This window comes from Balaenoptera physalus (genome assembly GCF_965194825.1).
Source record: "Balaenoptera physalus genome assembly, contig: HAP1_SCAFFOLD_2090, whole genome shotgun sequence".
Lineage (NCBI taxonomy): Eukaryota > Metazoa > Chordata > Mammalia > Artiodactyla > Balaenopteridae > Balaenoptera > Balaenoptera physalus.
The window spans coordinates 2,844-74,932 of NW_028124715.1; the positions used below are offsets into that span (position 1 = coordinate 2,844).

At 43.2% G+C, this 72,089-nt stretch overlaps 1 protein-coding gene across 3 annotated transcripts; it reads left to right on the top strand.

Annotated features, from left to right (window-relative positions):
- The first annotated feature begins 26,231 nt into the window (after positions 1 to 26,231).
- On the top strand, positions 26,232 to 43,594 carry LOC309654135 (V-type proton ATPase subunit B). 3 transcript variants are annotated; one of them, XM_082478791.1, is made up of 13 exons: positions 26,232 to 27,307; positions 31,605 to 31,703; positions 32,805 to 32,898; positions 33,030 to 33,107; positions 33,578 to 33,717; positions 34,052 to 34,153; positions 34,531 to 34,628; positions 35,278 to 35,401; positions 36,994 to 37,144; positions 38,941 to 39,023; positions 40,301 to 40,405; positions 41,250 to 41,379; positions 43,316 to 43,594. In XM_082478791.1, the coding sequence occupies exons 3-11, from the start codon at positions 32,892 to 32,894 to the stop codon at positions 40,340 to 40,342; spliced, it is 825 nt and encodes a 274-aa protein (XP_082334917.1). In that variant the 5' UTR covers positions 26,232 to 27,307; positions 31,605 to 31,703; positions 32,805 to 32,891; the 3' UTR covers positions 40,343 to 40,405; positions 41,250 to 41,379; positions 43,316 to 43,594. The 3 variants fall into 3 exon arrangements, with proteins under 3 accessions (XP_082334917.1, XP_082334919.1, XP_082334918.1); XM_082478792.1 differs by lacking the exon at positions 26,232 to 27,307 and having other exon boundaries at positions 31,541 to 31,703; XM_082478793.1 differs by lacking the exons at positions 33,030 to 33,107; positions 33,578 to 33,717.
- Positions 43,595 to 72,089: the final 28,495 nt, after the last annotated feature.

Genomic DNA, 72,089 nt, shown 5'->3' on the forward strand with positions numbered 1-72,089 from the left:
TGTGCCACCATTAATAGTCCCAAAATCAAAGCATAGACTGTCAGACTCTTCTTTCATGCCATGTGCTAAAGAGTGCACCAGCAATTTGGAGAAGGGACTTTTAGGTAGAGTTTTACTTCAGAGTAAAATAAATTTCTTCCTGGATCTTCGAATAAGCTAGAATGAACAACAGAATGTGGGATGCAGGAAATTAAGTTGCACACCTCTTGGGAAAAGCATTTTCTGGTGAGGAAAGAATTGTGTGGATGTGATGGCTATCTCTCCGGGGTGGCTGCTGGATTTTTTCTAAGTGCTACATCAATGACAGCAGACATCGGCCAAAACATTGTATTGCCCAGTGAATCAAGAGCCATAAGTGGCAGCACATTCCAAATCAGTGGACAATTAACAACACAGTTTATTCTGAAATTCCAAATTAGGCCTAAAAGGTTTAGTGTAAAGAGGAAGGAAATGGAAATTCAAAAACCTGTGTTGCATTTTTAAATTTTTCATCCAAGGCCTACTTATCCATGAGGTAAGGTAGGTCAATGAAGTGGTTTAATTTTATTTATGTATTTGTTTGTTTGTTTGTTTGTTTTTTGGCTGCATTGGGTCTTTGCGGCTGTGCGTGGGCCACTCTTTGTTATGGTGCTCAGGCTTCTCATTGTGGTGGCTTCTCCTGTTGTAGAGCACAGGCTCTAGGCACGCAGGCTTCAGTAGTGTGGCTCATGGGCTCTAGAGCACAGTCTCAGTAGCTGTGGTGTATGGGCCTTCTTGTTCCGCGGCATGTAGGGTCTTCCCAGACTAGGGCTCGAACCCGTGTCCCCTGAATTGGCAGGCAGATTCTTAACCACAGTGCCACCAGGGAAGCCTGGTTTAATTTTAATTTCTTTTAAAATTTCTTTCTCTTTCAGGAGAAAAAATGAATATAATAATAATGAGTATATAATAAAAAATTAACTTGAATTATATTAGTCTTTATACTAAGGTAGTCTTACAATTTAATTTTTAATATTTTTAATTAAGGAAGTGGTCCAAAAGGCAAAAGTGCTCATTATGTTAGAGAGAATAATGGCCCCAAAGATGCCCACATCCTAATCCCCAGAACCAGTGGCTCTTTTACCTTCCACAGCAAAAGGGACTTTGTACATTAAGGATCTAAGGATGGAAAGAGGATCCTGGACTATCTGGGGGGCCCAGTGTGATCACCATGGTACTTATGACACAGAGCAGATGTCAACGAGAGAGGGAGGAGATATGATGACAGGAGCAGAGGTGCAAGCAATGTGCTTCAAAGGTTGAGGATGCGGCCATGAGCCAAGGAATGTGGGCATTCAGCAAAATCTGGAAAAAGCAAGAAAATAGATTCCCCAGAGCCTCCTGCTGACACCTTGATTTTAGTTCAGAAGACTCACTTCAGACATCTGACCCCCCAAACTGTAAGATAATAAATTTCTGTTGTTTTAAGGTACTAAGTTTACGAGAATAGTTACAGTAGCCAAAGGAAACTAATAAACCTATGAAAGTCATAAAAGTCCTATTATCAGGACTTAGGCAAAACCCTTAAACAATCTGGTTTTAATTTTCTCCTCTGTCAAATACATGGATTGAAGGCAATCTCATTTCAAACTCAGACTATTTCAGGGGCCAGACATGCAGCATAAACTGGTGACTCTAAACCGTGTCAGGGGAAGGAAACTGTGGGCCTGTGGCGGCGTGGTACTTGTGTGTCCAAAACACACTCAGAAGAATGTGTGTAAAGAAGGGCCCAGAGTTCCTCTTAAAATCCTCACAGACTTTTAAAGGAGACAGGTCAAATCCTCAAAACTGTACATGAACTCGGAACATTTTCACATCATATGAAATAGTAATATATACCAATGCAAGATTTTACAGTTGAATTGTTACCTGTGTGTACAAAGTGCGTTCTGAGATGTGGCAGAATACTTGGCATAATGTGTAGCCTACTGAGGAGATTACTTTGGAAAGAGAAGAAAGTCTTTAGATTAAAGGTCCGGAATTATCACAAAATCAGACCCTTTCCTATGTGCATCTGAGGTCCATCTAGTTTCACTTTGTAAAATGAGAAGTGTTTGCTTATTTGCTTTTACAAATGATTGGAAATCAACACGTTTTTCTTCCTTTAGGGAGGAAAAAGGATTCACTGAGCTCAGTTTTCTCTGTGTTCTCCCTTTCTTCTCAGAATCAAGATTGCAGTCAAGTTTATGTCTTGATACAACCAAAAATGACCCAGTCGGTATCGGCAAGCTGTGCCTTCTGCAAAATGAGAGGTCTGCATTGCAGATGAATATCACGGCTGCATTTTTCATCTGAGTGCAGTAAAGTGCAGTACTCATTTTGCAGTACAGTGCAGTACTCATTTTGATGAGTAATTTAAATATCACTTCATAACATTAAAATCAAATAAAATGTATAATTGTTGCCTAAAATCAAGCAGTCCTCAATGTCAAAATAATTCTTAAATGGCGTACTTCACCATTGTGAAAAAAAAAAAAAAAGCTTTTCATTTTAAGGATTTTCTCTCTTTCTTCAGAAAAGCCAGCAAAAAATATCATTTGGATATCAGAGCTAAAAAAAGAGTTAATACAGGTGACTAGTTAAGTATTTGCCGAATATTTCCCCACTAATTAAATTGTATTATATATATGATATTGAATCCATGTTCTCCTAACCTACTTGCACTTAAATTATAATAATAGTAATGATAGATATTTTAAGCCAACTTGACTTTTCAGAACCATGTCAAAGTCAATTTCTACTATACATTAACACCTAAAATAATAAATTTAATAATGATAGGAAGATATTATGTTAAGAACAATGACAATTAAACCAGAAAATTACTTCTTAAATTTTAAAACTTCAGTTACAAGTTTTTTCATTGATTTGGAAATTTCTTTACTAAGCCTTTCAACAATAGGACTTTTCATCAGAATCAGAAAAAAGGGAAGATGTATTATTAGTGTTTAATATCAAAGTATCTTTGGGAAAAATGTAGTTCTGCAATTACCAAAGTTATTTCAACATATGATATTTAAAATTCAGTAACAAATGAGTGGAAAACCAACAGAACCTAACATATAAAATTAGACTTTTAGTTAATTATCATTACTGAATACAAATCCTGGAAGATGAGTTTGTAGAAAATTAATATTATAATAAACCTATAAAAATATTATTATAAACCATAAATATGTTGATAGTACAAACCAAACAATGAGAGCATACATTGGTGCAATAGTTGATAGAGGCAGACTTCTAATCAGTGATCATGTCAAAGATCAATATTTAAACAGATATTTCTAAGTGCTCTCTTAACCAAAACATGAGGAATCAGTGGGGACAGAATTCAGTTGATAGCCTCATTCTTCTAACAGTATAAAATATGACGAATAAAGAAAGCTCATCATTAAATTATCTCTTTTCTAGCAATACATAGATATTTACTTGCTTGTTATAAACCATTTACATATTTTAAGGTAAATGAATTAAAGATTTTAAAAAGTCAGGTAGAACAAGATAAGAAATTGTAGGTACAAACATGTTGAAGCAAAAACACATAAACCCCGCCGTTGCATGGTCTCAAAAATTCAGTTAGAGTTCTAAGGTCTGATTTAGGTTTCCACCTCTGGTTCATGCCATTTGCTCTACCACAACAATAGGGATGGGGTAGTATGCTAAAGTTAGGACATTAAAAAAACCATTAGAAAACAGATACTTCGCTAAACTGAATGTTTATTTGGTGTGAATTGAGGCTGTTTCTTCTTAACGATATGATTCATATTAAAACTTGTCAGGACACAGTAAATTAACTAAACGTAACTTGCGGAGAAGTTTTACTTTTTACGGAGATAAAATTAACTGTTTTAACTCTCACGATTCAATAGCATTTGGTACAGTCACCATGTTGTGCAACCCTTACTTCTATGTGGTTCAAAAATATTTTTATCGCTTTAAAGGGAAGACCTACCCATGCTTTCTTCTACCTAACCCCTGGGCAGTCACCAATCTGCTTTCTGTCTCTATAGAGACATCTATTTGGATATTTCATATAAGTGTAAATTATACAGTATGTGACCATTTATGTCTGGCTTCTTTCACATAGCATAATTTTCAAGGTTCACCCATATTGTAGTATGTATCATTACCTCATTTCTTTCTTCTTCCCATCTTTAATGAGGTATAATAGAGAAATAAAAATATATATTTAAGATATACAACTTGATGTTTTGATATACATATACATTTTTGAAATAATTGCCACAATCAAGCCAATTCACATATCCATCACCTCATATAATTACCATTTTCTTTTTTCTTTCTTTATGGTGAGAACACTTCAGATCTACCCTCTTAGCAAATTACAAGTACACAATACAGCATTGTTAACTGTATGCACATTGTTGTACACTAGATTTCCAGAAATTATTCACCTTGCATAACTGAAACTTTGTACCTCGTGATCAATACCTGCCAATTTTCCCATCCCCTCATCTACTGTCAACCACTGTTCTGCACCCCACATCTATGACTATTTCAGATGCCACATAAAAGTAGCATCCTGAAGTGTTTGTAGCTGTCTTTCTGTATCTGGCTTATTTCACGTAGCATAATCTCTTTCAGGTTCATCCATGTTGTCACAAATAGCAGCATTTCCTTCATTTTAAAGGCTGAATAATATTCCATCGTATACAGGCATACCTTGGAGATACTGCAGGTTTGGTTCCAGACCACCAAAATAAAGCAAATATTGCAACAAAACAAGCCACATGAATTTTTTGGTTTACCCGTGCATATAAAACTTATGTGTATACTATATTATAGTGTGTTAATGTGCGATAGCATTGTGTCTAAAAAACCAATGGACTTACCTTAATTTTAAAGTAATGCTAATTGGGAAAATGGCACCAATGGACTTACTCAATGCAGGATTGCCACAAACCTTCAATCTGTAGACAACGTAGTATCTGCAAAGCACAATAAAACGAGGTATGCCTGTTTATATACCACACTCTATTTATCCATTCATGAATCTACAGACACTTCGGTTGATCCAATATCTTGGCTACTGTGAAAAGTAAACATGGAAGTGCATATGTCTCTTCACGATACCGATTTCATTTCCTTTTGCTGTATACCCAGAAGTGGGATTGCTGAGTCATAAGGTAGTTGTATTTTTAATGTTTTGAGGAACTTCAATACTGTTTTCCTTAGTGGCTGTATCAATTTACATACCCAACAAAAATGCACGAGGGTTCCCTTTTCTCCACATCCTCATCAACACTTGTTATCTTTTGTCTTTTTGATAATCGCCATTGTAATAGGTGTGAGGTGATATCTCATTGTGGTTTGACTTGCATTTCTCTGACAGTTAGTGATGTTGAGCACCTTTTCATACATCTGTTGGCCATTTATATGCCTCCTTTGGAGAAATGTCTATTCAAGTCCTTTGCCCATTTTTAAAAATAAATTTATTTAATTAATTTATTTATTTTTGGCTGCGTTGGGTCTTTGTTGCTGAGCGTGGGCTTTCTCTGGTTGAGGCGAGTGGGGGCTACTGTGTTGTGGTGCACGGGCTTCTCATTGCAGTTGCTTCTCTCATCGCAGAGCACGATCTCTAGGTGTGCGGGCTTCAGGTGTTGTGGCGTGTGGACTTAGTTGCTCCACGGCATGTGGGATCTTCCCAGACCAGGGCTCGAACCCGTGTCCCCTGCATTGGCAGGCAGATTCTCAACCACTGCACCACCAGGGAAGCCTGGTAATCATTTCTTGATGTACATAAGTCATATCTTTATGCTGTACACCTAAAACTTATGCAGGGCTCTATGGCAGTTATATCTCAATAAAAGTGGAACAGGGGAAAAGAGTATATTGTTTAGTTTCCACATATTGGTAAATTTTCTTGTTTTCTTTTCTTTATTAAAATTTTGCTTTTAATTTAATTCTTTGCTGTGTTGGGTCTTCATCACTGCATGCAGGCTTTCTCTAGTTGCAGTGAGCAGGGGCTACTCTTTGTTGTGGTGCACGGTCTTCTGATTGCGGTGGCTTTTCTTGTTGCGGAGAACAGGCTTTAAGGCGCGCAGGCTTCAGTAGTTGCAGCACTCGGGTTCAGTAGTTGCGTCACGTGGGCCCTAGAGCACAGGCTCAGTAGTTGTGGTGCATGGGCTTCGTTGCTCTGCATCATGTGAGATCTTTGCTTACCAGGGATTGAACCCATGTCCCCTGCATTGGCAGGCAGATTCTTAAACACTGTGCCACCAGGGACGTCCAGATATTCCTGTTTTGTTACTCTTATGGGATTTCTAGTTTCATACCATTGTGATCAGAAAAGATACTTGAAACTATTTCAGACTTTTTAAATTTGTTAAGACTTGATTGTGGCCTAACATATTATCTATTCTGGAGAATGGTGTGTGTGTACTTGAAATGAATGTGTATGTGCTGCTGTTGGATGAAATGTTTTGTATATGTCTGTAAGGACCATATGGTCCATAGTGCTGTTCAAGTCATGTTTGTTGATTGATTTTCCGGCTGGGTGTTCTATCCATTATTGTAACTGGGTTATTGAAGTCCCTTACTATTCGTGTACTGCAATCAATTTCTCCATTTAACTTCGATATTTCCTTTAGAGCTTTCTGTGCTCTGATGCTGGATGCATATATAATTGTTATATCCTCCTGTTGAGTTGACTCTTTTATTATCATATAGAAACCTTCTTTGTCTATACAATTTTTGACTTAATGCCTATTTTGTCTGTTATGCATATAGGAACTCTCACTTTGTTTTGGTTGCCATTTGCATGGAGTATCTTTTTCCCTCCCTTCACTTTGAGCCTATATGTGTCTTTTAATCTAAAATGAGTCTCTTGTAGACAGCATAAGGTTGGATATTGTTTTTGTATCCATTCAGCCACTCTATGCCTTTTGATTGGGAAGATTAATCCATTTATATTAAACTAATTATCGATCAGTAAGGACTTACTATTGCTCTTTTGTTAATTGCCTTATGTGTGTTTTGCAGCTGTTTTGTCTTCTTTCTCTGTAGCTTTATTTCATTGTTGTTTGATTATTTTTCTGTAGTGATTTACTTTGATCCTTTTCTCTTTATCTTTTGTTTATTTATAATAGGCCTTTTCTTTGTGGTTAGCTGAAGGCTACATAGAAACCTTGTAGTTCTAAACATCTATTCTTTTACTCCCACCCAAACTTTGTGTCCTTATAGTCAATTTCCTTCTTTTTATATTGTTAACAAATTTTAACTTTTATCTCAGGGTGAAAGTACTTTATACAGCACCATTACAGTGTTATTATGCTATATTTGTGTGTGTGTGTATGAGTTTACCATTGAAATTTATGCTTTTGTTTGCTTTTGCATTTCTGTTCACATGTTTTCATTTCAAAGTGATCTCCCTTAAGCATTTCTTATAAGGCAGGTCTAGTAGTGATGAACTCACTTTGATTTTGTTGACTTTATCTCTCCTTTATTTTTAAAGCATAATTTTGCTAGGTGTGGTCAATTTTGCTCACAGGTTTTTTTTTTTTTTTCAGTACTTTGACGATATCATCCAACTCTCTCCTGGCCTGTAAGGTTTCTGCTGAGAAATTCACAAATTGTTTTCTGGGAGTTCCTTCATATGTGCCCAGTCACTTTTCTCTTGTTCCTTTCAATATTCTCTCTTTGTACTTCACATTTAACAAGTTGATGATAACGTGATTGTGTGTAGTCTTCTTTGTGTTGATCCTATATTGAGCCCTTTGATCTTACTTCTACTGCTACACTATTTATTTTCTAGATATCTTATATCCTTTTTGTTCTTCAGTTCCTTCATTATTACATTCTTTTGTGGTTGATGTGTTTCCCAGTTTACCATTTTGATTCTCTTCTTATTTCTTTTCTGTATATTTGTGAGGTAGTTTTCTTAGTGCTTATCCTAGGGGTTAAAGTAAACATCTTAGTTTTATGAAAAAACAGATTTGAAGTAATAACATTTTCATTTAATAATAACACAAATTCTGCTTATTTACATCCCGCATCCTCGTTTACACTGCACTTGTCACAAATGGCATCCTTATGTATTGTGTGCCCGTTAATAGCCTTATAATAACTATTTTATATATTTGTCTTTTAAATCACATTTTGAAAAGAGGCGTTACAAACCCTAACTGCAAATGTGTTGGCCTTTTAAACTTAGTGTAGTTACCTTTACCATTGTTCTTTAATTCTTTATATAGTTTCAAGTTGCGTTTCATTTCAGCCTGAAGGATTCCTTTAAGAGTTCTTATTGAGCAGATCTACTAGTAATGAACTTCATCAGTGTTTCTTTATATGAATGTCTTAATTTTCCTTTATTTAAAAAAAATCTGGTAAAATATACATAACGTAAAATTTATCATCTTAACAATTTAAGAGTGCAGGCCAGAGGCATGAAATATATTTACACTGCTGTGCTATTATTACCATCATCCATCCACAGAACTTTTCATCTTGCAAAACTATAATAGTCTGTACTCATGAAACAACAACTCTCCATTTCCCTTGCCCCCTCACCCCTGGAAACCACCATTGTACTTTCTGTCTCTGTGAATTTGATTACTCTATGTATTTCATATAAGTGGGATCATACAGTATTTGTCCTCTTGTGACTGGCTTATTTTACTTAGCGTAATGCCTGAAGGTTGATCCATGTTGTAGCATGTGTCAGAATTCCCTTCCTTTTTAAGACTGAATATTGATTTGTTGTTTGTATAGGCCACATTTTGTATATCCCTTCATCCCTCAATGGACCCTTGAGTTTTTTCACCTTTTGCCTATAGTGAATAATTCTGCTATGAACATGGTGAACGCATAACTCTTTGAGTTCATAATTTCAATTCTTTTTGAGTATTTAATAGGAACTCGAATTATGGGATCATATGGTAATTCTATTTTTAATGTTTTGAGGAACGACCATACTGTTTTCCTTTCTGCGTGCACCATTTTCCATACCCACCAACAGTGTACAAGTGTATACATACTACTGGATATTAACCTTATCAGCTATAGGATTTGCAAATATTTTCTCCCATTCAGCAGGTTCATTTTATTTTTGGATGAAAGAAGTATTTTTAAATTTTGAATACCTAGTTTATCTATTTCTTTTATTACCTCCACTTTTGGTATCATATTCAAGAACTCTTTGCCAAATTTCATGTCATGGTTTTCTTCCCAGAACTTTCTTCTAAGAGTTTTATAGTTTTAGGTCTCACATTTAGGTCTTTGATTCACTGAGTTACTTTCTGTATGTGGTGTAAGGTAAGGGTCTACCGTCATTCTTTTGAATGTGGATATTGTTTTTCCAGTACCATTTGTTGAAATCGCTATCCTTTCCCCATTGGGTGGTCTTGGCACTCCTGTTGAAAATCATTTGGTGATGTATATACGGGTTTACTTCTGGGTTTCTATTTTGTTCCACTGGCCTATTCTCCGTCCTGTATGTGTGTTTATGCCAGTACTATTTTGATTACTGTGGTTGTGTAGTAGGTTTCGAAATCAAGAAATTTGAAACTTCCAATTTTGTTCTTTTTACACATTATTTTGACTATTCAGGCCCTTTAAATTCCATATAAACTTTAGGATGAATTTTACTACTTCTGAGAAAACCTCACTGTGATGTTTAAAGAGATTGCTTTTAATCCGTACATCCCTTTAAGTCGTGTTGACATATTAACAACATTAAGTCCTCCAATCTGTGAACACAAGATGCCTTTACATTTATTGGTGTCTTCATTAATTTCCTTCAGCAACGTTTTCTAGTTTTCAATGTACATGTCTTTTGTCCCGCTGGTTAAGTTTTTCCTCATCTTTTACTATATTTCATGATATTTTAAATGGTATTTTTTTTTAACTTTCCTTTTCAAACTTTTCATTCTTAGTGTATAGAGAAACAACTGATTTTTGAGTGTTGATTTTGTATCTGGCAAATTTTCTAAATTCATTTATTAATTCTAACAGGTTTTTTTTGGTGCATGTGTGTTGTCTCTGAACAAATATAATTTTATTTCTTCCTTTCCGATTTAGATGCCTTTTATTCTTTTTTCTTGCCTTATTTATTTGGCTAGGAATTCCAGTAATTTGCTGAATGGAAGTGGTGACAACAGGCATCCTTCCTTTGTTCCTGATCTTAGGGAGAAAGATTTCACCACTGAATATAATAGCTGTTGGTTTTCTATCTGTGACCTTTGTTATGTTGAAGTCATCAACTTGTATTCTTGGTTTGTTGAGTTTTTTTTTTTTTAATCATAAAATGGCATTGAATTTTGTCAAATGTTTTTTCTGCATCAATTAAGATGATCACATGGAGTTTAGTCCCTTCAATCTGTTTATGTGCTATACTACATTGACTGATTTTCATATGTTGAACCAACCTTGCCTTGCAAGAATAAATCCCATTTGGTCATGATGTATAATCCTTATAATGGGCTGTTCTGTCTCTTATTATCGCCACCTGCGATCAGGATGGTGCTGTTTTACCAAACATTCTTTTCACATTAACAGGTTTAAAAATTGCTCACTATCAAAGTATTTCTTCAAGTCATCCTTTTAGAAATTAGATTTCCCCACAAATGCAGAGCTTTGGATTCCAGCATATAATTTATCAAATTCTTTTTTCATACTTGAAATAATCACAAGAGTTGGTGGATACCACATTTCTGAAGCCCTGACATTAAGGAACTAAGCTGAAAGGATATTTCCCAGGCTTAGGGTTTCAGGAAATTGCAGGTGGAGTAATGTCAACAATTCACAGGACTCTGATATAGATCACTAGTTTTCATTCTCCCAAATAGAAAAACTCGCCATGTGACCCTTCGTTGGCTGCTCTAGTAGAGCAATTTGAATTTTGCTGACCTAAAGTAAGTGAACAGTTTATACAAGCTTTAAGTATTGGTCATTTGAAAGAATTCTCTTGTTTCTGAGTATCGTGCCTTTTATGTTTCTAATGATACTTGCTTGGAATTCCTAAAAAGTATAATTATTTTTACTTTGGAAAGTGCTGAAGTATAGAGTACAGTATAGGATAGGTATGTGGTATGAGGTTTGTTATTTAATTTCCTTAATTTAGGGTTGTTAACAATTTTCCTGAATCAAACCATTTCATTTGTATACTGCCTTTGTCATGATTTTGGAAATGTACTCTATGTCTTATTGTCATTATTATTCATGAAATTCTTTAGGAATTTACATTCTTTCTTCGGTTGGGCTGTGCAAATGGGAAGCCACTTTTCTTCCTGCCATATACAAATTTATCCAGCCCACCAGAGATATGTAAAACTGCATGAGATTTTTTCAAAGAGAAAAGTTAATACACATCTTTCTTTTTTTATTTCCACAGTTACCTGAACCATAACCATTTTATTTTGAGGGATGATTAGTGTACTGAAGGAGAGTGATGATGACAACTGCTTTTCTTGCTGAACTTGAGAAAATAAAAAAAATAAAGAGGTGAAGAACAGGTTAATGAGGTAAGATTATATTTTTATTTGTTATTTCCGTGCTACTGAACCTCAGTATTAAAAATACTTCAGGTTAAACATTATCTTCCTTATGATAGCAATTATACTGCCCTTGAGAATGTTTTACTATACCTTTAGAGCTATGAATCTGAGATTGTAAGTCTTCATGTCATGATAGGAGTTACTCATCTGTACTTTTGTCCAACTCTCCCATTTTTCTGCCATGTTGCCTATTTTTCATTAATTTGCAAGAGTTGTTTATATATTCTTTCAATGAGCTGTTTGATACTTACAGCGTAAACTGCTGATCACTTTTTTTGTGGTGGTTTATGATAAACAAAGTATTCCATTTTAAGTTCCTAAACATCAATATTCTCTTTAAAGCTTAGGGCTATTTATTCATTGTTTTGGTGACACATTACAATTTTATTACATTTTCTTACTTTTAAAGTTGAGGTAAAATTCATACAACATTACATAAAATTCAAACAAAACAAACCATTTTAAAGCAAACAATTCAGGGGCATTTAGTATTTTCACAATGTTGTGCAAACACTGTCTCTATCAAAACATTCAACACATATTCATCGCCCCAAAAGAAAACCCCATACTCACTGAGGAGTTACTCCCCACCCCCCTTATTGTTAGGGCTGAATAATATTCCATTGTATGCTTACAATGGATAAACACCACAATTTGTTTATCCATTCATGTGTTGATGGACATTTGGGTTAACTTTTTGATTATTATGAGTAGTGCTGCTATGAACATTCAATAAGTTTTTGTGTAGACAGATGTTTTAAGTAATCTTGGGTATACACATAAGAGTGGAATTGCAGGGTCATGTGGTAACTTCATGCTTTCCAAGTTGGCTGCACTATTCTACATTTCCACTACCAATGAATGAGGATTCCAATTTGTCCACATTTTTGCCAACACTCGATACTGTCTGCCTTTTTAATATATCCATCCATATAGGTGTAAAGTGCTATCACATTGGGTTTTTTTTTTAACATCTTTATTGGAGTATAATTGCTTCACAATGGTGTGTTAGTTTCTGCTTTGTAACAAAGTGAATCAGCTATACATAAACATATATCCCCATATCTCCTCCCTCTTGCGTCTCCCTCCCACACTCCCTCTCCCACCCCTCTAGGTGGTCACAAAGCACTGAGCTGATCTCCCTGTGCTGTGCGGCTGCTTCCCACTAGTTATCTATTTTACATTTGGTAGTATATATAAGTCCATGCCACTCTCTGACTTCGTCCCAGCTTACCCTTCCCCCTCCCCTTGTCCTGAAGTCCATTCTCTACGTCTGCATCTTTATTCCTGTCCTGCCTCTAGGTTCTTCAGAACTTTTTTTTTTTTTTTTTAGATTCCATATATATGTTAGCATACACTATTTGTTTGTCTCTTTCTGACTTACTTCACTCTGTATGACAGACTCTAGGTACATCCACCTCACTGCAAATAACTCAGTTTTGTTTCTTTTTATGGCTGAGTAATATTCCATTGTATATATGTGCCACATCTTTATCCATTCATCTGTCGATGGACACTTAGGTTGCTTCCATGTCCTGGCTATTGTAAATAGAGCTGCAATGAACATTGTGGTACATGACTCTTTTTGAATTATAGTTTTCTCAGGGTATATGCCCAGTAGTGGGATTGCTGAGTCATATGGTAGTTCTATTGTTAGTTTTTTAAGGAACCTCCATATTGTTCTCCATAGTGGCTGTATCAATTTACATTCCCACCAACAGTGCAAGAGGGTTCCCTTTTCTCCACACCCTCTCCAGCATTCATTGTTTGTACATATTTTGATGATGGCCATTCTGACCAGTGTGAGGTGATACCTCATTGTAGTTTTGATTTGCATTTCTCTAATGATTAGTGATGTTGAGCATCATTTCATGTGTTTGTAGGCAATCTGTATATCTTCGTTGGAGAAATGTCTATTTAGGTCTTCTGCCCATTTTTGGATTGGGTTGTTTGTTTTTTTGTTATTGAGCTGCATGAGCTGCTTGTGTATTTTGGAGATTAATCCTTTGTCAGTTGCTTCATTTGAAAATATTTTCTCCCATTCTGAGGGTTGTCTTCTCGTCTTGTTTATGGTCTCCTTTGCTGTGCAAAAGTTTTTAAGTTTCATTAGGTCCCATTTGTTTATTTTGGTTTTTATTTCCATTTCTCTAGGAGCTGGATCAAAAAGGATCTTGCTGTGATTTATGTCATAGAGTGTTCTGCCTACGTTTTCCTCTAAGAGTTTGATAGTGTCTCACCTTACATTTAGGTCTTTAATCCATTTTGAGTTTATTTTTGTGTATGGTGTTAGGGAGTGTTCTAATTTCATTCTTTTACTTGTAGCTGTCCATTTTTCCCAGCACCACTTATTGAAGAGGCTGTCTTTTCTCCATTGTATATTCTTGCCTCCTTTATCAAAAATAAGGTGACCATAGGTGTGTGGGTTTATCTCTGGGCTTTTTATCCTGTTCCATTGATCTATATTTCTGCTTTTGTTCCAGTACCATACTGTCTTGATTACTGTAGCTTTGTAGTATAGTCTGAAGTCCAGGAGCCTGATTCCTCCAGCTCCGTTTTTCTTTCTCAAGATTGCTTTGGCTATTTGGGGTCTTTTGTGTTTTTATACAAATTGTGCAATTTTTTGTTCTAGTTCTGTGAAAAATGCCATTGGTAGTTTGATAAGGATTGCTTTGCATCTGTAGATTGCTTTGGTCATTATAGTCATTTTCACAATGTTGATTCTTCCATTTCAAGAACATGCTATATCTCTCCATCTGTTTGTATCATCTTTAATCAGTGTCTTATAGTTTTCTGCATACAGGTCTTTTGTCTCCTTAGGTAGGTTTATTACTAGGTATTTTATTCTTTATGTTGCAGTGGTAAATGGGAGTGTTTCCTTGATTTGTCTTTCAGATTTGTCATCATTAGTGTATAGGAATGCAAGAGATTTCTGTGCATTCATTTTGTATCCTGCTACTTTACCAAATTCATTGATTAGCTCTAGTAGTTTTCTGGTAGCATCTTTAGGATTCTCTATGTGTAGTATCCTGTCATCTGCAAACAGAGACAGTTTTACTTCTTTTCTGATTTGGAGTCCTTTTATTTCTTTTTCTTCTCTGATTGCTGTGGCTAAATCTTCCAAAACTATGTTGAATAATAGTCGTGAGAGTGGACAACCTTGTCTTGTTCCTGATCTTAGAGGAAATGCTTTCAGTTTTTCACCATTGAGAATGATGTTGGCTGTGCGTTTGTCATATATGGCCTTTATTATGTTGAGGTCAGTTCCCTGTATGCCTACTTTCTGGAGGGTTTTTATCATAAATGGGTGTTGAATTTTGTCCAAAGCTTTTTCTGCATCTATTGAGGTGATCATATGGTTTTTCTCTTTCAATTTGTTAATATGGTTTATCACATTGATTGACTTACATATATTGAAGAATCCTTGCATTCCTGGGATAAACCCCACTTGATCATGGTGTATGATCCTTTTAATGTGCTGTTGGATTCTGTTTGCTAGTATTTTTTTAAAAAATAAATTTATTTATTTATTGTTGGATGCGTTGGGTCTTTGTTGCTGTGCTCAGGCTTTTCTCTAGTTGTGGCGAGAGGGTCTACTTTTCGCTGCGATGCGCGGGCTTCTCAGTGTGGTGGCTTCTCTTGTTGTGGAGCGCAGGCTCTAGGTGTGCGGGCTTCAGTAGTTGTGGCTCGTGGGCTCTAGAGTGCAGGCTCACTAGTTGTGGCACATGGGCTTAGTTGCTCTCCATCATGTGGGATCTTCCCGGACCAGGGCTTGAACCCACGTCTCCTGCACTGGCAGGCAGATTCTCAACCACTGTGCCACCATGGAAGCCCTGTTTGCTAGTATTCTGTTGAGGATTTTTGCATGTATGTTCATCAGTGTCATATTGGTTTTTAAAGTTTTTATTTCCTTGGGACTTCCCTGGTGACACAGTGGTTAAGAATCTGCCTGCCAATGCAGGGGATGTGGGTTCGAGCCCTGGTCTGGGAAGATCCCACATGCCGCAGAGCAACTAAGCCTGTGCATCACAACTACTGAACCTGCACTCTGGAGCCTGTGAGCCACAACTACTGAGCCTGCGTGCCACAACTACTGAAGCCTGCGTGCCTAGAGCCTGTGCTCTGCAACGATAAGCCAGCACAATGAGAAGCCTGTGCACCTCAGCGAAGTGTAGCCCCCGCTCGCCGCAACTAGAGAAAGCCTGCACACAGCAACGAAGACCCAATGCAGCCAAAATTAAATAATATGTGAATAAAATTTGTATTTCTGTAATGTCTGCTGTGGTTGAGAATCTTTTCATGTGCTTATTGGCCATTTGTATATCTTCTTTGGAGAAATGTCTACTCAGATCCTTAGCCCATTTTAAATTGGATTATTTATTTGTTATTGATTTGTAAGAGAGTTCTTTATATATTCCAGATACACATCCCTAAGATACAGGATTTGAAAAAAATTCCTATTGTGTGCATTTCCTTTTATCTTTCTTGATAGTGTCTTTTGAAACCCAAAGCTTTTACTTTTGTTTGATGAAGTACAATTTATCAATTTTTTTCTTTGGTTGCTTGTGCTTTAGTTGTCCTATTTAAGAAAACATTGCCCAATCTGAAGATTTACATCTGTTTTCTCAAAGCTTTATAGTTTTACTTCTTACATTTATGCCTATGATCTATTAATTTGTGTGTATGCCATGAGATAAGGGTCCAACTTCATTCTTTTGCATGTGGCTATTCAATTGTTCTTAGCACTATTTGCCCTTTGAATTTTCTTGGCACCCTTGTTGAAAACCAATTGACCATAAATGTATGAATTTTTTCTGGACACTTAATTCTATTTCATTTATCTCTATGTCTATTCTTATGCCAATACCAAAGAATCTTCATTACTGTAGCTTTATGGTATATTTTGAAATGTGGTAATGTGGAGTCCTCCAACTTTTTGGGTCCTTGAGACTGGCCCTTCCTCTCTGAATGGTCTCAGCACTCTTGTCAAAAATCAATTGATCCTATATGTGAGGGCTTATTTCTGGGTTGTCTATTCTGTTCCATATATATATATATATATATATATATATATATATATATATATATATATATATATATATATATATATATATATCTTTATGCCAGTACCACACTGTTTTGATTATTGTAACTTTTTAGTATATTTTGAAATCAGGGATGGTGATTTCTCTAGTTTTGGTCTTCTTTTTCAAGATTTTTTTGGCTATTTAGGGTCCCTTGAGATTTCATATGAATTTTATTTCTGCAAAAACCTCTGTTGGGTTTTTGACAGGGATTGCATAAAATCTATAGATCTCTTTGGCAAGCATTTACCTATTAACAACATTAAAATTTTCAATTCATGAAAATAGCGTGTCTTTCCATTTATTTGTGTCTTCTTTAATTTCTTTCATCAATATTTTATAGTTTCAGTGTACTAGTCCTTCACCTCCTTAATTAGGTGTATTTCTAAATATTTTACTATTTTTGGTGCTATTTATTGTAAGTGGAATTGTTTCTCAATTATCTTTCAAATTGTTCATTGTTAGTGTAGAGAAATCTGATTTTTGTGTTGATTTTTTATCCTGCAACTTCACTGAACTTATTTAATGGTTTCCTTTGCTGTGCAAAACTTTTAAGTTTAATTAGGTCCCATTTATTTCTTTGTGCTTTTATTTCCATTCCTCTAGGAGAGGGATCTAAAAAAATATAGCTGTGATTTATGTCAAAGAGTGTTCTGCCTATGTTTTCCTCTAGGACTTTTATAGTATCCAGTCTTATGTTTAGGTTTTTGATCTGTTTTGAGCTTATTTTTGTATATGGTGTTAGAGAATGTTCTAATTTCATTCTTTTACATGTAGCTGTCCAGTTTTCCCAGCACCTCTTGTTGAGCAGACTGCCTTTTCTCCACTGTATATTCTTGCCTCCCATGTCATAGATTAATTGATCATAAGTGCATGGGTTTATTTCCGGGCTTTCTATCCTGTTCCATTGATCTATGTGTCTGTTTTTTGTGCCAGTACCATACTGTTTTGATTGCTGTAGCTTTTCTGAAGTCAGGTAGTGTCATTCCTCCAGCTCTGTTCTTTCTCAAGATTGCTTTGGCTATTCAGGATCTTTTGTGTTTCCAGAGATGTTAAAATTTTTTTTGTTCTAGTTGTGTAAAAAATGCCATTGGTAATGTGATAGGGATTGCATTGAATCTGTAGCTTTCCTTGGGTAGTATGGTCATTTTAATAATATTGATTCTTCCAATCCAAGAACAGTAGATCTTTCCATTTGTTTGTGTCATCTTCAATTTCTTTCATCAGCATCTTATAGTTTTTGGAGTACAGGTCTTTTGCCTCCTTAGGTAGGTTTATTCCTAGGTATTTTATTCTTTTTGATGCAATAGTAAATGGGATTGTTTCCTTAATTTCTCTTTCTGGTATTTTATTGTTAGTGTATAGGAATGCAACAGATTTTTGTATATTAATTTTGTATCCAGCACTTTACCACTGAGGTCTAGGAGTTTTCTGGCGGTGTCTTTAGGATTTTTTATGTATAGCATCATGTCATCTGCAGACAGCGACAGTTTGACTTCTTCTTTTCCAATTTGGATTCCTTTTATTTCTTTTTCTTCTCTGATTGCTGTGACTAAGACTTCCAATACTATATTGAATAAAATTGGCGAGAGTGGTCATCCTTGTCTTGTTCCTGAAGTTAGAGGGAATGCTTTCAGTTTTTCACTGTTGAGTATGATGTTAGCTGTGGGTTTGTCATATACGACCTTTATTATGTTGATGTATATTCCCTCTATGCCCACTTTCTGAAGAGTTTTTTATCATAAGTGGTTGTTGAATTTTGTCAATTTTTTTCTGCATCTTTTGAGATGATCATATGGGTTTTATTCTTGAATTTGTTAATGTGGTGTGTCACATTGATTGATTTGTGGATATTGAAAAATCTTTGAATCTCTGGGATAAATCCCACTTGATCATGATGTATGATCATTTTAATGTATTGTTGGAGTTGGTTTGCTAGTATTCCATTGAGGATTTTTGCATCTATGTTCATCAGTGATATGGGCTTGTAATTTTCTTTTTTTGTGACATCGTTGTCTGGTTTTTGCTATCAGGGCGATGGTAGCCTCATAGAATGAGTTGGGAAGGGTTTCTTCCTCTGCAATTTTTGGGAATAGTTTCAGAAGGATATCTGTGAAGTCTTCTCTAAATGTTTGGTAAAATTCACCTGTGAAGCCACCTAGTCCTGAACTTTTGCTTGGTGGGAGTTTTTAAATTACTGATTTAATTTTATTACTGGTGATTGCTCTGTTCATATTTTCTATTTCTTCCTGGTTCAGTCTTGGGAGATTGTACCTTTCTAAGAATGTGTCCATTTCTTCTAGGTTGTCCATTTTATTGGCATATATTGAATAGTTGCCTGTAGTAGTGTCTTATGGTCCTTTGTACTTCTGTGTATTTTTCATTTCTAATTTTATTGATTTGGGCCCTCTCCCTTTTTTTTCCTGATAGGTCTGGCTAAAGATTTGTCAGTGTGTTTAACTTTTCAAAGAACCAGCTTTTAGTTTTATTAATCTTTTCTATTGTTTTTTTAGTCTCATTTATATCTGCTCTGACCTTTATGATTTCTTTCTTTGTACTAACTTTGGATTTTGTTTGTTCTTTCTCTAGTTGCTTTAGTTGTAACATAAGGTTGTTTATTTGACATTTTTCTTGTTTGCTGAGGTAAGTTTGTATCAGTATAAGCTTCCCTCTTAGAACTGCTTTTGCTGTGTCCCATAGGTTTTGGATCATCATGTTTTCATTTTCATTTGTCTCTAGGTATTTTTTGACTTCCTCTTTGATTTCTTCAGTGATCCATTGGTTGTTTATTAGCATGTCATTTAGCCTTCACATGTTTGTGTTTTTTGCAGTTTCTTTGCTTATAGTTGATTTCTAGCCTCATAGTGTTGTGGTCAGTAAAGATGCTTGATATGATTTCAGTTTTCTTAAATTTACCAAGACTTGCTTGGTGGCCCAGCATGTGATCTATCCTGGAGAATGTTTCATGTGCACTTGAAAAGAATGTGTATCCTGCTGCTTTTGGATGGAATGCTCTATAAATATCAATTAAGTCTGTGTGGTCTCATGTGTCAGTTTCCTTTAGTACATTCACAATATTGTGCAACCAGTACCTATAAGTTCCAAAACATTTTCATCACCTCAAAAAACACCACATACCCACTGCACAGTCACTTCCATTCTCCCCTATTCTAACTCCTCATAACCATCCGTCTTCTGTGTCTATATGTTTACCTATGGATATTTCATATAAATGGAATTGTAAACTACATCATCTTTTGTGTATGACTTCTTTCATTTAGCATAGCTTTTATTTTTATTTATTGATTTATTTTGTTTATTTTTATTTTTGGCTGCATTGGGTCTTTGTTGTTGTGCATGGGCTTTTCTCCAGTTGTGGCGAGTGGGGGCTACTCTTTGTTGCAATGCAGGGGCTTTGCATTGTGGTGGCTTCTCTTGTTGTGGAGCATGGGCTCTAGGCATGCAGGCTTCAGTAGTTGTGGTGCACAGGCTTAGTTGCATCCATGGCATGTGGGATCTTCCTGCACCAGGGCTCGAACCCGTGTCCCTGCATCGGCAGGTGGATTCTTAACCGCTGCACCACCAGGGAAGGCCCTAGCTAGCTTTTAACTATTCACCCACATTGTAGCATTTATGAGTACTTCATTCCTTTTTATGGCTGAATAACATTTCATTGTATGTATATATTACAATTTGTTTATCCACTTATCTGTTGATGGACATTTGGGTTGTTTCCATCTTTTGGCTATTATAAATAATACTGCTGTAAAGATCTGTGCTCAGGTTTTTGTTTGAACCCCTGTCTACAATTAGTTGGAGTCTATAGTTAGGAATGGAATTGCTGGGTTGTATGGAGTTCTGTTTTTAACTTTTCAAGGAACTGTCAAACTGTTTTTACACAATGACTGAACCATTTTCTACTCCCTACAGCAATGTACAAAGGTTCCAATTTCTGCACATCCTTACCAACACTTGTTATTTTTTTCTTTCTTTTTTTAAAAATTTTAGCCATCCTAGCGCGTGTGAAGTGGTATCTCACTGTGGTTTTCATTTCCATTTTCCTAATGACTAATGATGTTGAACAGTTTTCATGTTGGAGAAATGTCTATTCAAGTCTTTTGCCCACTTTTTAATAGAGTTGCTTTTTGTTGTTGAGTTATGAAAGTTATTTATATATTCTGGATACCAAATACTTATCAGGTATGTGATTTGCAAATATTTCCTTCTATTCTATAAGGTTATCTTTTCACCTTTTTTTTTTCAAGAATAAGCATTTAATACTTAGTTATTATTAATGATACTCCATTTTTTTTAATATTAATTAATTTATTTATTTAGGCTGTGTTGGGTCTTCGTTTCTGTGTGAGGGCTTTCACTAGTTGCGGCAAGTGGGGGCCACTCTTCATCACGGTGCTCTTTTCACCTTTTGATAATCTCATTTGGTGCACAAAAGTTTTTAATTTTGATGAAGTCCAATTTTTTCATCCTCAATAATATTAACAGCTGATTTCTCATCGGAAACCATGGAGGCCAGATGCAGTAGTATTGCAGGAAAATGGGGCATAAGAGGATGGTCGGGTCTCAGGTGAGTTCCTGGGATGGGCTGCCAAGAAAGGGTCCCTGGCTTCACGCAGGAAAGAATTCAAGAGCAAGCCATCGTAAAGTGAAAGTGAGTTTATCTAAAGTGATACACCTTCAACAGACAGAACGCAGGCCACCTAAGAAAGTGAGAGTGGCCCCGAGGTATGGGATTGTTAGTTTTATGGGCTGGGTAATTTCATAGACTAACAAGTGGGAGGATTATTCCAACTGTTTTGAGGAAGAGGCAGGGATTTCCATGACATGGGCCACTGCCCACTTTTTGGCTTTTTATGGTCAGTCTTGGAACTGTCATGGCACCTGTGGGTGTGTCACTTAGCATGCTAATGTATTACAATGAGCATATAATGAGGCTCAAGGTCTACTGGAAGTTGAACCTTTTGCCATCTTGGACCTAATCAGTTCTAACCATGTTTTGTCGTATCCCATTCTTCTCAATGGCTATGTCATTCTTTTAATGGTTGTGCCCTGCCTCCTTCCATCTTGTCTCAGTATGAGGATATATTCAAGTGCTGAGAGGAAAGAAAGCTTGTCAAATGAAGTATTCTATATCCAACAAAACTATCCTTCAAAGATGAAGAAAAATTAACATATTTTGAGCTATACAAAAACAAAGAATTCATTGGTAACAGACCTACCTCACTAAAGGGGTGACATTAGCAAAAATGTCAGAGTAGATAGTTCCAGGGGCCTACCCCTCCATAGAAACACTGAAAAACCGAGTAAAAGTGATAAGAATCAACTTAGTCAGAATTGTTGAAAACAGGTTTATAGCAACCAAGAGAAGGCTGACTCAAGAGAAAGTCAACTTTAAAATGGTAGGAAAGCATTGCAACATTTTTACTTGTACTTGACCTACATCCTTCATCAGCTTGGCAGCGGTCTTGAGAAAAGAAGCTTTCATTCCCAGCATGGGACCCTGGTCCCTGGTTCTAGAGGGAGCAGAGAAGACCTTATTTGCAAAGAATTGTGTTTGTCTGCTTTGACCTGTCTTGGATACTACCTGAAAGACTGGTAGAAGGTGCCTGTCTGTTTCATCTAATTTGGAATTCTCTCAGGCCAAAAAATTGACTACACAGATGGCATTCCTCAGAAACATTGTAAGGCAAATGAACAAACTTCTTCAGCCCAGGGCAAAGGATTACAGTTGAGGAAAATAATAAATACGCAAAAGCCTGGGAAGAAAAGCTAGGGAAAGACTTCCTTTGGGACATTAGGGCTTTCAAAAGTGCCTGTGTATAGTGGGTAATTTGGAAAGACATGCATATAACCTAGGCGTGGCACATGCTCAGAAAAGACCTGAGAAGATTCTGAGCTTTCATCTCTGGCTGATCTCTAGGCTCAGCACAAACAGGAAGTGAAGGTGAAGGCAGAGTTGTAATTGGCCTGGCTATGCAATAAAGGAGTGCCTAAACACGGAATCAATCTGAGAAAACTGGGAGAAGTTTTTATTTTCCTCTTTTTATTCTTAGGCATTAGGGGACTTTTAGCTTCCTAGCAACTTTTCAAACCCTTATGAACATCTCATTACCCAGTTTTTCCTTTTACACTATTTGGCTGGTCTATTGTTTGCCCCCACTATTATTCACTGCCTCAGGTCACTGCAAATGTAAACAATTGCCTGTAATTGTTCTTGACAAACACCCCCAAAGAAGGCTTTTCACACTGAGCTCTAAGGTCAAATAAAGTTAGTCCTCAAAGCAGGGTTCCCAGGGAACCACTGGTCAGATCATGTCATGATAATTCTCTGGTAATGGAGCTTTGAAAAATCTCCAAACTTGTTCTGATCCTTCCAGTGGCTGGCAGGCTGCTGCTTTTCACTGTGATTGGGGGCTGTTAGTTTTCAAAGCTACCATGGATCTGGAGAGTGGAGGATGGAACTTGTGCAAGTTAAAACACAACAAAACAAACTTAAAAGTTTTTGCACAGCAAAGGAAAACATAAACAGAACAAAAAAGACAAGCTATGGACTGGGAGAAAATATTTGCAAATGATGAGACTGACAAGGGCTTAATTTCCAAAATCCACAAATGGCTCCTACAACTCAATAACAAAAAAACAAGCAACCCAATCAAAAACTGGGCAGCAGATCTAACTAGATATTTCTCCAAAGAAGACATACAGATGGCCAACAGGCACATGAAAAGATGCTCAACATCATTAATTATTAGAGAAATGCAAATCAAAACTACAATCACCTCACACCAGTCAGAATAGCCATCATTAAAAAGTCTACCAATATAAATGCTGGAAAGGTTTTGAAGAAAAGGGAAACCTCCTACACTGCTGGTGGGAATGTAAATTGGTACAGCCACTATGTAAAACAATATGGAGGTTCCTTAAAATACTAAAAATAGAGTTACCATATGATCCAGCAATCCCATTCTTGGGCATATATACAGAGAAAACTCTAATTCGAAAAGATGCATGCACCTCAATGTTCATACCAGTACTATTTACAATAGCCGAGACATGGGAGCGACCTAAATGCCCATCGACAGATGAATGGATAAAGATGTGGTATGTATGTATATGTATATATATTGATTAACCAAGATGGCGGAGTAGAAGGACGTGCTCTCACTCCCTCTTGCGAGAACACCAGAATCACAACTGGCTGCTGGAGAATCATCGACAGGAAGACACTGGACTTCACCAAGGAGGATACCCCACGTCCAAGGACAGAGGAGAAGCCACAGTGAGACGGTAGGAGGGGTGCAATCAGAGTACAATCAAATCCCATAACTGCTGGGTGGGTGACTCACAGACTGGTGAACACTTATACCACAGAAGTCCACCCACTGGAGTGAAGGTTCTGAGCCCCACGTCGGGCTTCCCAAACTGGGGGTCCGGCAACGGGAGGAGGTATTCATAGAGAATCAGACTTTGAAGCCTAGTGGGAATTGATTGCAGGACTTTGACAGGACTGGGGGAAACAGAGACCCCACTCTTGGAGGGCGCACACAGAATAGTGTGCGCATTGGGACCCAGGGGAAGGAGCAGTGACCCTGGGGGAGACTGAACCAGACCTACCTGCTAGTGTTGGAGGGTCTCCTGCAGGGGTGGGGGCTGGCTCTGTTTCACCGTGGGGACAAGGACACTGGCAGAGGAGGTTCTGGGAAGTACTCCTTGGCATGAGCCCTCCCAGAGTCTGCCATTAGCCCCACCAAAGAGCCCAGGTAGGCTCCAGTGTTGGGTTGCCTCAGGCAAAACAACCAACAGGGAGGGAACCCAGCCCCACTCATCAACAGTCAAGTGGATTAAAGTTTTACGGAGCTCTGTCCGCCACAGCAACAGTCAGCTCTACCCACCACCAGAGCCTCCCATCAAGCCTCTTTAGATAGCCTCAACCACCAGAGGGCAGACAGCAGAAGCAAGAAAAACTACAGTCCTACAGCCAGTGGAACAAAAACCACATTTACAGAAAGACAGACAAGATGAAAAGGCAGAGGGCTATATACCAGATGAAGGAACAAGAAAAGACCCCAGAGAAACAACTAAATGAAGTGGAGACAGGCAACCTTCCAGAAAAAGAATTCAGAATAATGATAGTGAAGATGATCCAGGACCTCGGAATAAGAATGGAGGCAAAGATTGAGAAGATGCAAGAAATGATTAACAAAGACCGAGAAGAATTAAAGAACAAACAAACAGAGATGACCGATACAATAACTGAAATGAAAACTACACTAGAAGGAATCAGTAGCAGAATAACTGAGGCAGAAGAACGGATAAGTGACCTGGAAGACAGAATGGTGGAATTCACTGCTGCGGAACAGACTAAAGAAAAAAGAATGGAAAGAAATGAAGACAGCCTAAGAGACCTCTGGGACAACATTAAACGCAACAACATTCGCATTATAGGGGTCCCAGAAGGAGAAGAGAGAGAGGAAGGACCAGAGAAGATATTTGAAGAGATTATAGTTGAAAACTTCCCTAACATGGGAAAGGAAATAGCCACCCAAGTCCAGGAAGCGCAGAGAGTCCCATACAGGATAAACCCAAGGAGAAACATGCCGAGACACATAGTAATCAAAGTGGCAAAAATTAAAGAAAACATGTTTCTAATGTAGTTCACTTTGCATATCCACATAGCAATTTTAGAAAGTAATTGAAAAAATATTTGGATTATTTAAAAATGAGAACAATGAAGGAATTCCCTGGAGGTCCAGTGGTTAGGCCTCGCCTGGCCCTTTCACTGCCATGGCGTGGGTTTAATCCCCAGTCGGGAAGCTGAGATCCTGCAAACCGTGTGGCGAGGCCAAAAATAAAAATAAAAGAGAACAATGAAGAAATTGTTTTAGGGGTAGGACTTATTTTTAAGAGTATTAGATTATTTTAAAACAATGGGGAGGATTAACATAAAAGTAGCAGAATATATGACAACTGGGATATTTATTTGTAATTAATTATTTATTTATTTTTTGGGCTGTGTTGGGTCTTCGTTTCTGTGCGAGGGCTTATTCTAGTTGCGGCGAGCCGGGGCCCCTCTTCATCACGGTGCGTGGGCCTCTCACTATCGTGGCCTCTCTTGTTGCGGAGCACAGGCTCCAGACGTGCAGGCTCAGTAGTTGTGGCTCATGGGCCTAGTTGCTCCGCGGCATGTGGGATCTTCCCAGACCAGGGCTCGAACCCGTGTCCCCTGCATTAGCAGGCAGATTCTCAACCACTGCGCCACCAGGGAAGCCCCAACAACTGGGATATTTCTAATAATCTTGGAGGCATGATTAACTTGTTTACATTGCCATCCATTTAAGTAACTTAACATTTAAAATTTGTGACTTGCTTTTTATCTAAGGTTGAAAAAAAAAGAAGTAATTAGGAGCCTCTGTTGATCATTACAATTACAAATGTCTTCAAGCAAATATTTAATGTGAGGATTTAAAGGTCCTCAGTATGAAAGACTAGGGTTCGTGACAGTGCTCGCCTTCCCTGTCTCAGTGTTTCTACCAGGGCACTTGCTTCCTGGCTAAAGAAGTTATGTTTTTAAATTCTGAAGCCCGGTTTATTCTGAAGACTGGTTATTAAATGGTTTCCTCATTCTTGGGAGTCTACATTCATGCCAGAAATTTCTGTCTAAGACATCATAAGAAATCAAGCAAGTGAAAAATTCCCAGTTGGTTGACAGCTTCTTATACATTATTTTAGGTCTTGTAAACACTTCATTTGTTTTTTCAGCTTTTCTGATCATGAAATTTAGTTAATTCTGACATTGTTAGAATTGCTTTCCTGACTGTTCTGATTTATACCTGATTACCATTCATTATACTCGGCATGTATGTAGGTGTGATACAATTCAATGACAGCTACCTCCTTTCTAAAATGAGAGATTTGGGTAGTTTGTTGCTAGGGCATAATTTGCAGTAGAAAATAAAAGCTTCTACAATGACAGTAACGTTTGACTTTTTTTTTTTTAAAGGATACTTATATGATCTCTGACCTTTCATTCCATCCTCCTTCATAAACTCCTTTTTTTTTCATAGTTTTTATGATACTATTTAATCATGGCATTTTATCTTAACAGACTACATTTTGTCAGATTTCTTTTGTGAGTTTTGTCACTTCTGCTTAAAGTTAAGGATTCCCTTCTCCTTCTCTATCTACTTTGCTAAGTGCTACCTTTTCTGTAAAGCTTTTTCTTTTCTCTTCTAAGTGAGAACCATTGCAGGGTCTTTCCTGTGCTCCCACAGACCCTCAGCACACCTCTGGTAGAGCCCTTACCTCCCCCTTCTCCATATAAAATTGTGAACTCTTGTGGGAACTCTCCCTCTTTACCTTTGTTTTTGTATTCTGGGTCCTTGAAACAATGTGACTTATAGTAAGAATTAAACATGTTTTTGGTTTGATGAAGGGGATTATGAGAAGTTGTACAGATGCAGGCATATTTTATCAATTCAATGAAAAATTTCATACTTTTTGAGTGTTCCATATAATAATAGATACGATAAAGTAGAGAGAGGTTCTTTTTGGTAATACCAGAGAGGTCATTTCGACTGTTGTCCTGTTTGACAAGAACTGACTTTTTTGTGTTTCTTTCCAGCATACAAGACAGTATCGGGAGTTAATGGTCTACTAGTGATCTTAGATCATGTTAAGGTAATACCACTATCATTATCGTCTAACCATTTAAGAAGTTAAAAGCATAGTATTAAGTACTGTTTAGTACACTTTAAGTTTTTTGTTATGATTCTTTTAAGCCATTCCTTGGTCGGAATGTCAGTGCTATATGGAGACAAGAATTTTAGGTCCGAAGTCAGAAGATGGGATTCTAGTACTGGATCTGTTGTGGATTCTGTTTGTGGCTTTGAGTCCCTTGTCTGTAAAATTTAAAATTTTATTTGTTTGTTAATCATACCTCACAGGTTTATTAGGAAAACAACAGTAATATTTGTGTGTTTTATGACTTGTAGGATATTATTTATATATACTGTATCTTGTGGCTCTTGTCATAGACTACTGTGTGTTCTAACTACTTGTTACATTTTTGTCTTCTCTACTAAATTTTAAGGTCTTTGAGTGAGTAAACAATGTTACTTTTGTCTTTGAGGGCCTGACACTGGTATTCAAGTAATGAATAAACAACAGATTATCTCAACAGTGACTAAAACCATAAAGCAGAGAATAGTTTTTACTTATTCAGTTTGTTGAAAGACTCTTTAGTTACATGGGGTTTTTTTTAGCCACACCTATACATAAGAATTATCTTAGAAAAAGAGGCATAGAATATAGTCTATAATTGAATAGACTTCACCCTGGGTGAAGCCGCCTGCCTGAGTTCAGTGATTAAACTATCTTCAGAGGAGATAATTTGTATAATATGCTCTGTAGAACAGTAATTCTGCATTGGTTGTTGTTGGGAGTGGATGAGGGGGAAAGGTACACAGTTATGAGTTTGTGGAGAGAAGTAATGGCAGAAGTATGTTTGGCATGTGGCCCCTCTGGAAGCAGAAAATAAAATGAAAACCATTTCTTAAAGGAAAGGGCAAAGTGCACTGTCTCTTCAGCTTTATCTCTAAGATATTTTTGTGCATGACAAGGTACCTATACAAATTAATTGCAAGATTAAGCATATAGCTTACTCCTGGCCACAGTTTCATACTAGTCTGCAGTTTGATTCAAAGCCTCAGTATACAAGTTGTACAGGGTTTAGGCAGGAGCCCGTTAATATTTTGTGAAAGGATGAAGCATACACTTTTATTTTGGGGGGAAGTATTGAAAGCATTATTTGCTTTTTTGTCCTTTATTTCTTCTTTTTTATATACTTTTTATTGGATAAAATTGTTGACTCATATTTTAAAAATATGGAGCTTTTATATTAGTAAATATATTTTCAAAAACAGTTAAAAATATTCATGCTTCAACTATGTTAAGCGCTGAACTCAGCACCAAAAATACACAATACAAATACGTAAGTGTCTAATTGGTAAGTGCTATGAAGGGTGAGTGCAGGATGCTATGAGAGTCAATAATGGGAAGGACTTAGAAAACATCTTGGGGGAAGTAATTTTAAGAAAGCTGAAAAAGTTTTATTGAATGTTTGTTTGGGGTATAACTCCAGCTGAGGAAAAACTGGTAAATAAAGTTTATGTAGTTGTAAGAATGGCTTTATACCACCAGATTTAGAGTGTTTTTTGTTTGTTTTTAGTTTTTGGCTCCTGTTTTTAACTTAAAACATACACATAGGATCAAGGAATAGATAATTTTATACAAATTGTATCAGAATAGATGATGATGGAGACTGCTGTCCAACTCATTTTCTGAAGGTAGCACATCTTTGATTCCCAAACCAGACAAAGGCTAGTATCAGAAAAGAAACAATGTAGCTAGTCTCATTTACAAGCACAGATTCCAAAATTCTTAATAAAAATGTTCTCATGTATTGGATATTAGCAAAAATACACTTTAAAAACTCAACAGAATTATGACAAAGTAGAATTTATCCCAGTAATACAAAGATGATTTGATATTAGCGAATGTCAGTATAATTCAGTTCATTCATAGATTAAGCTAGAAAAGCTTATGCTCTTCTCAGTAAATACGGAGTATGTACCTGATAAAATTACTTGTTTCTAAAAAACAAAACAAAACAAAAGAAGAAGGTGGTCTTAGAAATAAGGGCTAGAACAAACGTTTAAAACCTCTTTAAGGATATCCACCATAACCTACAGCAAACAGCGTACTTAAGGAGAGCCTCTAGCAACCTTCCCATTTAAATCAGGACCAAGGTGAGGACCGCTGTTGTCAGCACCGCTGTCCGTCTGTGTTCTGTCTCTGCGCTTGGCCCCTGATCAGTGCTGCGGGGAGAAGGGATCACAAGGAAGAGGCACAGCTGTCAGCATTTCTCGGCGGTATGATTAACTAAACAGAAAACACAAGTCATTCAGTGGACAAACTATTAGAAACAATGGTGTAAAACAGTGTTGCCGGATACAGAGGATGTCTATAGAAATCAGTAGTGTTTTGTATGCCAGAAGTAACTACTAGAATAATTAGGAACTTTTTACAAAAAACTGTGAAACTTTGTTGAAAGACATAAAAGAAGACTTCAAATAACTGGAGATTCCACATTCATGAATGGAAAGACTCAGAATAGAAAAGATGTTGATTCTCTCCAGGTAACAAAATCAGTTAGAAATACAGTAAGAATAAAGATTTGGTGAGGGAGTAAGCAGATAGTTCAGTGGAGCAAAGTTAAAATTCTTAAAACCAACTCTCCTCACACCTGAGAATTTGACTTGGTAAATGATAAAGGCTACATTACAAGTCGTGCTACTTGTAGCACAAATTACATTTGTGCTACTCCGTAAATATTGTTGGGGTATTTGGCTTCCTGTATGAAAAATAAAGATAAAAATGAGAAAAATAAAATTACATACCAAAAATAAATCCAGATGGATTAAAGACCAAAACATGAAAAACCTATTAGAAGACAGTATAGAAGGCCATTTTTATGACTTCAGGTTGGAAGGTTTTCCTACACAAAAGACACAAATCATAAAGGAAAACAAGTCATTTTATTGCAAAAACTTCTGTATGATAGGATACCATAAACAAAATTAAAAGACAAGGAAGACTGGGAGCAGATGTTCGCAAAAGGATTGATATCCAGAATCTATGAAACTTACCTAAAAGTAAATAAGAAGAAGCAGATGTAGTTGAAAAGCGAGGAAAAGATATTATTAACAAGGCCATTATAGGAAATGAAGTCTGAATTGTCAGTAAACATGAAAAGATGCTCAATATTAGTAGAATCAGGAAAATGCAAATTGAAAGATACTATTTTTTATTTTATCAAAATGGTAAAAATTAAAGTTTAATAATGTAAGATTGACAAAGATGTAGGGAAAAGATACTTTTCTATCCTACTAGGGAGTTTGTAAAGTAAAAGGTTCCTTTGCAGAGTAATTTCACATAACAATGGACACAGCCTATAGCCCACCACTACGGAACCAGCTACCTTAGGGAAACTTGGGCCCACATGTGAGAATGTTCATTGCAGCATGTTTGTAGTAGTTTAAATTTGGAACAACCTTGAACACCAGTGGTAGAAGAACAGCTGAATAAAATGTAGTGTCACTTGATTTTATTTTAGCTATATCTGTTCTAACATTGATTCTAGATGCCCATTTATTCATATTAGCATCGCCAGAATAAGTGTCCTACAGTCAGTGTTGATTCACAGATGCATTGGCAGATGTTTTCCTTCACATCACACAACGTAGTGATGCATTTTTCAAAAGATTCTGTTCATCAAATAAGGTAAATATGACTATGACAGATCCAAAACATACGGTGAAGTGGGAAAAAAACGAGTTGCAGGATGATACATTTAGTATGTTGCCATTTAGGTAAGTGAAACACTACAGTATATTTTTGGAAACATGCAATTTAAAATATTAAAAATGGATTAGAGGAATACATTTCTGGTTAGGAGAATTAGATTGAGGAGGGAATATTAGCATTATTTATTATAATAGTAATTATTTTATTGTTCAGTTGCATTTTATTCCTGTCCTCCCAAGGCACAAGGTGATTACACAGCCCAGAAGCAAACATCATTTCTGAGTAGTGGGAACATAGTTTTTTAACTTTCTGTAGTCTCAAAGCTTAAAAACATACACACAGAAGCAAAGAATTTAATTGCCGTGGTTTCATAGATTTAAGATCCTTCTCTCTGTACCTTATGCTGTGTTTGCCAGTATATGTGCCAGTGATCAGTGTTCTAAGGACTTACACTACCTGAGGATATTCTAAACTCTGGATGTATACCTGTGTGCTTCGGGGAGGTGTGGGGTCTGCATGTGCATACGTGCTGTGAAAGACAGAGCATATAGAGTATTTTGAGGAGCTTTTAAAATGTTGGTTATTGAGCCTTTATTTTTTTCCTATTTAGTTTCCCAGATATGCTGAGATTGTGCACTTAACACTACCTGATGGCACGAAGAGGAGTGGGCAAGTTCTAGAAGTTAGTGGTTCCAAAGCAGTGGTTCAGGTAAGCATCGCTTTCAAAACCTGGCCAGTTGAACGTTTTTCTGATCACAACAAACATAAGAAACACCAATAGTTCTTTTTAGTAATTATCACATAAGTATACAGATCTTCATCAACTTATAGGTGGGGTGACATCTTGATACACCCATCATAAGCTGAAAATATCGTAAGTTGAAAATGCATTTAGTACACAGAACCTACCGAACATCATAGCTTAGCTTAGCTTACATTAAAGGTGCCCAGAACACTTATATTAGCATACGATTGCACAAAACCATATAACACAAAGCCTATTTTATAATAAAATGTTAAATATCTCATGTGATTTTTTTTTTTCTCATGTGATTTTTCTGAAGTACGGTTTCTACCAGATGTGTATTGCTTTTGCACCATCATGAAGGTGAAAAATCTTAAGCCAGGGACCCGACTGTTTACTGGCTGTGAGGGAAGAAAAGTATTTTTTCATGTTTTCTTGCTAAATGCCAGCCACCAATATCCATTCTAGCCCAATAGCTCCACTGGTAAAATGGCTTTTTAAAAAAATTTTTTTAATGGATAAAATGAAACAGTCACATAGAAGGGGAGAGATGAAAAGTAGAATTCAGAGCTTATGGGCTGAAACCAAAATGAGATCTGAGTCTACTCCTTTAAATTGTCTCTGATAATTCCTAGTTTTTAATGTTACTGATTATAGGAAGTGCCAGTTTTCTCAAATAACATATTGCCCTAAAAAGTAATCTAGAGCAGAGGTCAGCAGAATTTCTGTAAGGGGCCAGATAGTAAATTTTTTAGACTTTGTGAGGGTTGTGCCTAAGGTCTCTGATGCATGTTCTTATGCTTTCTTTTCCTTTTTTTTTAAAAAACAACCCTTTAAAAATGTAAACACCATTCTTAGCTTGCTTGATGGATTTGGCTGCAGGCATGACTCTGGGTCAGAGGTTGACAGTTTGGTTCGTCGTCCACCATGAACACGTCTTCAGTCATGAGGCTACAAGTAGTATATACGTTGATGTGTTTTACTTTATAAGGGCTGACAAATAAATCTTAAGCGCTTATGATCTAAATTTCCTTTACCCTTCTGTTTACTTTTCTCTCTTGATAGGTATTTGAAGGGACTTCAGGTATAGATGCCAAGAAGACATCCTGTGAGTTTACTGGGGATATTCTCCGAACGCCAGTGTCTGAGGATATGCTTGGTAAACGGATATTATTATTCATGCTGAGCAGAGATCTGCTTCCTTTTTAACGTCTTTGCAGGAAGTCTTTTTAAAGATTGTGAAGATTTGAGTCATTGTCCACTCTGTACTGTCTCGTTACTGTTTACCAGGTCGGGTATTCAGTGGCTCAGGAAAACCCATCGACAGAGGTCCTGTTGTACTGGCTGAAGACTTCCTTGATATCATGGGTAGGGACAGAAAATGGGTTTCTGTGTTTTGGGGAAAATAGCATCTACCTATCTTATACCTTTGTCAGAGAAAGGGTGATTTTTATGATACTTTAAGTAGATAACCAACATACTCCATGTTTGATTAATTATGTTTTGTTTATTATTTAATAAATTTATTTTTCCTTGAGGTTATCTTAAATTTTTATATTTTATTTATTGTAAAATATCACCAGGATATATCTGAGATGTAAAAGCCATACTGGCTTTGAAATTAGGATTTCTCTCTTATTTGCTATACATTACATTTCACTTTACTACCATATAATTTGTGAATCTACAAAAGATTAATGGAAAAGAATATTTAAACAGTTTCAGATTTCAAAAATAACTGATTTTTTAAGAGTAGAAAGAAATGCTTTATATGCTTTATATGGTTGTAGTCTTAATGTAGAGACATATTAAAATTTTCCCTTTTGGAAATGCATTAGGCCAGCCAATCAATCCTCAGTGTCGGATCTATCCAGAGGAGATGATTCAGACCGGCATTTCGGCCATAGATGGCATGAACAGTATTGCTAGGGGGCAGAAAATTCCTATCTTCTCTGCTGCTGGCTTACCGCACAATGCGGTGAGACCTAGAATCTGTTTGGTATGAAATTTAAGGAGAAAGAATTTCCGAGTGCTTCACTCTTAGTGAGAAACCAAATATAGGATTTTCAAGGTAAATGCCCAATGTTACTGTTTATATAATCCAATTACATTGACTCTTTATCTACACATATCTGACTTCTTGCTTACTCTTAGGAATCTGCAAAAATTACAAAATAGTTTCATTGGGTAAAGCCCTTTAAGACAACCCAGTTTCATTTATGATTACAGTTCCCCAAAGTTTAGGGTAAAATTATTTTGTTGTAGAAATATTATTTTAGATTTTAACTTGGTTCTTTTGTACTCCTCATCAGATTGCAGCTCAAATCTGTCGCCAGGCTGGTTTGGTAAAAAAATCCAAAGATGTAGTGGACTACAGTGAGGAAAATTTTGCGATTGTATTTGCTGCTATGGGTGTAAGTATTATCTTTTTCTGTTTTAGTATGAAATGTAAAAGTGCTTGTGTTCTTAGAACAATGTAGAAAACTACACATATATTATTCGATTTATCTCTAGGCAGAGAAGTTGCAAGTTGGCATTTTGGGCAAACCATGGATTAGTATTTAGCATTTGACTGTGGAATGTAAAAATAATTCCCTTTGTGCCCAAAGCAAGCTGTTTACTCTGTTGGCTTTTGTGAACGTTTTGGGGGTACTTGAACCTTTAAAAGAAGGAGCAGTGCAGATCTATAGCTTGGCCTTCATCAGAAATAAATATTGGGGGGGGGGGAAAGAAAGAAAGAAATATTGAGAATTTTTCTTCTCCCAGCACTGATGAAGTCATTGCCATTTAGGTAAACATGGAAACTGCCCAGTTCTTCAAACCTGACTTTGAAGAAAGTGGCTCAATGGACAACGTCTGCCTCTTTTTGAACTTGGCTAACGACCCAACGTAAGTAAACAAATAGAGCTGTTTTCCCCCTATTCATGCAGCCTTCTGGTCAAAAATGTCACCTTACACTAAGGAGGTAGAACATTAGAGTGAAAGCTGCACAGGCCTAGGTATGAGATAACCGTATTTAAATTCCAGCTCTGCTTCTTGCAAGTTATTTGGTTTTGGGTAAGTCACTTAGGCTGTGAAGCTCAGTGTCTTCTTTCATAAAATGTGATAAATAATACTTGTCTCACAGAGTTGTTGTGCATATGAAATGAGATAATAGTGTAAGTTACCTAGCACACAGTCCATACTCAATAAATGACCTTTTCCTCTTACCTGCAAAATCTGGCCCCTACTTCTTTCATCCCTTTCTCCTTCTCTCTCTCTTCCTTTCTTGCTCAGTTTTGAGAACTATATAGTTCTGAGAAATTATGGGGCATTTATCAAATAAATCAATTTAGCTGTGTAGCACTAAGTAATTCTTATTATGTAAATGCATAAAAGAACTCTGCCTTACTTAAGAACTTTTAAAGTAATAATTGCTTAACCTTCCTCAATTTATGTGAAACTTTAAAAGGGAGACTGTACTATTATTTCTGGAATCATTTTGTGTTTTTTTTGGCCTTTTTGTTTGAGTGACGTAGGACTTAATGTTTCATTTCAGTATTGAGCGAATTATCACTCCTCGCTTGGCTCTAACCACGGCCGACTTCCTGGCCTATCAGTGTGAGAAACATGTATTGGTTATCCTAACAGACATGAGTTCTTATGCTGAAGCACTTCGAGAGGTAATTTTTTTCTTAATTAAAATGGATTATCTTGTCAGGGTTATCTTGTCCCTCTGCAAGTTTTCATTTTTTTTTAAATCATGTTTTTTAAAATGCATTGCTCATATATTAGTAGAATACCTTAATTAATCAGAAAAGAAAATATTACTTTTGTCAACCTAGTTGAAATGATTAGAGGACGAGATTTAAATTATTAGCCTATTTATCATACTCTCACTGTCTCCATTGGTTAAGACTGGATTCTTAGAGTAAATGATGCAAGCTATTTAATCAGTTACTCTCCCAGGTAGTTCTGTCTCTGTCCAGACTGTCAGTTTTTAGCCCTTTTCAAGAATTCCATTTTTAATGATGTAAGTTTTTATTTATTTACATAAGTAAAGACTATACTGTGGCAGAACCCTCTTCAGAACTTTTTTTTCCTTTAGAAAACTCAGTGATTATTTAGAAACAATATAAGATTCTAGCAGTTACCATCCAGAAGTGTGGGGTGTTTGTTCTAATGCAAGTTACTGAAATTTTGAGTGACTTGCTCTTTTAAGTGTGCAAAAAAGGGAAGAAGACTTTTGAAGAGACAGGCTTTATAAATATCTAGCTTAAGATTCCCTAAGATCCATCATCATATCTCACTCGGCTACAGCGCTTTTTCATCGAAGGACTTCTTTTCTCCCATCCATCACAGATACTTTTCTAAAAGGCAGTAAAAATAAGTATTAGAAAAGTGAAAATTAAAAAAAAAAAAACAATTTACAAACCCTTTTATTAGTATTATTAGATTCGACAGACAATTATTCTATCAAATTGCCACTAAAGTTTTCTGTATGTTTATCTTGCTTTCTGCATTATCTCCTTTCACGTTGATAAAAGCTGGTCTGCAGGCAGGCCACACTTTGAGTAGCACTGCTGGAGCATACTCTTGGAGGAACCAAAGTAGCAGTTAGAAGTTGGGCTTAATGACTCACAGTTCTTGTTGGCTGTAGATTAAAATGTATGCATATATTCTAGTGTGCATGTCTCTAAGAGAAAGACCATTTATTACTATTCTTGTCTTGTGCGGTGATCCAGGGAAATCATCTGGCCCTTGATTGCGGTTGTAAGTTGGGGTTAATAACATTAACTTCCTCATAGGGTTGTTGTGAGGATTAAATTAAATAATGTATGTAAAGTGCATCAGATGATTTCTGATATATGTATTTCCTTCCCTTTTGATCTTTTCAGGATTAGCTTATGTAAATCTGGCAAGATCCATAACATGAAGGAAACCTTGTGAACTGAGACTGTTCTCTTAGTTTTAAAACCTTTGATTTATAAAATTGCAAGCAGATTTTCTTCTAGCCAGCTATTTGAAGATTTGTGTTATGGCAGTATGATTTTAGCAAAAAAACTTCTGGTCCCCAATTGTCAACATTTTTGTTGCAGAATAATCTGAATTTATGTCGCTAGATTTTTCTAAATCGTTTCTAGAGGTGATATTTAAAACGAATAAGATGATATTTCCAACTTTGTAATTTGGCATGTTCAAACAAATGTTTTCCAACCAAGCTTTAATTTTCATTTTCTGGTATGTGATACAGTTCTCCTTGACTCACTGTCAGGTTTCAGCAGCCAGGGAAGAGGTTCCTGGTCGACGAGGTTTCCCAGGTTACATGTATACAGATTTAGCCACACTATATGAACGCGCTGGTAGAGTGGAAGGTAGAAATGGCTCTATTACTCAAATTCCTATTCTCACCATGCCTAACGATGGTAAATTTTGGGTCTTTGGATTATAGCATCCCTAATCGTTGTAAGGACTTTGATTTTAAGAGAGAAGACCATCTATCTTTTTGAGTTGAAATTCTTTTGAGAGTTTATCCTCCAGAAGTTTACCTTACCTAGTGATTTGTTTCTAATAAAATTTTTCATTTCAAAACTACCCATAATTATTATTCTTTTGTAGAAAAATTTTCTTGTAATTTTAATTTTTAATTTTTATTTATTAGCTAGTATTTAGTGTCTACTATTTGCAGGACACTGGTCTAGATGAAAGAAACGAATTTTTAAAAAAATGTATGGGCTCTACTTAATGTAAGCCTCTCATTCTAGTTGGATATTTTTTAAATGTCTGTGCATCAGTAATTTAAGGTAGTCAAAGTGCCAGATACGGAGCACAAATGGTAAATGCCACGAGACTCTAGAGATAGAACGATCATCAAAGACTTGCTAAAAATTACTTGGTTTTCTCATGTGTGTGTAAGTGCACAGTGCAGTGCCTGCCTGGAGGTATGCCCAGCAGCTCCCGGGTGAGACTTGCAGCATTCCCCTTATGTTAGTGTCTTTTTGTCTTTATCTCAGTCTTTTAAAAACACTTTTTCAAACTATTTTCAGAAAGTAATAACTCATTATAACTGAGCACTGTTCTAAGTGTTTTGTAAGTTTTGACTCATTTGATCTTCATAGCGACTTTTTAGATGCTCTCGTGTGAGGCACAGGGAGGTACAGTGTCACAGTTAGGAAGTGGCGGCTTTAGAACCCAGGCAGGGGCTTCCCTGGTGGCACAGTGGTTAAGAATCCGCCTGCCAATGCAGGGGACACGGGTTCCAGCCCTGGTCCGGGAAGATCCCACATGCTGCAGAGCAACTAAGCCTGTGCGCCACATCTACTGAGCCCGTGCGCCACAACTACTGAAGCCCGCATGCCTAGAGCCTGTGCTCCACAACAAGAGAAGCCACCACGAGAAGCCCGCGCACCGCAATGAAGAGTAGCCCCCCCACCCCCGCTCACCGCAACAAGTGAAAGCCGTTGCGCAGCAACGAAGACCCAACACAGCCAAAAGTAAATAAATTAATAAATTAAAAAAAAAAACAAAAACAAAAAAACCCAGGCAGTCTGAATACTACCTCTGATGTGAAAATGATTTGTTCCAAGGAAGTAGCTACAAAATTACTCTCTGTAATTTAACAGACTTAGAGATGTCTTGCTCTGTAGGACCTGCGTGGTGCTGCCTGTGTAGTGTTGCTTAACTTGTTGAGCCTCTCCGTATTTTCCATGTTGAAATGTTGTGTATCCCTCTGGGATAGCTTATGGACTGAGAATGTTCTCTCAGTGTACATCAAATTGGCAAATCTCTGCAAATGAACTTTGTGTTTAAAATGGAACTTTATATTTGGGGGAGAGAGAGCATAACTAGGAGAAATAGTACTTTTTATGAAGATAGCTAATTTAACTTGTGCCAACACATGTCTAACTGTGCTGCAACCAAATAAGTGAGACTGGCCAATACGGTAACCTCTAGCCACATTTGGCTGTTTAAGTTCTAAAGTTCATTAAAATCAGATAAAGCTTGAAATAAAGTTTTTCAGTCACATTAGCCGCATTTCACATGTTCAGTAGCCACATTTGACCAGTGGCTGCCATATTGGACAGCACAGATAAAGCACTTTTCCATCATCACAGGAAACTATTTTCTATAGCACTGTTTTAAGTAGTGCAGATTGACTTCCTGTGGTTTTGTTTATATGAGATGGACACTTTAACTAACATCAGGTGTCTTTCTCTGGTAGATATCACTCACCCCATCCCTGACTTGACTGGATATATTACAGAGGGGCAGATCTATGTGGACAGACAGCTACACAACAGACAGGTATTTGAGAGTTGAATGATGCTCTAAGCCTACAGATCTATTCTTCAGTTATTCTTTAGTGACTCTGACGTTGCTCTTAGGAATTATTTATTTAGAAAATATCAAATTGAATTGTTTTTAATATGGCTATAAAATTGTCACTTCTGTAATACTAAAATCCTGGTGTGGAAAAGAGTGCCAGAATTAAGAATTAAATTTCCACTTTCTTTATTATGCCTTAAAATGGAGTGAGTTGTTCAAAGAACTTTTTTGGGTCTTCTGTTCCATAACGGTATAATCTACCACTTTTGTTATTAATACAAGAACAGATTTTTCAGAGTTTCTTCTTTGTCTTTTATTGTTAAAATGTTTTTAATTGAGGTATAATTGACGTAACATTACATTGGTCGCAGGTGTACAATGTCATGATTTGATGTTTGTAGATGTTGCAGAGTGATCACCACAATAAGTCCACTTAACATCCACCACCTCACATAGTTACAACACTTTTTTTCTTGTGATGAGAATTTTGAAGAGCCACTCTTCTAGCTACCTTTAAGTATGCAATACAGTATTATTAACGTACATAGTCACCATGCTGTGAAAGTTCCATCCCCATGACTTACTCATTTGATAACTGGAAGTTTGTACCTTTTAACCTCCCTCACCCATTTGGCTCACTCATCCCCTGCCTCAGGCAGCCACCAGTCTGTTCTCTATCCGTGAGCTTGACATTTTTTTGTTTGTTTTTTAAGGTCCCATATATGTGAGATTATATGGTATTTATCTTTTTCTGTCTGGCTTATTTCACTTAGCATAGTGCCCTAAAGGTCCATCCATGATGTTGCAAACAGCAAGATTTCATTCTTTTTTATGACTGAATAATCAAAAACAGATTTTTTATCGGTTCTTTAGTAGATGCCAGCTTCTGATACCAGCTTTTAGGTGAAATTATTGTTAATCTTTTTATGTGTGATTTTATGAGTCAGAGTTCAGAAGACCATTTGGATTTGCTATTGTAGGCAGATGTTGAAAATTCAGTTTTTTAATAGACTCTTGTACTGTTTTGTAGATTTTACTTTTTGGATTTGATTCTCAAAAAGAAATCTTAACCTGTAAAATGTTTCTTACTTCCTTTTCTTACCAGGAAGAGATATTAGGAATCATCTAGGAAACAAATGTAGCAGTTTTATGCAATTTAAGCAATAAAAATGAGTTTCAAAATCCTCCTTTACTACCAGTAAAGCTTGAATTTTGTACTTAAATATAATATTTTCCCCCTTCCCCTTTTACCCAAGATTTACCCGCCTATTAATGTGCTGCCCTCGTTGTCTCAGTGAATGAAGTCTGCTACTGGAGAAGGTATGACCAGAAAGGATCACGCCGATGTGTCTAACCAGCTGGTACGTATGTTTTTTCCAGGATTGTGTTTAAAGAAATGAATACTTTCTCAGTTCATGCTGCTGTCTTATACCTCTTGTCTTTCTTCCATATCACTTTTCTTCTCCCCCCATCAAAGTAGAATTTTAATATAGAATATATAATATAGAATACTGGAATACAGAAACATTCATTAGAGCCAAACAGTCTTTTTCATAAGGATAACTGCTCATGACAAAGATTAAAGATCACATGCTTGAAACCCACCTCTAATGCTGTATGAGGTAGTTTTTAAATAAAAAAGGCATAAGACGATTAAGTTTTTATTAGTAACCTTTATTATAGAGTACTTCTGAAAGACTATTCTAACTAATTTTTTGTTTAACATATTAGGCAATCACCAGAACGCTAAGGGATACAGCTGTGTATATTCTATGAAATCCTTGGTTTCTATAGTCCTGAGATTGTATACCAAGCATAATTAAAGAAAAATACATTTGACCTTAAAGTAGAAATGACAAATAAACCTACTGATAACACAGATTTTTTTTTTGGAATAGAATTTAGAGATGGATTTCTCCTATTGTGTAAGTTGTGATTTTTAAATGCTCTACAAAATGGAAGCTCATTGATATATTGAGGGAGTGTATTTTTTGTAGAGTGTTAGTAATGTCTATGTATTGCATGCCTGAAGACTCCTTCCTTAGTGAGACTGCTGTATAATAAAGTCTTTCCAATACTTGCATATGTGAATTATGTTTGGAAATAATGTGAAATACTGTGAAGATAGCTACAGCAATACACTTACAATGCCCAGAGTACCGTTACCATTTATAAAGGTTCATGTAAACCTTTTTTTCTCTTTAGTATGCATGCTATGCTATTGGTAAGGATGTGTAGGCCATGAAAGCCGTAGTTGGAGAAGAAGCCCTTACCTCAGATGATGTGCTTTACTTGGAATTTCTGCAGAAGTTTGGGAGGAACTTCATTGCTCAGGGTAAGATTACTATTTTCCTATGAATAGAAACAGCATCATATGTAGTTTTGAGGACTTCTTTCCTAGTCTGAGAGAATTTACATTGGTCTCCATACAATTCTCCTTCTGATTAGAGAAGAGGTTCTTCCAGCCGCCTGCCATGTCTTCGTTCTTAGCCCTCTGGTTCCTTCCCCTCTACCTTCAATTTCTTTATCCATTTATTTAGCTCCTGTCTTATTTTTTATCTTCCTTACAACCGGCCTTCTGCTCTCCTACCTCCATTGCCACTTCTCCTCGCTCTTAACCTGTCTGCAATGCTCTCCTCTGGCTTTGGGGGTTTTGGACTTTCCCAGTCCCTCTGTTTTCATCCTCCTGATTTCTTATCTTCCTGCTTCTTAATTGTTAATGTTCCCAAAGGCTTAATTACCTGTTCTTTCTGTGCTTTTTTCCCCTATGCTGATGACTAACTTGCTATGTATGAGCCTTGACCCTCTTTCTGAAGCTCTAATCCCTCATCTCCAGCTAGGAAGCCTGTGTTTATGCCACCATCCTCTCTGGCTCAGCGTGGTGAGAACCAAAGTCTTTTCCCAACTGACCACCTGCCTAGCAATTCCCTTTTCAATTTCTGTCTACCTCTGGCATGACCATTACCCTAGTTAGCCCAAGCTCAGGAATTGGGCATTCTTAACCCTCTTCATTTATTCTCCAGTCATCAAATATTTGCTAATTTGCATTGTTCTCCTTTGAAACATCTTATCCTGTTCTCTTTTCATTCCTATTAAAAAAACTTAGGCCAGTGTTTCTCAAAGTTGAATATGCTTTTGAATCTACCAGGGATCTTGTTGAAGTGCAGATTGTGATTCGGTAGGTGTGGGTGGGGCCAGAGAGCCTGTATTTTGACAAGTTCCTGGGCGATGTTGAAGCTGCTGATCTCTGACGACTCTTTGTGTCCCAAGACCTAGTCCAGACCTTTGTCCCATCATCCTTGGCCGTTAGTGCCAGCATCTTCACCAGTCTCCCTGACTCTCTATGTGCCATTGCCGGGGTAAATTTAGTATTAATTTTATTGATTGTCCTTCTGTTAAAAAGTCTATAATTGTTTTTATTACAGAGCATGTGTAGGGCTTTCAAGCTGTTTTGTTTGGTCTCTTCCCTACCACCCCTGCTAATGCTGGTAAACTCTATTTTTGACCTCAGTGATACTTACAAACGATGTGTTTATTTTGGAATAATGCATCAGCTGCACACTTAGGATTTGTGCACTTTTCTATTTGTGTGATACATTTTTTAAGTACCATCAAAATCCCCAGAACATATGATTGTTGGGTTTTCGAAAAAAAAAAAAAAAAAATTTATGCAGAACCTTAATATCTTAAAAAGATAAAAATTATTCTGGTCGAGAAAAGAATGCAGAACTCTAGCCACTCTAACTCCTTAGTTAAAAAATGAGATTTATTTGCAGGATAAGAATGATTCTGCTATTAAAAATAATAATAGCAATAGCAAGTTTGAAAACTTTCACGTGGACCTATTCAGGTGCTTCATTGGCATTTAAGGCCTTCTAAGTATCTGTACTAGCCTCCTTCAGGTCAGCCTGTGTTGCTGGGAAACTGCTTTTCTCACTACTCTCTGGACAAAACTCTGGGTCTAGTTTCCATTATTCCGTGGAGTGTTTTTAGATCCCACCCGTTGTTAAACACACACACGCACACACGCACGCACGCGCCCAACGTCTCACCTGCGGGCTTTCTCCCTTTTCTCTGATTCCCGGGGGTACTTACTGTCTAGACCCTCATTTCCACATTTGGTCACATCCAGTCCTGGGAGACCTGACTGCTTTGTGTCTCTTTTTTATACTTCATGCTCACAGTGCTAGACCCATAACAGTAAATTTTGAATAACGCTGATAAGTTGGAAGTACTTGGCCTTTATTCATCTAATCTCAATTTTTTGTAAGGTCCTTACGAAAACCGCACTGTCTATGAGACTTTGGACATTGGCTGGCAACTGGTCCGAATCTTCCCCAAAGTAATGCTGAAGAGAATCCCTCAGAGCACGTTGAGCGAATTCTACCCTCGAGACTCTGCAAAGCATTAGCTGCTACTTTATCGCTGGCTCGATGCTCTTGTGAAATACTGGTTCTGTTTTCTTTATTCCTTTTGCACTCCCCCATCCCCACCTTTGTGTTGGAGTTTACTGTGTTACCCTGTAATTAAAAACAAAGAATAGGTAACAATTGTGCCAGTGTTGCAATGTTTTAAACTGCTAACAGACTTTAAAATATCCCCTGTTCCGAAAACCTGGAACTGCAGTGCTTTGTTTAAAGTAGCTGAGGGTTGGAGGTGAAGTTTTCTTACTGATGTGTGTATTTGTACGTAGTGGTGTAGTTAGCTGCCTAGTGTCCTCATTATTTGGGTCTCTCAGAACTTCCCTGTCCACCCCCTCCAGAGTATCACTATCTGAAGTGACAATGCTTTGATCTCCAAACTAGGGACAAGATAGGGTCTGAAAGACGCTTCCTCTCCGAGCCGAGACGCTTTCCTGAGCGCTTGTTTTTAGACTTTGGTGTGCCTCTGGGTCTGCTCTAAGCAGATGGCTTTTCCTGTCCACCTGCTGTTTCCTATTTAATGAATAGGTTAGAAAAGGAGTTTCCTTTTCCTCTTTGGTGCGGATAAGTTTCAACTCCTGTGTCTTACTGTTCTCCCTCCCTCTGAGTAACACAGAATCATGCAGCTTTTGCCCAACTGGCATTGATCTGATAGTAGTGAGATGCCCTGTCTTGATGATCCCTTACTGGGTTTCCATGCAGAGGAATCATAATGAAAATAATTAATAGAATTCTTGGTTGGAAAGAGTTGGGATACAATTTTTTAAGAAAGAAAAAACCTATATCGGTTCTACATTCGGATATGCTAACAGTGGTTTTAAGTTTCTAAAGTGTTGACCGGATGCTAAAGGCAAGGTGGGGAAGAGAAAGCTCTTCTGTGTATGGAATCTTTTATATATATATATAATCTATGGATATTTGAAACTCTGTTAGATAGCAGCCTTTGGAAAATCCCCTATTTGGTCCTGCTTTCTGACCTATCTGCCTTTTCAGGGTAATCTTGTGGCACAAGTGATAGCATTTAAAAGCTTTAGTCTTTTAATTCCTCCTCCTTCCTGCTGCGCACCCTGAGCTGTCTTCTGTGCACTTCTGACATGTCTACTGTTTGGTCTCTCTGTGTTCTTTGTTACTTGGGTGCAGTAGCAACTTCTCTGTGCATTCCATCTTTCTTTCAAGTTGTGTAAAGTTCTTCACTTTTTTTCTCTGAGGGTGTAGGGGGTGGGGGGAGTCAGCATAATTATATTTTGATGTAGAAAATGTGACCTGGATATAAAATGAAGATAAATATTAAATTAAATGGAAGTTACCTAAAGTGACTCTGTATCTTCCAATCAGAAAAGCAATAGCAACAAGCAAATATATAATAATGCACCTCTCTTTGATTGACAGTTTTGAACATCATAACCAGTATTGTGAACCAGCCCCTTGATTCACAATATTATGAACCATGTCACCTTTACAGGGACATGGCCCATGTTCTGTACTCTCTGCCTTTTAGGCTGCCCTTTCAAGCTCTTTTCAGTAATACCTCTTCCAACATATTATAGTTTGATCCAAGGTTGAGAGTTGCTAGGGTGTGGGGTTGTTTGTTTGTTTATTTGTTTGTTTTGCAGATCGCTAGTGGCTGTAAGTTCTCTGAAACTTGAAGTTTTGATTCAGGGTCCACTTAGCATTTTCGAGAGTTACTAAGGTGTTTTATAGCACTCTTTGTTTCAGACATTCTCAGGACCTCTAGAGCCTGTCTGCCATGAATGAAAGAGGGTAATAAATGGAAAATGAAATACATACTGAAGCAAGCCAAAACTTGCTTCAAATAAAACCTGAAATAGATGGTCCAGTATATAAAGAAAACATACTGGTTAAAGCACAGGGATGTGGCATCACGGTGGTCTCCCATTTCTTTCCCCTCTTCAACTCAGAGTGACATTTAATAGAAGAGGCTCAGTCATAGCAAGAGTAGGTAGACCTGTGTTCTGATTCTGGTGCTGCCACTAACTGTATGGTCTTGCTTAGTCATTTAACAGATTTGTGTTCCTTTTAGGGTTTTTATAAGGACTAGAGATTTTGCTTTTTATATCACTTTTTAACTTATGTAAAAAAAAAAACAGTTTGTTGTATTGGCATGTGTCTATTTCTGTATTCTCTATCCTATTCATTGAACTATGTATCTATCCTTCCACCAATACCACACTGTCTTACTTATAGCTTTACAGTAGGTCTTATTATCCTCTAACTATATTCTGCTTTCTCAAAATTGTTTTACTTATTCTGGTTCCTTTGCCTTTACCTTTTGTTCATACATTTTAGAATAAGCTTGTCCATGTTGACAAACAAATTCTGTTGGAAGTTGACCTTTTATTATGTTGAGTCTTCCAAATCCATGAATGCGATATGTCTCTCCATTGATTTAGGTCTTGTTTGGTTGTATCATACAGATCCTCTATTAAAATATTTATAATCAAATATTTCATGTTTTGGAAGCATTGTGTATGGCATTGTGTTGTTTTTTTTTTTTAATTTTTCTTTTTTTATTTTTGTCTGTGTTGGGTCTTCGTTTCTGTGCGACGGCTTTCTCTAGTTGTGGCGAGTGGGGGCCACTCTTCATCGCGGTGTGCGGGCCTCTCACTGTCGCGGCCTCTCTTGTTGCAGAGCACAGGCTCCAGACGCACAGGCTCAGTAGTTGTGGCTCACGGGCCTAGTCGCTCCACGGCATGTGGGATCTTCCCAGACCAGGGCTCAAACCCGTGTCCCCTGCATTGGCAGGCAGATTCTCAACCACTGCGCCACCAGGGAAGCCCCGGCATTGTGTTTTTAGTTTTGGTTTCCAGTTGTTCATTGTTAATATTTGGAAATATGACTAATGTTTTTGTGTTGATCTTGTATCCTGAGACTTTGTTAAAATAATTGCCACTTATTAATTGCTTCTTAGAGATTCCTTGGGATTTTCTATGCAGACAGTCATGCTATCCATGAGTATGGACAGTAATATTTCTTCCTTTCTAATCTGTGTGTCTTTCTTTCTTTTTCTTGCCATGTTGCACTGGCTAGTACCTACAGTACTAAGTTGAAAAGGAGAGATGAAAGAGGACATTCTGACCTTCTTTTGAATTTAGGAGGAAAACATTCATTCTCTCACCATTAAGTATGATGTTCACTGTCGGTTTTTTGTAGATATTCTTTACTGGGTTGAAGTAGAGCCCTTCTATTCCTTGATTTCTGAGAGTTTCTGACATGAATGTGTGTTGAAGTTCATCAAATGCTTTTTCTTCATTAATTGATGTGGCCATGTAGATTTTCTTCTTCAATCTATTAATATGGCAAATTACGCTGATGATTTTTGAATAGTAAACCAAGCTTGTGTTCCGAGAATAGACTCCATTTGATCAGAGTGTATTGTTATTTGCTTCCTTCTTCATGTGTTGATTTTATTGTGCAATTTTTTTCCCGTTTCTGTGTGTGAAAGCTTAGATTATTGATCTGAGACCTTCCTTCTTTTCTATTATAAGCATTTAGTGCCATTCGTTTCCCTCTTAATAGTGTTTGATCTGGATCCTTCCACATTTTATGTGTTGTATTTTCATTTTCACTCAGTTCTATTTATGTTAAAATTTTTCCTTGAAATTCCTCTTTAACCATGGATTATTTAGAAGTGTGCATCTTAATTTCCAAATGTTTGGAGGCATTCTACTTCTTGTTCTCATTTTTATACAATTTAAAGCTTAGACTGTGGACACAGTGGAATAAAATGCGATTGTGTTTGTTTAGTTATTTTATAGAGGTTCTTCAAATATCACTGGAGTGAAGTTTTCAAATATTAGTTTTACATAGTAGTTCTCAGTCTTTTGCACTTGTAACCATAAGAGAGTTCCCTAAAAATATGTAACCCTGGCTGCTGGAGCCATGTTTATCAGGGGCAGTTCACAGTCACAGGAATAGTGGGGAGTTTGTGGGTCCCCACTGCACACTTTGTTCTGGGCCAGCACACAGGGATCCAGTAGGGATCCAGGGTCCAGGAGAGGGACCCAAACTTTGGGCTCTGGTGTTTATATTGCAGAATCAGGGAAGCCCAGGTCCCGTGTGGGCAGGAACTAGGACCAGCACTGGGACACACAGGACCCAGGTCCAGTCCCTCTCCATGGAACGAGCACTCAGGCTGAGGGAGGCCCAGCCTCTCTCCTGCTGGTCAGGGCTGAGCCAAGCTGCGGTTGCAGCTGTATTGCTCAGTAGGCCCATGGCTGAGTCACCAGCTATGACAGCCTTAAGCCCTGGCTATGGGTAGTGTCCATGAAGTCTTGAGGAAGGCCGGCCTTCCTCCTGCAGGGAGGCAGTTTTGAACAAGTTAGCCCTGCCCTGTCACTACTTCAACAACCAAAATTTTCATTACTCCCTCTTGCTCCCCAACCCCACTCAGATAAAAGCATAGTTTCTCATGGGGTGGCCAACCTTTTATTTTTCAAACATTATCAACATCATTTCATACAAGAAAGGACATTCGAACCCCAATTAACTAAGAAGCACATATTGCAGAATAAGCTCATTTGCCCTAAAACAAGACCCTTAGCTATTTCCATGGACCATCCTTGATTTCTCCATTATGCTGCTGAGTAGTGCAAAGTTGGTGCTCAAGAACTCCTTGGATGATGGTGTGCTATCAACAGCTGCTGTGAAAGCAAGAAGCTGGCACCCTCGGTGGCTATATGGGCAGAGGAGTTGAGGAGACAGTAGGTGATGGCTCTGTGCTGTCAGTGAGGGCTGTCCTCTGCCCGCACCCCTTTTAATCCCTTTGTATCCCTACCACCTGAGGAATGAAGGCAGTGATGAGTTATTGGCAGAATTGCCCTGTCTGATAAGAGGGTCACCTGCAAGCCAGAGGGCCCAAATCCTCCCTGGAACACATCACTCCCTACCCACCACTTAACAATTCCCTTCAAACAAAGGTGCAAATTTGTAATAGCTGTACCGTTAAGATATGCCGTCTGTGATTCGGACAACTGTGACTCCTTGCCCTGTTCTTGGAGGAACATGACATTTTGTAGGGAGAACCCAGGCCAGGTGGCCAAAGTCTCTGTCAAGTCTGTTTCTTCAGCCAATACTTTGATTCAAGTTGAGGGTGGTGGAGATGAGTGGGCCTTCACCATGATAGCCTTTCCCTGGTATCACTGGCCAAGGTTCCCTTTGGTGAACATTACATACAAAAGCTTGCCCAGCACATGCCTCGCTCTCAGCCGAGCCGTGGCCATGCTGCTCCTGGGATTAGGCACCTCCTTTGCACACCCTGTGGATGGTGCTCATTTCCTTGATTCTGTGAATGGGGCATTTGTTAAACTATTATTTCTTGAGGCCTGTAAACTATTATTTCTTGATGTCTGTGCAAGTTTCAATTCTGCAATTTCTATTTCCTTCTTCTTACGGATTGAAAAACACTAGTGAAATTCCTCATCTTACAATCTCTGCTCCTTAACATTAACCGTAGTCTTCTTAAAGTCCTTGGTCTTGCTCTCTCAAAGGCTCCCTGGGGCTTGATTCCAGTGGGCTGGTGAGGTGGACACCACTGAGCTTGACAACATGCCATACTCCACCCAAGCCTGGAGATCTCCGGTGTCTGGGGGAAAAGGCAGGGGCCGTGAGACAGGAGACAAGAATGGAGGTAAATTCAGGGGTGAAGCCCAGGGAAGAGTCCATATGTCAGTTACAGGTCAGCTATGTGCCCTGTGTCCGAGAAGACGCCCCTCAGTGTGGGATGACCAGCTGCTCTCAGAGAGAGCGAGGCTCCTGGGCCCGGCTTCTCATGTGATACTGGGGCAGATCCTATGCACAGAGGCTGTGGCCTGCAGGGGGCGTGTATCGGCACCTCTGCAGGGTTGAGGGGCCAAAGGGGGCCATGGGCAACCTCTCCCAGGAGAAGTCACCTGCCCTGGGGCTGGGGCATCAGTCCCTCAGACCCACACCATCTACCTTTCTACCTGGGTTCCAAGCCCAGCAAGGCACAATCCTGACTTCCCCAGTGTAGGATTTCCCCAGTGTGTGACAAGCCAGGCTGTGGCCACCTACCCCGAGGGTATAGTTCAGCGGGGCAAAGCCCGTCACTGCCCCCTGGTGAGGCAACTACAACAGAAAGGTGAGCTTTTGAGAGCAAGGGTCAGGAGTCAGGGAGGAGAGGCAGAAACCCAAGAAAGGACCCATCGCCTGAGCCCACATCCTTGTCCACCTCTGTGGGGTCAGTCAGCCTCCAGTGTCTGCTCTGAGATCACAAGACCCCACAGTACTGGCCATCACAACCACCTGCCTCAGAACAAAACAAGAGGGCACAAGAGCAGGAGGCCCATATGATAAGTGTGGTCCGTTGAGGAGGTGCTCCCTGGGCCAAGTGACAAGACATGGCTTCTCAGGGCACAGCTGCCCCCAGACTCAGCATAAATGTCTGGGCTGTGAGCCCATTGATTCTGGGAAGGGCACCAGCACAAGGTGAACAGATACTCCATACTTTGCGTCAGGCAAGCCAGGAGCCAAGCACTGACAAGCAGCCTGTGTTACACCCTCATGTTTCACAGGGCAGGAGCCTCGGGGCGGGGGGGATGGGGCCTGCCCTGAGGTCACAGCAGAGAAGGTTTGCTGCTGGAGGGCCACACACAGGACAGCTGTATAGAATGTGATCAAAGGCTCTCTGGTGCTTCATGCCATTCAAAACCAGGGGCTCTTAAACAGCCCGAGGGTAAGATACCACCAAATCCTTGCTGAAATTTCTGAGCCCATCCTCAGATCCCCAATTTTGCCCAGATTGCCAAAAGTTTCATGGACTTCTGGTCAAGGACCCGATTCATCTGGACTGCTCAGTGCACAGCAAGATTGCCAGGACGGGGCCTAGGGATCTTGCCCACGCAACCGTCCCTGACATTTGCTCCTGGAGAACCACCTGCCCAGCTACCGACATCTCCTCCTTCCCTCTCATCAGGCTAAATGCAACTGGGAGAAAGGCAACACAAAAGGAGGCAAATGTGGAAACATAAACCCAACAGTGCTGTCTCCCCCAGCCAAGACTAAGAGTCCACGAGTCTACCCACTGCACTCACCTGAAAGCCCCCACATATCACCAGGAGCACAGAGAGCACACAGGCCATCAGATACACCTGACCTCAATTTCCTCCTGAGAGAGCACTCAGGGGCCTCCCTGGGATTTGGAGGTGTCAACAATTCACTGCACTGTGGCTTATGCCACAGAGCAATTTTGAACAAGGATTAGAGTACCAGTAAACTTTAAGCACTGCTTTAAGTCCAATCACTTTATGTTTAAAGAGAGAGGAATTGGGACTTCCCTGGTGGCGCAGTGGTTGGGAATCCGCCTGCCAATGCAGGGGACATGGGTTTGATCCCTGGTCTGGGAAGATCTCACATGCCGCCGAGCAACTAAGCCCGTGCTCCACAATTACTGAGCCTGTGCTCTAGAGCCCACGAACTACGACTACTGAGCCCGTGTGCCACGACTACTGACGCCCGCGCGCCTAGAGCCCGTGCTCCGCAACAAGAGAAGCCACCGCAATGAAAAGCCTGCTCACCGCGACTAGAGAAAGCCTGCGCACAGCAACGAAGACCCAACGCAGCTAAAAACAAATAAATCAATTAATGAATTTGTAAAAAGAGAGAGAGGAATGGAATATTTTAAACAGAGACATATGAGCCCTTTAAAGGGCAAAAACATGTTGCTTACGGCTTTTCACATGGAAAAGGAAACAAAAAGTGACTGGGTTTGCCGTTTTCCTTGAATTTGTCTAGTACTAGCACTAGATAATATTGACGATCTTCACGCTTGATCACAAACAACATGATGCTGTAATATTCAAACTGTTGGTGAAACTTTTTTAATCTCATGATTTACTCTGGAACAATTGTGTTGACATAGGTACTGATGGTGCAAAAGCAAAGGTGGCAGAAGTGCTGGCATCTTAACCCAAATCAAGGAGTAGCACCAAACTGTACTAGCTGGGCTTGTATTCACTATCATACACTTGTATTAACAGTGCCAGTTCCAGTTAAGAATGTTCTGTCTTCAACAGTAAAAATGATTGATGTTAGTAAATCTTGACCATTGAAATTGAATATTTTATAGTGGATGATGAAATTCAACATACAAACATCACACATCTGTATATCAAAGGGAGTGGGAAAAAGTTAGATCAGACACTGATAAAGAGGAAGTGGATGACATGGATGATAGATGTGAAAAATTAGCTAAAATGTAGCACAGAAAAGAAACGGTCAGAAATTATGAAAGAGAAATGTATGGACCTAGAGTCTGCTGGTGGCTTGATTTTGGACTTTGCAGCCTCCAGAACTGTGAGAAATATACGTCTTTTGTTTAAGCTACCCAGTCTGTGGTAGTTTGTTATAGCCCTTTGAGCTAAGACATATTTTAGTACCAAGAAGTAGCAAATACCTAAATATGTGGAAGTGGCCTTGGAATTGGATAGTAGGTAAAGGCTGAAAGAGCTTTGAAGTGCATGCTCAAAAAGCGCTGAAATCGCCATAAAGTCCTTTCAGCCTATACCTATTAAAAGTGATTCTGGTGATGGCTCAGAAAGCAAAGAGGCACACTGGAGAGAAAGTCTCCATCTTTGTAGAGAATACAGAAATAATCATGAACAGATAGAAATATGGACGTTAGGTGCTATTCTGGTGAGGTCTCCAACAGAAATAAGGAACACATTATTAGAAATTGGAGGAGAGGCAATTCTTATTATAAAGTGGCAAAGAACTTGACTGAACTGTGTTCTAGCGTTTTGGGGAAGGTAGACCTTGTAAGTGATGAAATTGAATATTCATCTGAGGAGATCTCTGAACAAAGTTTGGAAGAAGTAGCTTGGTTCCTCATCACCGCTCCTAGTAAAACACATCAGGAGAAAGATAAATTGAAGACCGAATTGTTAAGCAAAAAGAAATCAGAACTTAGAGATTTGGAAACTTCTCAGCCCATCCATATTTGAAAGTGAGAAAGCTTGTTCTGAAGAAACTCTAAGGGTGCAGCTGAGCAACCCTTTGAAGAAGAGATCATAGGTGTGATATTAATTTAACTAGTCATCTCAGCAGAGGCCAGGAGTAGAGAAGGGACACTTCCAGTTTGAACTAAAGGGGACAGAGAAAGCCAGGCAGAATGAGGAAGGCTGTCAGAATTCTTGGATTCTACAGAATGGGAGACTAGAGCAATTTGGCTGTGAATGTGTACTCCTCTTGACGAAAAGGGAAGAAGGACCCCAAAGGTGATTCCGAGGTCATCGGGTCTGTCAATCCCACCACAGGCCCAGGGGGCCTCAGTTTCAAAGTGTGAGATTGTCGCCCTCACAGAGAGTCATGGTGTAGGTGGAGGCTCTACAGAGAGCTGCAGTGTGGGTGGCACCCCACCAAGCTGAAGGAGTGGGGCTGCCCCACCGAGCTGTGGGGATGATGTTGCCACCGCAGCAGGCCTGGAGGGCAAAGCATCAAACTAAAGAGGGTTATTCTCGTACCTTAAGATCTAATGGGATTGGCCTTGCTAGGCTTTGGACTAGCTTGGAAACTGTCACCCCTTCCTTCTTTCCTATTTCTTCCTTTTGGAGTAGGGATGTCTATCATATGCCAGTCCCAACATGGTATTTGGAAACACTTAACTTGTTTGGGTCACAGATTTACAGCTACAGAGGAATTTTGCCTCAGCCTGAATAGTACCTCCAGTCTCACCCATATGTGATTTAGATGGTGTTCAGATCAGACTTTGGACTTTAAATTTTACAGTTGATGTTGGAATGAGTTAAGGCTTTTGAGGCTGTTGGGATAGAATGAATGTATTTTGCATACAATAAGGACACGAATTTTGGGTACCAGGGGCAGAATGCTATGGACGTATATCCCCCCCACCAATTCTTATGTTGAAGCCCTACCCTTCAATGTATTTGGGGATAGGGCCTTTGGGAGGTAATTAGGGCATGGGAATGGAGCTTTCATAATGGGTTTAGTGCCCTTAAAAGAAAAGACACAAGAGAGATCCCTCTTTCTCTCTGCCACGTGAGGACGCAGTAAGAAGACAACCATCTGAAAAGTAGGAAGAGAGCTCTCGCCAGGAACTGAATATGGCACCTTGATCTTGGACTTCCAACCTTCAGAACTGTTAAGAAATTACCGTCTGTTTTTCAAGCCACCAGGTCTATGGCATTTTGTTATAGCCGTCCAAGCTGATGAAGACACAGAGAATCTATAAGATGGTCTAATATACATATATCCAGGGTTCTAGAAGTAGAGACAGGAGAGAATGAGTAGAAGTAACATATGAAAAAGATAATATTATGTTCTAGATGAGATGAAGAATGTGTATTATCAGTGAATGAAGCAAAATAGATCACATGGAGGATACATTTTTTTAACCTGAAACTAATCACACGTTAAGAAACTGGAGAACACAAAAGACAACAGACAGTCTTCCAAAAAACAATTAGCAAGGAAACTGATCACCCACCATGAAAGGGTGTATTGATGGCATAATTTGAAAAAAACAGTAACAAAAGCCATATTCGATGGAATAAATACTCAAAGTTCTGAAAGGAAAAACTTTTCCTCTGGAACTGATTACCCTGTCACATTATAATTTATAAAAGTTCACCAACAAGGGAACTGATAAATTATTTTTAATGTATGCATACAATGCAAAATTATAAATAATTAAAAAATTAAAGAACATCTAATATATCCATTTTTCTTAAAGTAAGAATGTTGAAAGAAGAAGCCAAAGGCAATATGATTTACATGACACCATATATAACCAAAAATATTGTTATTATACATAATTTTGATTATCTACAGCTCTGCTAAAAGCATAAACATTTTTATAAGATGGATATATACCAAGTTCTTGATGGTGGCTATCTTTCTCATTGTTGATGAGAGGTGTAAAATGGGACAACCCTTACGGAAAACAATATGAAGTTTCCTCAAAAAATTAAAAATATAACTACCATGTGATCCAGCAGTCCCACTTCTGGGTATGTATCCAAAAGAATTCAAAGCAGGATCTCAAAGACATATTTGCACACCCGCATTCGTCATAGCATTATCCAAAATACCCAAAACGTGAAGAAACCCAAATGTCCATCAACAGATGAAGGGATAATGGGGTCTATAAACACAAGGAAATATTTCCTTCCTTGAAATAAAAGGAAACCATGTCTCATGCTACAACATGGATAAACCTCTAAGACATTATGCTAAGTGAAATAAGCCACTCATCAAAGGACATATCATAGCCACTCACATGAAGTATCTACAGTAGTTAAAATCATAGAAACATACAAAGGTGATTGTCAAGATCTCAGGGAGGAGGAGGGAGAATTAGGGAGTCTCTGCTGTCCCAACCCCCGCTTGGGTCCTGGGGAAGGAATCAGAACTCAGAACCGGGAGAAGAGGCTTTGGCCAGCAGGGAAGGGCGGGGGGGGGGGGGGGCGGGTGAGGCCCAGGGCGGGTCCACTAAGGACCAGAGCATCTGAGTGCATTAGGAGGAAGGGGCTTCAGAGGTGGGCCAGCACAGGCCATGACGGGAGCTAAGCAGGCTGCGAGGGGGGGCAGTTCAGGGAGACAGCAGGGGTCTGCTCCCTGCCCCTCATTGTTTGCTCGTCTCACCCTTATGAGCGGGTCATTTCCCCTGCTCTGATGATTCAAAGTCTCTGCCGGCAACCGCAGGACGGTGACTGAGGCCTCCACACTCCTCAGCATGGATCCCAGCTCCCACCCAGATCTGGGGCCACAGACACCTCTCCCCCACCCCTGCTGCCCCTGTGAGCAAGCTGTTCTTGTGAAACACGGTCATAGTTTGTCAGGAGGAACTGTTTTCTATGGGAATACAAATGAGTGTTGATACCGATACACACACATGTCCAGCCATGGGTGGAAAGGGAAGGGACAGTAGTTCTGGGGTGTCTTTGCACACCCCTAGGCCCCTAAGGCCAGTCCCCACAGCCACAGCCAGATGGGTCCTCCTCCCTCAGTTGAACGAGATGCTGCTGCACAGAAATCCCACAAGTTCCACAAAGGGGCCCAACTGTCGTTTCCCTTAGACACACCTGTAACAGGTGCCCCATGAATTTCCCCGCGCCCATTCCCCTCGTTGCATCCTCACTGGGATTAAGAGGTAGCTGCCTCAACCACTCTCCACATTGCAATAATCCCAGTGGGACTAGAGAACGCTCCCGCTATGACGAGGCAGACAGTCCTGTCCCCATGGCCAAGACTTTTCCTGTCTGGTCAGGCCACCTACACAGGAAACCCTGGAGGAGCGGAGGGTCACCCCAGCGCCATCGCCTGGCCACTTCAGGGAAGCAGAGAGCAGCTCCATAAAGACAAGGGCCGTCTCCAGGCTCCGTCCTAGAAACTGGTTAGTGTCCAGAGGGCTGAGAGGCACAAAAGCAGCCCTCCCTCCCCAGACGGTTCAGGGATGCAGAAGATGCTACAGATGCCCCAGAAGGCCCCTAGCCAAGCAGGCTTTAGAGAAGAGGATGATGAGGGGGTCCCTGGGGAAAGTGAGAGCTGTGCGTTCCCAGGGGCAGCCTGAGGAGTCCTTGTCTATGTGGAGGAAAGGTTTGGCCACCTGTAGATCCATAGCTCCTGTGACCTCCCTCACCCTTCCTTCCTCTCAGGATCGCTCTCTGTGGAGCAGCTCCACACGAAGAAGATGACAGTGGCCTGAGAGCATTTCCCACCAAAACTATCTTTATTCACCATTTTCATACATCACTCCGAAGGTCCTGCCCACACCCACCTCCCCCACCTCCCTAACCCCCCACATCCTCCAGGATCAGCACTGGGGTGAGGAGGAGCCCCTAGGCTCCCCTGGGGGCCGCCCTGGGGGGCTCGCCCTGGAGGGCCGGCCCGGCTGTTCCCTACTGGCTGCAGTGCTTCCTCTTCTTCTTCCTCCTCTTCCCTGTGACAAACGGGTCACGCTTTCTCTTTCTCGGCTGTGAGGGGCGAGCCAGCCCCAGAGCCAAGGCTGGCCTCGCAGAGACCCCGTGGCCAGCCCCGGGGATGGGCAGCTTCTCAGCAGCAGCTGGGCGCCCACACAGAGCCCGCTTCCTCGACTTGGGAACGGCTGGTGGAGCTGGGCTGGGGCCTCTTCTCTGAGGGGAGGGGGCCTGGGGAGCACTCTGGGCCCCCCAACCTCCAGGGGAGGCCAGGCCTGAGGCAGGGGCAGGTGTCTGGGACAGCCCGCAAGGCGGCAGGCTCTGCGGAGAGGCAAAGAGGAAGGACAGGCTGGGGAGTGCCTCCTCGTCCTCACTGGACGCGTCCCTGGGCCCTCGGGCCTCCCGAACAGGAGACGCCTCTCTGAGAACAGACGCATCCCTGGGTCCCAGTAGAGGGCCAGTGCGCCTTTGACCCTGGGGAGGGGAGGGCCGTCCGGCCCGGAATGGAGAGACCTCCTGATGTTCTCGAGAGGGAACAAAGACTTTGGGCCCGAATGGGCCAGTGTCTGTTCGGATGGGCCTATGAAGAGCCTCAACATCAATCTCTGGTGGGCAGGCTTCATCACTGACCCCTAGATGGCGGTCTTGGTCGTGCCTCTGGGCATCTTGGCCGGCGTGGGACTCAGATGGACTTGAGCCCATTCCGGGTGCACTGTGGCTCGGGGCTGCCGGCCCACCTTCGTCCTCTTTCAAGTCCAGGAGTTGTTTCTGCACCAGCTGGTAGGAGGGAGGAGGACAGTGACGGCTCCACGCGCACGTGTGAGAGGAGGAGCACTGGGCAGTGGGACAATGGCCCTGGGGGGGAGGAGGGGACGGGGGACCCCAGGACTAGACTCCAAATACAGACACGGTGGCATTCCTGCCATCCTCCTGCACCTTATTCCCAGCTGTGTGTCCTTCCCTCCGCTCCCGGCTCCCCATCCTCTCCTTCCTATCACCTTGCGCTGCACCCACCCCAGAGAGGGCCCTTCCCCATGCCAGGCCTCCGAGGCAGGGAACGGACGGACAGAGCCATGTGGGCCTCCTGTTCTGGGGCCCTACCTCTCCCCTGCTCACTGGGGTCCCTCCGTGCCCTGGTCTTCCTGGGTGTCCCTTGTCTCCCCTGTTCTACCTGCGATCCCTCCCTCCTCTGGCTCCCCTGGGCCACCTGGTTTCCCCTGTCCTCTGGATCACCTGGGGTCCCCCCTCCCCTGGAGTCCCCTGGCTCCCTAAGTGTCCCTCTCCCTCCCCTGGCTCACTTCTTCAGGGGTGAGTCCTTCCTCCTGCTTCAACTCCTCAGCAAGGGTCAAGAGATCCAGCTGTGGGTCTGGGGAAAACAATTCTGCCAGGAATCGAGGGTGAATGACTGCCTCCACCTCGGACAGAAAGAAGAGGCTGTGAGCATCCTTGGCCAGGAGTGGCCTGTGACACAAGAAGACCAGGAGGGAAAGTGAAAAGCAGAGACCCGCCCCCACTCTCCTCCACAAGGCGGGGATGGTCAGCACACACACACACACACACACACACACACACACACACACACACACACACATGCACATACACAGTCACACACAAAAGAGCACATATACAGATGCACATACACAGGCACAGTAAAGGCATACACACAGACACAAACATATACACACATACATCTGCGTAAACCTCCCCTAACACCGGGCTCAGGAACAAGGAGCTGAGCTTAAGTCCCATCGGCCTGAGCAGAACCCAGATCTTGGGTGCTGAGAGTTCCATGCCCTGGCATCTTGTAGACCCCAGGCTCCAGGCCCAGCCTACCTTGGTGACAGAGTCTTCCCGGGAACGCAGCTCGTCAATGTAGCTCAAGAGACACGGGTCCAAGTAGGTGTCGTCCTCTTCCTGCTTCAGCTCATTTCCGTCCTTTCCACATTCTGCATGTGACTTGCCTCTGGCTGAGTGGACGGTCCCCACCAGCGCCTCCATCCTGTCCACATACTCCCTCACAGTCTCAGGGGGAATCTCCTTGGGCGCCTTGGGCTCCGGGGTCCGCTGGGATCTGTGTGGCTTTGGGTGCGAGGGCTGGGCCCTGGGGCCGGACATCCTGGGAGCACAGGCTGAGGCAGAGCAGGAGGAAGGGAAGGAAGGTGAGGGACTCCCGGTCCACCTCCTGACCACCGAGTGCACGTTGGTGAGGGCATTCTTTGGGGGACGTTGATGTGGGTGTGGGAGGGGTCAGGACCATCTGAAGCCTCATGCACAGTTGGAGAGGGGAGGTTAGGGGGTCATCTAAGAGAGTCACAAGTAAGGAAGTGGGGAACCTCCAATTTTCTAGGGGTCTCCCATCAAGCCCACTTCTTAGGCAGACTTCGTGTGGGGTCCTTTGACAGGGAGGTGTGAGAGGAGTTACAAAACTGACCAAGTCAATACCCCGTAGTGACAAAGGGCAGCTGAGACCCCACCTCCCCACACCCCGCCTCGGTGGCTGTTTTGGTTGAAAGACCAATGCCCCTGTCTTGAAAGAAAAGGATCCACATGGGGACGGTGGCCAACCCTAGGCCCCTGTTACCTGTGCCTTCAGCTCCAGTGGGAACCTGGGTGCCTGGCTGAAGGTGCACTTTCGGGGCTGGGGGCCCCCGAGGATCCAGCTTCGGTGGGGCTGGAGGAGGCAGGTCCTGCGCGCACTGCATGCACTGCAAATGCTGAATGTGCATCTCCTCCTCGGCCGCAAATTCCATGAACCTGGGGGGTGACGGAGGCACAGGCCACCCTGAGAAAAAGGCCTCGGTTCTGGAGCCCAACAAAGGCAGCCAAGAATGAGGCACTGGGACAGGATGTGCCTTGGGGCCGTCAAGGCCCTGTGAGGTGCTGTCCACAGCAGAGAGCTGCTCCTGGAAGTGATAACAAGATCTGAGACCCTTCCTGCCTCACCAGCACTGGAGGGCATTCAACAGCATAGACCCAGGTCGCTGAATTGAACCAGGTCAACGGGACACATGGCTGACCCAGTGGGCACCCTCCTCATGCCCCCGTCCCCATCCAGAACCACATGAAGGGCTGACAGCCAGAGGCTGGAACAGGCATGTGTTCCCCACAGGGGTCCGTGCCCGAATCCAGGACCCTGGGCTAGGACTGAGAGTCCTGCAACATAGACCTGGAGACAGGGCCCAGGAGAGGCTGGACGATGTGGATGCTGAGCTTAGAGGAGAGGCCTTCCCTTCCTCTGAGAGGCGCTCGTTTGTTTGCTTTTGTTTCTTAAACCAAGGGGATTACCATGGAGCAAACACTGGAAGGGCCGGAGACCCTTGGGCCGACGACAGCTGGCTTCCCCAGCCTCTTCAGGGATGCCAGGGTACCCACTCAGGGCACTTTTCATGAGGAGAGGTGGTCCCAAATCTATGTTAGTGGCCGCCAGCCACCCACCACTAAGGAAGCAGCAGGCTGGCGGGTGGAGCTCTTTCCCCGGCCCAGCCCATATGGCCGGAGTGGGACCCCTACTGGACTCACAGCTTCACCCTGCCCCGTCCTGAGACCTTCATGTCAAGGCAAGGGTAGGTCAAAATCAGGGGAGGGCAGAGCTCCTGGTGGAGGAAGGACAGAAGTCTCAAACTCTCAAGGTGAGGGAGGGGTTTCTGGAGGACAGTAGGGCCCCTGGGCTGCGGGGCCCCTGTGCTGGGTGACAGCCCTTCTCCTCTGTCCTCTCTGATGCGCACCCCCACGGCCAGACCCTGCCCTCACCCACTCGCCTCACCCTCCACGCAGCCCCTGGGCCCAGGACGCTGACTCACTTTTCCGCCCTGTCGTAGTAGATCATCCGGTCAAGGTTGCTCAAGCGCCGCCATTCCTGCACGGCCCTCCGCAGTCCCTCCTCCAGCAGCACGGTGGGATTCAGGCGGGCCACGGATCGAAGCACTGGGCTGTAAGCCCTCGGGGTCAGTCTCCCGGCCCAGCCCAGCCCCCACCTGCCTGACCCCACCCGCCCATGCGGACCACACATCACTCAACCCAGAATGACTGAGCAACAGGAGGGTGAGAGGCGGGCGTCTGGGAGGGCAAAGACAAGCCTTCCCGGCCACTGCTGTCACCGCCTCACACTCACTCAAGGACGACCATCCACTCCCAGACTAGAGCTCGGACATTGTGCCTTGGGGAGCTCTTTTCCTCCTCAAGGCTGCATTTTCATCATAAAAATCACCATCATCAATGAGGCATGGCATGTGCCAAGCAATCTGCTCACACTTCATAGATTAGCCCAAGGACTCCTCGGCACAGTCCTCTGAGTGAAGTGTAATTGTCCCCTTTTTACCAGGGACCGGAGGTTTAGGATGGAAATGCCTGCCAGGCTCACAACTCTAGTGGGAGAGAGCCCACGCCCTTATGAGAGCTCTACCATCACCCTGTTCCTAGTGGAATTCTCCACAACGAAGTGGAGGCATGCATAAAGCGCTCTCCTGGGCCCCGCGCTCCTCTCCCTCCTCTGAAGTGACCTCCCCTGGCCATGTACACTCAAGTCCTGTATGAAGGACACGGCACCACAGGAGAGTGCGGCATCCACTCCTTGGCTCCTCACCTTACACCACGACCCTCTCTGACTGCAAGTCTTCAGTCCATATTGCCATGAGAATCATGGAAGAGCAAGCTGGCCAGACTCACAGGGTGGTGGGGCCCGTTGAGATAGGGAACATTTCAGTCCTGATGTCACGGACTGGCAGGCCCACCCATGTGACCGACAATGTGCCCTCTCATAGCATGGACATCGCCCTCACACCTTCCTTCTAGTATCCCTAGAAACCTAACGTGCGAGTCCATCCCCAGTTCCTCTTTATCTAAAAGCTCCCATAAGCTCAGGACCCCCTGAGCATTCACTCACATGAGAAAGCAGGAAAAAGCTTCTGCATCAGGACTCAGGCGAAAGTGTCTCCGGGCCAGGGGCTTGAAGCGCTGCCAATGGCGGAAGTTACTGTACTCTCTCTGGGGGTTAGAGGAGCCATCCTGCGAGGCGTTGGACTGGTTGGTGGCCAGGCGGCCCTCCCTGGAAGTGCCATGTGGCCATGGCCCAGAGTTCACTGGGCGAATGATAGGGGCCAGCTGGGCAGCTGGTGGTGGAGCTTGAGGAGGAAAGCCTGGGGTCCAGCCTCCCTTTCCAGCCTGACGTCCTCGACAGGGAACAAAGACTCTGAGCACGAACGGGCCAGTGTCTGTTCGGATGGGCCTATGAAGAGCCTCAACATCAATCTCTGGTGGGCAGGCTTCATCACTGACCCCTAGATGGCGGTCTTGGTCGTGCCTCTGGGCATCTTGGCCGGCGTGGGACTCAGATGGACTTGAGCCCATTCCGGGTGCACTGTGGCTCGGGGCTGCCGGCCCACCTTCGTCCTCTTTCAAGTCCAGGAGTTGTTTCTGCACCAGCTGGTAGGAGGGAGGAGGACCGTGACGGCTCCACGCGCACGAGTGAGAGGAGGAGCACTGGGCAGTGGGACAATGGCCCTGGGGGGGAGGAGGGGACGGGTGACCCCAGGACTAGACTCCAAATACAGACACGGTGGCATTCCTGCCATCCTCCTGCACCTTATTCCCAGCTGTGTGTCCTTCCCTCCGCTCCCGGCTCCCCATCCTCTCCTTCCTATCACCTTGCGCTGCACCCACCCCAGAGAGGGCCCTTCCCCATGCCAGGCCTCCGAGGCAGGGAAGGGATGGACAGAGCCATGTGGGCCTCCTGTTCTGGGGCTCTACCTCTCCCCTGCTCACTGGGGTCCCTCCGTGCCCTGGCCTTCCTGGGTGTCCCTTGTCTCCCCTGTTCTACCTGCGATCCCTCCCTCCTCTGGTTCCCCTGGGCCACCTGGTTTCCCCTGTCCCCTGGATCACCTGGGGTCCCCCCTCCCCTGGAGTCCCCTGGCTCCCTAAGTGTCCCTCTCCCTCCCCTGGCTCACTTCTTCAGGGGTGAGTCCTTCCTCCTGCTTCAGCTCCTCAGCAAGGGCCAAGAGATCCAGCTGTGGGTCTGGGGAAAACAATTCTGCCAGGAATCGAGGTTGAATGACTTTCTCCACCTCGGACAGAAAGAAGAGGCTGTGAGCATCCTTGGCCAGGAGTGGCCTGTGACACAAGAAGACCAGGAGGGAAAGTGAAAAGCAGAGACCCACCCCCACTCTCCTCCACAAGGCGGGGATGGTCAGCACACACACACACACTCACACATGCACATACGCAGTCACACACAAAAGAGCACATATACAGATGCACATACACAGACACACAAAGGCATACACACAGACACAAACATATACACACATACATCTGTGTAAACCTCCCCTAACACCGGGCTCAGGAACAAGGAGCTGAGCTTAAGTCCCATCGGCCTGAGCAGAACCCAGATCTTGGGTGCTGAGAGTTCCATGCCCTGGCATCTTGTAGACCCCAGGCTCCAGGCCCAGCCTACCTTGGTGACAGAGTCTTCCCGGGAACGCAGCTCGTCAATGTAGCTCAAGAGACACGGGTCCAAGTAGGTGTCGTCCTCTTCCTGCTTCAGCTCATTTCCGTCCTTTCCACATTCTGCATGTGACTTGCCTCTGGCTGAGTGGACGGTCCCCACCAGCGCCTCCATCCTGTCCACATACTCCCTCACAGTCTCAGGGGGAATCTCCTTGGGCGCCCTGGGCTCCGGGGTCCGCTGGGATCTGTGTGGCTTTGGGTGCGAGGGCTGGGCCCTGGGGCCGGACATCCTGGGAGCACAGGCTGAGGCAGAGCAGGAGGAAGGGAAGGAAGGTGAGGGACTCCCGGTCCACCTCCTGACCACCGAGCGCACGTTGGTGAGGGCATTCTTTGGGGGACGTTGATGTGGGTGTGGGAGGGGTCAGGACCATCTGAAGCCTCATGCACAGTTGGAGAGGGGAGGTTAGGGGGTCATCTAAGAGAGTCACAAGTAAGGAAGTGGGGAACCTCCAATTTTCTAGGGGTCTCCCATCAAGCCCACTTCTTAGGCAGACTTCGTGTGGGGTCCTTTGACAGGGAGGTGTGAGAGGAGTTACAAAACTGACCAAGTCAATACCCCGTAGTGACAAAGGGCAGCTGAGACCCCACCTCCCCACACCCCGCCTCGGTGGCTGTTTTGGTTGAAAGACCAATGCCCCTGTCTTGAAAGAAAAGGATCCACATGGGGACGGTGGCCAACCCTAGGCCCCTGTTACCTGTGCCTTCAGCTCCAGTGGGAACCTGGGTGCCTGGCTGAAGGTGCACTTTCGGGGCTGGGGGCCCCCGAGGATCCAGCTTCGGTGGGGCTGGAGGAGGCAGGTCCTGCGCGCACTGCATGCACTGCAAATGCTGAATGTGCATCTCCTCCTCGGCCGCAAATTCCATGAACCTGGGGGGTGACGGAGGCACAGGCCACCCTGAGAAAAAGGCCTCGGTTCTGGAGCCCAACAAAGGCAGCCAAGAATGAGGCACTGGGACAGGATGTGCCTTGGGGCCGTCAAGGCCCTGTGAGGTGCTGTCCACAGCAGAGAGCTGCTCCTGGAAGTGATAACAAGATCTGAGACCCTTCCTGCCTCACCAGCACTGGAGGGCATTCAACAGCATAGACCCAGGTCGCTGAATTGAACCAGGTCAACGGGACACATGGCTGACCCAGGGGGCACCCTCCTCATGCCCCCGTCCCCATCCAGAACCACATGAAGGGCTGACAGCCAGAGGCTGGAACAGGCATGTGTTCCCCACAGGGGTCCGTGCCCGAATCCAGGACCCTGGGCTAGGACTGAGAGTCCTGCAACATAGACCTGGAGACAGGGCCCAGGAGAGGCTGGACGATGTGGATGCTGAGCTTAGAGGAGAGGCCTTCCCTTCCTCTGAGAGGCGCTCGTTTGTTTGCTTTTGTTTCTTAAACCAAGGGGATTACCATGGAGCAAACACTGGAAGGGCCGGAGACCCTTGGGCCGACGACAGCTGGCTTCCCCAGCCTCTTCAGGGATGCCAGGGTACCCACTCAGGGCACTTTTCATGAGGAGAGGTGGTCCCAAATCTATGTTAGTGGCCGCCAGCCACCCACCACTAAGGAAGCAGCAGGCTGGCGGGTGGAGCTCTTTCCCCGGCCCAGCCCATATGGCCGGAGTGGGACCCCTACTGGACTCACAGCTTCACCCTGCCCCGTCCTGAGACCTTCATGTCAAGGCAAGGGTAGGTCAAAATCAGGGGAGGGCAGAGCTCCTGGTGGAGGAAGGACAGAAGTCTCAAACTCTCAAGGTGAGGGAGGGGTTTCTGGAGGACAGTAGGGCCCCTGGGCTGCGGGGCCCCTGTGCTGGGTGACAGCCCTTCTCCTCTGTCCTCTCTGATGAGCACCCCCACGGCCAGACCCTGCCCTCACCCACTCGCCTCACCCTCCACGCAGCCCCTGGGCCCAGGACGCTGACTCACTTTTCCGCCCTGTCGTAGTAGATCATCCGGTCAAGGTTGCTCAAGCGCCGCCATTCCTGCACGGCCCTCCGCAGTCCCTCCTCCAGCAGCACGGTGGGATTCAGGCGGGCCACGGATCGAAGCACTGGGCTGTAAGCCCTCGGGGTCAGTCTCCCGGCCCAGCCCAGCCCCCACCTGCCTGACCCCACCCGCCCATGTGGACCACACATCACTCAACCCAGAATGACTGAGCAACAGGAGGGTGAGAGGCGGGCGTCTGGGAGGGCAAAGACAAGCCTTCCCGGCCACTGCTGTCACCGCCTCACACTCACTCAAGGACGACCATCCACTCCCAGACTAGAGCTGGGACATTGTGCCTTGGGGAGCTCTTTTCCTCCTCAAGGCTGCATTTTCATCATAAAAATCACCATCATCAATGAGGCATGGCATGTGCCATGCAATCTGCTAACACTTCATAGATTAGCCCAAGGACTCTTCGGCACAGTCCTCTGAGTGAAGTGTAATTGTCCCCTTTTTACCAGGGACCGGAGGTTTAGGATGGAAATGCCTGCCAGGCTCACAACTCTAGTGGGAGAGAGCCCACGCCCTTAGGAGAGCTCTACCATCACCCTGTTCCTAGTGGAATTCTCCACAACGAAGTGGAGGCATGCATAAAGCGCTCTCCTGGGCCCCGTGCTCCTCCCCCTCCTCTGAAGTGACCTCCCCTGGCCATGTACACTCAAGTCCTGTATGAAGGACACGGCACCACAGGAGAGTGCGGCATCCACTCCTTGGCTCCTCACCTTACACCACGACCCTCTCTGACTGCAAGTCTTCAGTCCATATTACCATGAGAATCATGGAAGAGCAAGCTGGCCAGACTCACAGAGTGGTGGGGCCCGTTGAGATAGGGAACATTTCAGTCCTGATGTCACGGACTGGCAGGCCCACCCATGTGACCGACAATGTGCCCTCTCATAGCATGGACATCGCCCTCACACCTTCCTTCCAGTAGCCCTAGAAACCTAACGTGCGAGTCCATCCCCAGTTCCTCTTTATCTAAAAGCTCCCATAAGCTCAGGACCCCCTGAGCGTTCACTCACATGAGAAAGCAGGAAAAAGCTTCTGCATCAGGACTCAGGCGAAAGTGTCTCCGGGCCAGGGGCTTGAAGCGCTGCCAATGGCGGAAGTTACTGTACTCTCTCTGGGGGTTAGAGGAGCCATCCTGCGAGGCGTTGGACTGGTTGGTGGCCAGGCGGCCCTCCCTGGAAGTGCCATGTGGCCATGGCCCAGAGTTCACTGGGCGAATGATAGGGGCCAGCTGGGCAGCTGGTGGTGGAGCTTGAGGAGGAAAGCCTGGGGTCCAGCCTCCCTTGCCAGCCTGTCGTCCTCGACAGGGAACAAAGACTCTGAGCACGAACGGGCCAGTGTCTGTTCGGATGGGCCTATGAAGAGCCTCAACATCAATCTCTGGTGGGCAGGCTTCATCACTGACCCCTCGATGGCGGTCTTGATCGTGCCTCTGGGCATCTTGGCCGGCGTGGGACTCAGATGGACTTGAGCCCATTCCGGGTGCACTGTGGCTCGGGGCTGCCGGCCCACCTTCGTCCTCTTTCAAGTCCAGGAGTTGTTTCTGCACCAGCTGGTAGGAGGGAGGAGGACAGTGACGGCTCCATGCGCACGTGTGAGAGGAGGAGCACTGGGCAGTGGGACAATGGCCCTGGGGGGGAGGAGGGGACTGGTGACCCCAGGACTAGACTCCAAATACAGACACGGTGGCATTCCTGCCATCCTCCTGCACCTTATTCCCAGCTGTGTGTCCTTCCCTCCGCTCCCGGCTCCCCATCCTCTCCTTCCTATCACCCTGTGCTGCACCCACCCCAGAGAGGGCCCTTCCCCATGCCAGGCCTCCGAGGCAGGGAAGGGATGGACAGAGCCATGTGGGCCTCCTGTTCTGGGGCCCTACCTCTCCCCTGCTCACTGGGGTCCCTCCGTGCCCTGGTCTTCCTGGGTGTCCCTTGTCTCCCCTGTTCTACTTGCAATCCCTCCCTCCGCTGGCTCCCCTGGGCCACCTGGTTTCTCCTGTCCCCTGGATCACCTGGGGTCCCCCCTCCCCTGGAGTCCCCTGGCTCCCTAAGTGTCCCTCTCCCTCCCCTGGCTCACTTCTTCAGGGCTGAGTCCTTCCTCCTGCTTCAGCTCCTCAGCAAGGGCCAAGAGATCCAGCTGTGGGTCTGGGGAAAACAATTCTGCCAGGAATCGAGGTTGAATGACTGCCTCCACCTCGGACAGAAAGAAGAGGCTGTGAGCATCCTTGGCCAGGAGTGGCCTGTGACACAAGAAGACCAGGAGGGAAAGTGAAAAGCAGAGACCCACCCCCACTCTCCTCCACAAGGCGGGGATGGTCAGCACACACACACACACACACACACACTCACACATGCACATACGCAGTCACACACAAAAGAGCACATATACAGATGCACATACACAGACACACAAAGGCATACACACAGACACAAACATATACACACATACATCTGCGTAAACCTCCCCTAACACCGGGCTCAGGAACAAGGAGCTGAGCTTAAGTCCCATCGGCCTGAGCAGAACCCAGATCTTGGGTGCTGAGAGTTCCATGCCCTGGCATCTTGTAGACCCCAGGCTCCAGGCCCAGCCTACCTTGGTGACAGAGTCTTCCCGGGAACGCAGCTCGTCAATGTAGCTCAAGAGACACGGGTCCAAGTAGGTGTCGTCCTCTTCCTGCTTCAGCTCATTTCCGTCCTTTCCACATTCTGCATGTGACTTGCCTCTGGCTGAGTGGACGGTCCCCACCAGCGCCTCCATCCTGTCCACATACTCCCTCACAGTCTCAGGGGGAATCTCCTTGGGCGCCTTGGGCTCCGGGGTCCGCTGGGATCTGTGTGGCTTCGGGTGCGAGGGCTGGGCCCTGGGGCCGGACATCCTGGGAGCACAGGCTGAGGCAGAGCAGGAGGAAGGGAATGAAGGTGAGGGACTCCCGGTCCACCTCCTGACCACCGAGCGCACGTTGGTGAGGGCATTGTTTGGGGGACGTTGATGTGGGTGTGGGAGGGGTCAGGACCATCTGAAGCCTCATGCACAGTTGGAGAGGGGAGGTTAGGGGGTCATCTAAGAGAGTCACAAGTAAGGAAGTGGGGAACCTCCAATTTTCTAGGGGTCTCCCCATCAAGCCCACTTCTTAGGCAGACTTCGTGTGGGGTCCTTTGACAGGGAGGTGTGAGAGGAGTTACAAAACTGACCAAGTCAATACCCCGTAGTGACAAAGGGCAGCTGAGACCCCACCTCCCCACACCCCGCCTCGGTGGCTGTTTTGGTTGAAAGACCAATGCCCCTGTCTTGAAAGAAAAGGATCCACATGGGGACGGTGGCCAACCCTAGGCCCCTGTTACCTGTGCCTTCAGCTCCAGTGGGAACCTGGGTGCCTGGCTGAAGGTGCACTTTCGGGGCTGGGGGCCCCCGAGGATCCAGCTTCGGTGGGGCTGGAGGAGGCAGGTCCTGCGCGCACTGCATGCACTGCAAATGCTGAATGCGCATCTCCTCCTCGGCCGCAAATTCCATGAACCTGGGGGGTGACGGAGGCACAGGCCACCCTGAGAAAAAGGCCTCGGTTCTGGAGCCCAACAAAGGCAGCCAAGAATGAGGCACTGGGACAGGATGTGCCTTGGGGCCGTCAAGGCCCTGTGAGGTGCTGTCCACAGCAGAGAGCTGCTCCTGGAAGTGATAACAAGATCTGGGACCCTTCCTGCCTCACCAGCACTGGAGGGCATTCAACAGCATAGACCCAGGTCGCTGAATTGAACCAGGTCAACGGGACACATGGCTGACCCAGGGGGCACCCTCCTCATGCCCCCGTCCCCATCCAGAACCACATGAAGGGCTGACAGCCAGAGGCTGGAACAGGCATGTGTTCCCCACAGGGGTCCGTGCCCGAATCCAGGACCCTGGGCTAGGACTGAGAGTCCTGGAACATAGACCTGGAGACAGGGCCCAGGAGAGGCTGGACGATGTGGATGCTGAGCTTAGAGGAGAGGCCTTCCCTTCCTCTGAGAGGCGCTCGTTTGTTTGCTTTTGTTTCTTAAACCAAGGGGATTACCATGGAGCAAACACTGGAAGGGCCGGAGACCCTTGGGCCGACGACAGCTGGCTTCCCCAGCCTCTTCAGGGATGCCAGGGTACCCACTCAGGGCACTTTTCATGAGGAGAGGTGGTCCCAAATCTATGTTAGTGGCCGCCAGCCACCCACCACTAAGGAAGCAGCAGGCTGGCGGGTGGAGCTCTTTCCCCGGCCCAGCCCATATGGCCGGAGTGGGACCCCTACTGGACTCACAGCTTCACCCTGTCCCGTCCTGAGACCTTCATGTCAAGGCAAGGGTAGGTCAAAATCAGGGGAAGGCAGAGCTCCTGGTGGAGGAAGGACAGAAGTCTCAAAGTCTCAAGGTGAGGGATGGGTTTCTGGGGGACAGTAGGGCCCCTGGGCTGCGGGGCCCCTGTGCTGGGTGACAGCCCTTCTCCTCTGTCCTCTCTGATGCGCACCCCCACGGCCAGACCCTGCCCTCACCCACTCGCCTCACCCTCCACGCAGCCCCTGGGCCCAGGACGCTGACTCACTTTTCCGCCCTGTCGTAGTAGATCATCCGGTCAAGGTTGCTCAAGCGCCGCCATTCCTGCACGGCCCTCCGCAGTCCCTCCTCCAGCGGCATGGTGGGATTCAGACGGTCCACGGATCGAAGCACTGAGCTGTAAGCCCTCAGGGTCAGTCTCCCGGCCCAGCCCAGCCCCCACCTGCCTGACCCCACCCGCCCATGTGGACCACACATCACTCAACCCAGAATGACTGAGCAACAGGAGGGTGAGAGGCGGGCGTCTGGGAGGGCAAAGACAAGCCTTCCCGGCCACTGCTGTCACCGCCTCACACTCACTCAAGGACGACCACCCACTCCCAGGCTAGAGCTGGGACATTGTGCCTTGGGGAGCTCTTTTCCTCCTCAAGGCTGCATTTTCATCATAAAAATCATCATCATCAATGAGGCGTGGCATGTGCCAAGCAATCTGCTAACACTTCATAGATTAGCCCAAGGACTCTTCGGCACAGTCCTCTGAGTGAAGTGTAATTGTCCCCTTTTTACGAGGGTCCGGAGGTTTAGGATGGAAAGGCTTGCCAGGCTCACAACTCTAGTGGGAGAGAGCCCACGCCCTTAGGAGAGCTCTACCATCACCCTGTTCCTAGTGGAATTCTCCACAACGAAGTGGAGGCATGCATAAAGCGCTCTCCTGGGCCCCGTGCTCCTCCCCCTCCTCTGAAGTGACCTCCCCTGGCCATGTACACTCAAGTCCTGTATGAAGGACACGGCACCACAGGAGAGTGCGGCATCCACTCCTTGGCTCCTCACCTTACACCACGACCCTCTCTGACTGCAAGTCTTCAGTCCATATTACCATGAGAATCATGGAAGAGCAAGCTGGCCAGACTCACAGGGTGGTGGGGCCCGTTGAGATAGGGCACATTTCAGTCCTGATATCACGGACTGGCAGGCCCACCCATGTGACCGACAATGTGCCCTCTCATAGCATGGACATCGCCCTCACACCTTCCTTCCAGTATCCCTAGAAACCTAACGTGCGAGTCCATCCCCAGTTCCTCTTTATCTAAAAGCTCCCATAAGCTCAGGACCCCCTGAGCGTTCACTCACATGAGAAAGCAGGAAAAAGCTTCTGCATCAGGACTCAGGCGAAGGTGTCTCCGGGCCAGGGGCTTGATGTGCTGCCTACGTAGGAAGTTACTGTACTCGCTCTGGGTGTTAGAGGAGCCATCCTGCGAGGCGTTGGACTGGTTGGTGGCCAGGCGGCCCTCCCTGGAAGTGCCATGTGGCCATGGCCCAGACTTCACTGGGCGAATGATAGGGGCCAGCTGGGCAGCTGGTGGTGGAGCTTGAGGAGGAAAGCCTGGGGTCCAGCCTCCCTTGCCAGCCTGACTTCCTCCAACAGCTGGAGCAGTCACAACGGTCCCCATCACAGGGGTTGCTAAGAATACGGGTGCAGGACATTCAGCACTCCTGCTAAGGGCCCCTGGAGCGCTCCAGTTGAGGAGGGCCTGAGCAACGACAAAGGTCTGAGTCTGGGGGGCCTCCACTGTCCTCCCTTTTGACCTGACTTGGACAGTGAGGTTGCAAGCCCCAGGGGCACTGGGGCCACGGCCACCATTAGCCACCAAAGGCGTCCTGGTGAAAGCTGGCAGCAGCAGGCTGCTGCCAGGAGGGAATGCTGGGGTGATGGGACGTGGCAGGTGCTGCTGCCAGGGTGGCCGCTGCTGGGCGCCAGGAATGGGTGGAGGGAAGGGCACTGCCGTGAAAGTAGACAAGGAGGCACCGGGGTTCATGGTCACATCCGTTCCCAGCACTGGACATCCTGTTGAGGCAAAGGAAAGGAGTGAATGGAGGAGGAGAATGGGCAAGTGGGACTGAGGCTTTCTGTGGCATCAGAGTGTAAATCTCCACAGGTGAGGGACACTTGGCAAGGGAAACTGTGCAGCGTGCAATTGTCTTCAAGTGATTTTCATGCCCTGACCTCCAGTTGAGAATTATTCCACTGGTGACCCCGCGCCCATCCACCAAGGTCCCTGACCCCTGTCTGCCGAGAAGAAATCGCCTCAGCAAGCACTGACTTGGAGAGCCTCCCTAAGGCACCCCCTGGCACCTAAGCCTCACAGGCTGTCTCCTAAGACCTGGAACTGGGTGGACATCCGCTCTGTGAGAAATGCCCCTCAGCCGGCGTACTAGCAGGTAGGGACCTTCTCCAAGGTAAGTTCTAGGCACCCAAAGGCCCTTTGTGGACAGGTATTGTGTAAAATATTAGGGCCCCACCTCCTCCTCAGTCCTCCTTTTCCTGATGCTCAGTATAAATCCCCTCTTTCTTTCCTAGCCTCACAAAACAAAACAAAATGCTGGAAAATATCTCTCTAATGGAATCCCGATACAAACCCATAACATTGGCCCAGAATGCACCTGCCTCTCAGAACAACCCACAGCAGACACGTAACATGGGCCACGTCCTGCCACCCCCTCCCCAGTGCCCAGAGTCACTGTCATCACTCAGGAGTTCTGTTCCTAGGAGGCGGGGGTGGGGGTGGTGGTGTGTGAGAGGTAGGCACGTGTCCCTTAGATTCTGTCATTTCACAGCCAGTGATGGCTGCAGAGGATTAAACAAGGGCCAGGGAATTGTCATGTTACATTGGTCATGGGAGTACAGACCGCCTGTGGTCCTTCCCCTTCCAGCTCCCAATA

Bases quoted from the DNA above. Each gene is read 5' to 3' on its own strand.
- LOC309654135 (XM_082478791.1), top strand. The intron at 35,402-36,993 runs GTAATTTTTTTC...ACTCACTGTCAG, and splicing joins ATGCTGAAGCACTTCGAGAG to GTTTCAGCAGCCAGGGAAGA. The intron at 37,145-38,940 runs GTAAATTTTGGG...TTTCTCTGGTAG, and splicing joins TCTCACCATGCCTAACGATG to ATATCACTCACCCCATCCCT.